Source organism: Anabrus simplex, chromosome 7, assembly GCF_040414725.1.
Source record: "Anabrus simplex isolate iqAnaSimp1 chromosome 7, ASM4041472v1, whole genome shotgun sequence".
In the NCBI taxonomy this organism is placed as follows: domain Eukaryota; kingdom Metazoa; phylum Arthropoda; class Insecta; order Orthoptera; family Tettigoniidae; genus Anabrus; species Anabrus simplex.
The window spans coordinates 12,407,229-12,479,317 of record NC_090271.1 but is presented as its reverse complement, the minus strand read 5'-3'; positions in this window follow the sequence as shown (position 1 = coordinate 12,479,317).

Genomic DNA, 72,089 nt, shown 5'->3' with positions numbered 1-72,089 from the left:
ACCCTGTGATGTCCTGAGGTGGTGGTGGTGACTATTGTTTCAACAGGAAGTGTAACTGGGCAACCATCCTCTATTAACACTGATAAGAGGAAAAATGGAAGAGATCCGACACTTATAAAATGAATGTATCTTTTTTTTGCTACGGGCTTTACGTCGCACCGACACAGATAGGTCTTATGGCGACGATGGGATAGGAAAGGGCTAAGAGTTGGAAGGAAGCGGCCGTGGCCTTAATTAAGGTACAGCCCCAACATTTGGCTGGTGTGAAAATGGGAAACCACGCAAAACCATCTTTAGGGCTGCTGAAAGTGGCGTTCGAACGCACTATCTCCCGAATACTGGCCGCACTTAAGCGACTGCAGCTACCGAGTTCAGTCACTCAGTTTAGTGTTATTATATTCTGCCTTTATTTTGATATAATCATTACTGCAACCGCATTCTTCGGTGTTTGCCATTCATCTACCTTCTTGACATTTCCTATTACTTGCCGAATTGAAGGGAAACCACGCTGTAATAATACACACAAACAAATACACTCATGTTCATAAAAAGAGAACACCTTCAAAGATTAGACATAGGTTGTTCATGTTCACAGGACGTGTTCATTAGTATGTTCTGCACATACAATTACTATTTCAGTCATCTAGCTTCAGCATGTCTCCTGTTGCATAGTAGACACTGGCTCCTCCACGGGCACTGATAACTTGCTCCATGCGTGACGGCATCGACGACGCGTATAAGGCGCCAATAGCGTCCTGCGGTATACCATCCATGCTGCATTCACCTGGTTCCACAGTTCATCTTAAGTGGTTGGCATTGGGTCACAGCGCTGCACGCGTCGTTTCACATTTTCGATTGGCGACAAGTCCGGTGATCGGGCGGGCCAAGGGCAGCAGTCTGACATCCTGTGACAACAAGAAGGCACGTGTTCGCGCATTATCCAGCTGAAATATGGCGTCTGGCATGTCGTGCTACGGGTCAGAAGATATCATTCACGTAGGTCAAACTGGTCACAGTGCCCTGGACACGCACTAACTGTGAATTGTGGTTGTACCCAATAGCACCCCACACCGTAAGGCCTTCAGTTGGCGCTGTAGGTCTACAGTCAATGTGATGCCTGTCTGCGGCGAACCGAAATGCGGCCATCATTTTCAAACAAACAGGATCTGGATTCGTCCGAAAACACTATCTGCTGCCATTCCTGTCCCCAGTGACGTCGTTCCATGGACTATTGCAGTCTAGCATGTTTATACACATTAGTCAAAGGTAGGTAGAGAAGTGGACGACGCGCCGGTAACCCAGACCGTACTAAACGGCGACGGACTGTCACTCCTGACAGTGTACGATGTGTTACACTGTTCCGCTGTTGCGCCAGAGCCGAGGAGGACGCAGATACCCTGCAATGCCATTCGGATGAGGTGTCGATCTTCTCGGGGGGTGGTCTGGGTGGTGCGACCAGACTCATCTCGCCGTGTTCTACGGCCTTCTGTGAACCATTCTGTACACACCCGTTGCACTGCCGACACACTTCGTACCACACGGGCAGCAATTTCTCGGATGGATGCATTGCGTTCTCTCATGCCAATAATGCGCCTTCATTCAAAGTCGCTCATTTGACGGTACGGTTCTCGCATACGTCTGCGAAGCATCCTGCACATCTGCTCAAGTCACACTTATTCATTACCTTCAGTTTATAGCGACAACGAGAGCCGGAGGCACAGTTTACCAGTCGGTGGTGGTGCGCGGGGATATCGATGAGGACCTTGAACCTGAGGGCCGACATGGTTCAAATGCTAACCATTTCTTCATAATATACCAATGCAGAAGTCCTGTGAATATGAACTTCCTATATCTTGTTTTTCAATGTGTTCTTGTTTTTATGAACATGAGTGTATATTACATGTACATATACCGTAAGTCACAAAGGTTGAGTCTCCAAACCGTACCAAAGTCATGACAAGACAAGGTTACGTTAAGTTAGGTTGATAACGAAATTCCTTCTATTTGAACTGATGGTTATAGAAGAAGTAATGTTGCTTTCCTTTTCGGAGGAGTTCTTGCAGATTTTTCTTGTTTCTTAGACATCCCAATCGAATTCTTTACGTGAGTATTGGGCGAAATAAGACCGTAATTAATGAAATGCTGCGATCGTCATTTCACACCAACTACGAGTATGTTATTAACATGTCGCTGTTCTACTTACCTTAACAGCCCCACAGAAATAGAAAATATGCGTTAATAATACCTGCAAATGGAAAAATAGTGATTTTCACAATACGACAGTGGCAAGTCGCAAGTCACGAATAGTGCCAACGTGCTAGATTAATAGTAACTGTAAGACGTCGTATCGGCAAGTAGGGTCTCTAAACTGTACGGTTATCGACACTGGCTCGAACCCAACGGTTAGAAAATAACGAATACCTTCAGTATTAACAGGGAAGAAAGTGTGAGGTTGTACCTTAGTGTATAGACCGCGACTGCACCCGCTGGAGCGTCGCCGCCACTGCGGACACTCTTCTGTAACGCACTGTGGTGAGTTAAGTGCAACATGTGATATGCCGTCTTTCGGCAGTCACTGCAGCGAAATCCGACTAGGAATTAATTGAATTAAATTACAAAACTTACGATCCTCAACGAACAAAGTCTGTGACATTACAGCTTCTGTGTGTGAGAGTTGTGATAACGTGCAGAGAAGAGTCTGCAAGCTGCTCCTCCTGAGAGTTCCGGCACCTGCTATACCACTCTCGTCTCTCAGCATGTCATACGGTAAATGTTGAGGCTGTTTTTATCCTTAACATGTATACACTGAAGAGGCATATATGAAAATGAGGAGTGAAGTAGTTTCCCGTTGCTTTCCTCACCGAAGTTACTATTACATACCAGTCTGCCAAGCCCAATGAAAAGCTATGAACAACAACTTCACACTCTTCATTGCAGGGAGTGGCTGCACAAGGAAAGGTTCATTCCTCAATCACTGTCAAAGAAGACAGATCACGTCATGCTAGCTGGTCAAGAGAAAAACGAAGTAAATTTCGAAGTCCATCCAAGTTTTAAACGTCCGACAAAATCATCTCGACCGTTTTAATGAAGGTAGAACTGTTCATGAATCATACAATCTCTGAAAGACACTGCGTCATCTTAATAATAATAACAATAACTACTCTTTCTTTCCGGTGTACAAATAAAGTTTACATAATGGTAAACGTACGTGCACCGATCAATCAGGCGAATAAGAAGGACCCGAAAGGAACAGATTCATTCTGGGAGGAGCTAGAAGTTATCCTCTCAAAGGTACCTGGCAAACATACCATCATTCTGCTTGGAGATTTCAATGCCCAGCTTGGAAAGGAACAAAAATATCAGAAGATTATTGGGAACTACCCAGCTCACAGGAGAATCATCGTAATGGAGAGAGGCTTGTGGAGTTATGCAGAGCATTCAATTTCGTCCTAAAGTCAACTCCATTCAAACACCTTCCCAGTAAACAGAAGACCTAGATTTCTCCAAACTCCAAATTGACCATGTCGCCATTGCACAGAAAGCGCAACGAAAAATGCCAACTTAGACTCGGATCACTACCTTTCGAAGATCAAAGTTTGACTAATTCCAAGAAATACCAAGAAGATTGCTCCAAGAAAAACTGATAAGTTTGACAGAGACAAGCTAAGGAGCAACCAAGAATTCACCCACAAGTTGTAAACTTTAAATCCAGAGAATCGGGAACAATTACAGGAGGCTATAGTCAGAACAGCTAAGCAGACTGTCCCACTCACGAAATAAAGAAAGCACGATTGGTGGGATAATGAATGCGATGCAGCAGTACAGCTAAGACAGGTTGCATGGCAGAGATGGAATTGCCACAAAAATGAACCGAACAGGACCAATTTCCTAAACGCGAGAAAATCTGCATCAAAAACCATCTGTGGCGTGAAATGTGTGTTTAAAAAGAAACAGTTGATACAGATGATACAGATTGAACAAGACTTCCAGAAAAATAACACACGTAACTTCTATAAAACCTTCAAGGACAATCTCAACAAATACAACCCCCCAAGTCTAAAGTTTAAAGATTCCAACGGGAAACTACCTCACAATGATGACGATAATTGTCAGATTCTAGCAAGTTATTTTGAAAGCCTCCTCAACTGTGAGGCTCCAGAGACCATATTCGTTTATTAAAAAATCCAAACATCCACCCAGATTTGTCCCCACCTACGGAAGCAGAAATCACGAAGGTCATCCAAGAGCTGAAGGACAAGGCACCGGGTGAAGATTTGATAATTACTGAACTGTGGAAGCATACAGGGGATAAGGCAATCGACAAGCTTATTGCAGTTATTCAAGAGGTCTGGAAAAGCTAAAAACTCCCAAGTGGATGGACCTCTGCCGTAATTCATCCACTACATAAGAAAGACGAGATAACAGATGTGAACAACTACCGTGGCATCTCTCTTCTGTCAATAACTCATAAGATACTCTCAAAAGCTCTACAGAATAGGGCGGAACAACAAATCGATCCACAACTGGGGGAATACCAAAGGGGTTTCAGAAAGGGACAATCATGCGTTGAGCAGATTATGAATCTGAAGTCCATCCTTTCATATCTGAAACTCAGGAACAGGGAATTCGTGGTGATCTTTGTTGATATTAGAAAAGCGTATGACTCAATTAATCGAACCACCCTATTGCAAATCCTTGAAGAGTTTTGCTTAGATAACAAGACAAAAGCAAAGTGAAGTTCAGAGGAGAGATGTCTGATGCCTTTGAAATCAGGACAGGAGTGAGACAAGAAGACGGGCTGTCACCTTGTCTCTTCAACTGTGTTTTAGAAAAGGTCATCCGAGAATGGCGGAAAGAAATTAAAAGTTCACGGGTAGAAAATAGAGTAAGGCTAGCCTACAAGTATATGAATCTGACAATCGACTGTCTAGCCTTTACAGATGATGTAGTGATCTTTTCAGACTCCATTGATACGGCAGAAGAACAACTTAACCAACTGAAGACTCAAGCGTTGAAGGCTGGGCTTCAAATCTCCTTTCAGAAAGCGCACTTCATGACAAACATAAAATTAGCGCCAAGGGAACTGGAGGTCGGACTAGGAAAAATGAAGCAGCCATAAAAGTTTAAATACCTCGCTGAATTGATAGAGCCTAACCTATCAGAGAAAGAAGCCTTCGTGTCACGCATTAACAAAGTGGAAATGGAATACCAAGTAACTAAAGACATCTACAAAAAGAGATCGATATCCTTAAACGCCTCCACTGTTATTCGACCAGAGGCTCTGTATGCGGTAGAGACTCTTAAAATGAACAAGAAAGGTGTAGTGGAAAAACTAGAGGCTAAAGAAAGGAAGATTTTGAGACATATCCTGGGTCCCATAAAAGAAAACAGCGAGTACAGAAGGCGTCACGACAAACACGTGACACGAATTAGCCCACGCAGGACATTTAAAGGGATATCAACGTACTTTCAAGGGGCATGATTCACAGAAGTTGAGAAAGAATGGAAATTTCTCCTGAAGCTATCCAGGAAAATCTATGTACGCACAAAGGTTCCCAGGAAAAGCCGAAGCTGAAGACAGGGAAGGCGTGGAGCACACCGGGTGGCTGAACTGACGTGGTCCCTAATCGGCTGATACGAAGAAGAACTATAGGACTCGTGCTGATATAAAGTACTTGTCGTAGTCATCACGCCGTCTGTTTGGTAAAAATGTGTCCACATATTCGCTTTTATTTATCCTGCAGCTCAGTATTGCATCGTAGAAGGCGATGGTATTTTTAATCGCAGTTCTTATATATTGAACGGTTGTCTTGTCAGGTTACAGGTTAGTCTCGAAGGAGCGTGTTTTGATAGGCAGAGGACTGATTTAAAATACATGGCCTTCACTGTTTCTAGTGTAGGTGTTCCCAGATAATTTCTAACGCGTGTGTCTGTTCATACGTAGACACTTTTCTCTTAGCAGCATGTAAGTTGTTATGAACGCTCTGCCATCTCTTGAATTTATTTGGGACGTGGGAAGGGTTAGAGAATCAAAGAGTATCTAGCAGGGACTCTCTGGCTTGACAGGTAGTAATTAAACATGGCTGCATATAGTCACATTACTAACAATCAAAATAACATATATTAGAATAGTAATGAAAATGTTAGTCGCTTAGCAATCTGCTATGTAGAGAATGTATTGCGGGTTAGGGTAAGCCTTCACCTGCAATATTGGAGTGATCAATTAATCACTTGATTTTATGATTACTCAAAGTTGGCTAAACTTAGAGACCTATCAATGTCTCATGATTCGCCGTCAGGTAATTCTGGAAAGAATAAAGCAAATCGCTCCAGTAGAACGGACGGACGGATTTGCCAAAGCTGTTTTAGTAAACTCTTTTAATATACACATAATAATAATAATAATAATAATAATAATAATAATAATAATAATAATAATGTGTTATTGGGTATTCAGCCCTAAGGCTGGTTGGATCCTCAACAGCCCCGCCATCAGCTGTCATAGATGACCTAGGCATCGCTGGAGAGGCATACTAGGGAAATGAGGAGTGATGTAATTTTCCGTTGCTTTTCTGTTAATAATAATAATAATAATGAATGAATGAATCAATCAATCAATCAATCAATCAATAAATCAATCAATCAATCAACCAATCAATCAATCAATCAATCAATCAATGAAAAACAGCCTGTTTTCCAGTCGTTAACCGGGTCACGTATGTAATGAATGAAACATATATATTCTATTAGTACAATGGGGTCGCTACTCCCAAGGTGATTTATTAATGACTGATAGATGTTATGAAATGTTAACGGAGAGTGTTGCTGGAATGAAAGATGACAGGGAAAACCGGAGTACCCGGAGCAAAACCTGTCCCGCCTCCGCTTTGTCCAGCACAAATCTCACACGGAGTAACCGGGATTTGAACCACGGTATCGAGCGGTAAGAAGGCGACACGCTGCCGCCTGAGCCACGGAGGCTCCTCTTAATAATAATAATAATAATAATAATAATAATAATAATAATAATAATAATAATAATAATAAATGTCTTGTTTTGAACTATAGTTTAGAAAAACTTGAAGTACTAGAAAGAAGAGTCATGAGAAAAGTTCTAGGTCCAAAGAAAACAACAGAACAATGGAATTTAAGAAAATATAACAGTAACATTAAGAATAAGGATATTGCTATTTTCGGACATTTCTATAGAATGAATGATAACAGATTGACAAAACAGAGGAAATGCCAACAAACTGGCTACAAGAGGTCACGAAAGGTTTAGAAAGAAATGAAGTAAGAGAAGTCTAAGCTACGGAAAAAGAGAGTTTTAAGAATGGAAGATTTCCTAGGAAAAGTGAAAAGAAAAGTCGGTCCGAGGAGAGAGCAGGCCTCATAGCAAGTAGTGCCAGTAAATCCAACGACACAGGCTAGAGTATTTGACCTTCAAATACAAACGGAATTGACCTGAGCAGGGCAGCGCTAAGCAAATCGAGCATCAGGGGTAGAACGTACAACATACTCTGCTCTTAGTACGGGAATTATGCAAGTAGTTATTATGGAGCTGTCAGTAAGGAAGTTGGCTACAGCAGAACAAGATTCCTTCCTTGCCTTCTCGCTGTGAAGCTTCCCTCCCCTGTGGGACTTCACCCTTCTCTAAATCCCAGCCCACCCTCGCCGGGTTAGTTCCACGTGGTGACGCTGCCCGCTCTTCGTCATCCAAAGCGCCCGTCCTTCTGTTCTGAGAATCCACGTGCTGATATTTTTCAAGCGCAGTCGCCTTATGGCACAAGTAAACCTGTTCCGAGGAACTTCAGAAAAGCTTTTGTTGAAAATAATTCTCTCTGTAACAGGTTCCGTGTGGGCTTATGCGAGAAGTTGTTGGTAATATTTTTCGTAGGTGTTGCTTTTCAAAGGTGGTGAAACGGTAGTAACACGAGATGTGCCTTTCAGCGTTCAGTCTGCAAGCCTTCGTAAATTAATTAAACATCTTCACGACTCTATGTCTATCACATTAATTTCCACAACTTTTATGTTTAAACTATTAAAAGCTGAGACTAATCACCGTCGCCTTAGTTTCCCTCTACTTCTCTTACCTTAACCTCCTCCATTCGCCTCACATGACTCCATCGCCGTACAGCATCCTCCATTGACTTCATTCTTAACTGAGCCTTTATTTCTTCTTGCCACGCTGTCACCTACTTGTTCCATTTATTTCAGACTTATGAATGCGATATTCTGAGTCCACCCAGCTTTCATTCTCGTATTGCAAAATTGGTCTGAAAAAAAAGTCATCCGAGAACTTACTTCCTTCTTACACCACAACTGCACTGGCCTTGTTACACCTTAAATATGTGTTTCACGTTTCTTCCCAAATGGCATCACTTTAGTGTTGGGAATACTCGCTTCATCTCAGACTGCAGGCTGCAGATCGAGTCGTCAGCATGGGTCAAACTGCTTATTGTATTCCCACTCAACTGAATCCCTCCCGACATTTTATAGCTTCCAGAAAATGCTCCATGTAAACTATTATCAATGAAGGTGAAAGATCTAACCCCTCCAACTTGTGTGATCCAATTGTCAACCTATCGCAGTAACTTTAATAAATACTTAAACCTGCAAATTAATTAACTCGGCTTTATCCATCTATTATTTGTTATTGTTTTGTCCAAGTCAGGTTTTGGCAATACTCGAGCTAGTGTTCCCGTTGCTATGTCCGGTTCCTTCACGACTGGTCCGCATTCAGAGGACCCTGGGTTCAATTCTCGACGAGATTGGGGATTTTAAACATGCCTAGTTGATTTCTCTAGCTTTACATACACTACCAAGCACAAGAGAAACACGCAGCCCACACAGTTCCATTCCCAGCTGATTGGGAAAGGCCAGGAAGACGTAGAAGATGCTAATGTTTGAAATTACTGAAATATCTCTCACATTCTAACTTTGTTGTCGGTGAAGTAAACACTAAAAAGTGTCGATATCTTTGTCTGCCTAAGTGAGGAGAGTATAATTGTTATCATTCTTCTTATTGTGTGGGGTTGCGAGTGCGCACTGTCTTACGGCTGGATGCCATAAAGAGTTAGAAGCACTAACACACACTCCCTAACCAGAGGAATTGGCAAGACGAGACTAAAATCCTCGACCCGGCCTGGAATCGAACCGACTACCATCAAAATCACGGGCTACCATTCTCTCAAGACGGTGGACGATCCTAAAATGAGTATAATGGTCCTAAAAGCGTGCCTGGCCACCTATCTATATGTCTATATCTTGAGCAGCAATAAATCAACATTTCGAAGATTGTGATGTAAATTTTGAAAAGTCTCCGATTCCTACGTTGATTTCAAAACACTGTTGAACTTTTGATGACTTCATTGTGCTCGATGCTTGTGTTCCTGTCGAGCCTTGTCCCTGCTTCGGAGGTAAGGGGGAGAGTAACCAGGTAGTGACAGTTAACTACAAGATGTTACACATTGCTAGGCAAACTCATAAACAGCCAAGAAGACCAAGTTAATGAACTTGTGGAACGAATTATCCTGAAGTAGAGGATATTACACACTTTTTATTTCCAGTAGGATCACAGATTTACGCTAACAACTTAGAGGGGACGAGGTTTGTAGGACAGAAAAAGACTGCCTAACGACACTATAGCTCAAACGGGAGAACACCGACCCCGGAACCAGAAGTTTCAGGTTCAGTTCCCACCGATGTGCACTTAACGTCTCCTCAGCATGTCCCTAGTATGCCGAAAGCCTTTCCGCTCATGAAAATCATGCTTTCTCTTAAATATTATTACCATTGTATTTGACTTTTCCAACTTATATGGAACTGACTTATTTCTCGGTCAAAAGGCGTCGTATTTCTGTACACATGTGCCGTGAGAACTGAGCTATTTCTGTCAGTTAACAAATTAACATTTTTAAACAAGGGAATTTTAGTAATATATTATCAGATATTTTGATAATTAGCGAAATAGAACGAATTTGAAATGGAGATTAGAAATTTTGAAAAATGCACGTTTGACGACAAGAGAGAAGCTTTGCAAGCACTAAAATTAGATAGGGCACATTTCCTGGTGCCAACATTTCTAGCTTTATAAAGACACACACGCAGCTAGCAGTGGTGGCGGCCATATTGTGTAGTGACGTCAGACATTTCGGTCATATCCACGTGTCGACTGGGTTCTTGTGGAGGGGAGTTTGCGGAAAGGGGAGCCCAGGGCATTGACCTCGCTTACTGGGTCGGGAATTCAGATCAATAACACTACCAGAACCAGCAACAACCATGGGTGTTCCACGTTGGGGCACGCCGACAGCCATGTTGTCTTTCAGTGGACACGAGTTTGACAGCTTCATTCTAAGTTCATGTGTTGTCCTCTGTACCCAAGGTTCCAACATCGATTTTCGAAACAGTCGTCAGTTTTACTGGCGGCGTAAAGACGCCCTCTGCGGACGCCGGCGTCCCTGGAGCGCACGTGTTCGATCAGTTACAGCGGCTCCATGTGCCCTTCTTGGGTTCCTGGCAGGACCCCTACCGCATTTCCCATTGAATAATAATAATAATAATAATAATAATAATAATAATAATAATAATAATAATAATAATAATAATTTCCAGATTATCAATAACACTACCAGAACCAGCAACAACCATGGGACCGGGCGAGTAGGCCGTGCGGTTAGAGGCGCGCGGCTGTGAGCTTGCATCCGGGAGATAGTAGGTTCGAATCCCACTATCGGCAGCCCTGAAAATGGTTTTCCGTGGTTTCCCATTTTCACACCAGGCAAATGCTGGGGCTGTACCTTAATTAAGGCCACGGCAGCTTCCTTCCAACTCCTAAGCCCTTCCTATCCCATCGTCGCCATAAGACCTATCTGTGTCGGTGCGACGTAAAGCCCCTAGCAAAAAAAAAAAATACAACCATGGGTGCTCCTCGTTGGGGCACAGCGGAAGTGGACACGAGTTTGTTGGCCACAGTACGACAATTTGATGAACTTCATTCATTTGATCCCGGCTCAGTCCAATGGCAGTGAGCACTTCCTGGCACAAAATAAGTCCAGTGGGTCACAATTCCGGCACCTCGGCGTTTCCGAAAACGGTTAGTGGGATGTAAAATTATTATTATTATTATTATTATTGTTATTATTATTATTATTATTGTTATTATTATTATTATTATTATTATTATTATTATTATTATTATTATTATTATTATTATTATTATTATTATTATTAAGAGTCCGCCTCTGGGGTGAAAAAAATACCACAACATTTATCTTCTTCCTCACACAAAACAAAGTTACTGTACTTCACAATAATCAGCGCTTGGAGATTTCAAAAATTGTTCAGCTCCGTGGTCTTTGGTCGGGGATTTAGTTAATTCCTGAGTCTCGCAGGCCCCACAGACGCGGGGCAACTCGAAAGCCTGCACCAGCCCTGTCCGAAGTTCAGACACCATTATATTTTATTGTTTGCAGTGCTCGAAGTAAAGTGCCGATATCATTTCCAAGGTCCAAAACATTCGCACACGATTGTTGATCAGATCCATGTAGGATGCACCAACTTACGTTAATGTTAATCCCATAAAAATCATAGTTACCACAGTAATAAAACCAAGTTTAATAACAGTTTTTGTTTAAATTGGGATAGAGAAGATTTCCGGCGACGGAAGGGCAGGAGAGGGCTAGGATACGGAGGGTACAGCCCCAGCACTTGACTGGTATGAAAGTGGGAAACCACGGAAAGCGATCTTCAGGGCACCCGACGGTAGAATTCGAACACACTGTCTCCCGAATGCAAGCTCACAACTGCGCGACCGTAACCGCACGGCCAATTCGGTCGGGGAAAACAAATTTGAGATTGTTAACGTGTTGCATCAGGTTATGCAGTATTAGCATTGTGTAGGGGCTCACCACCTCCACGGCCCAGTCTGGTGGCAGTCAGCGTGGCGTCGGTACACTTCTGGCACGAAATATGTCCTGTGGGTCACAATTCCCGCACCGAGGCGTTTCCCAAAACAGTTAGGGGGACGTAAAACCATTATTATTATTATTATTATTATTATTATTATTATTATTATTATTATTATTATTATTATTATTATTATTATTATTATTATTATTATTATTATTATTATTATTATTATTATTAAGAGTTCGCCTCTGTGGTACAATGGTTAGTGTGATTAGCTACCACTTTCGGAGGTTCGGGTTGTTCGATTCCAGGCTCTGCCACGAAATTTGAAAAGTGGTACGAGGGCTGGAACAGGGGTCCACTCAGCTTCGGGAGGTCAACTGAGTAGAGGGGGTTCGATTCCCACCTCAGCCATGCTCGAAGTGGTTTTCCGTTGTTTCCCCACTTCTTCTCCAGGCAAATATCGGGGTGGTAACCAACTTAAGGCCACGGCTGCTTCCTTACCTCCTCCTTGTCTATCCCTTCCAATCTTCCCATCCCCCAGAAGGCCCCTGTTCAGCATAGCAACACAGGCCACCTGGGCAAGGTACTGGTCCTGTTTCCCAGTTGTATCCCTGACCCAAAGTCTCACACTCCAGGACACGCGCTACATTTGTGATCCCTCGCTGAGTCCGAGGAAAAAACCAACCCCGGCTGGTAAACGGATTAAGAAAGAAAGATTTGTCGCACCGATACAGACAGGTCTTATGGCGACGATGGGATAGGAAAGGCCTAGGAGTTGGAAGGAAGCGACCATGCCCTTAATTAAAGTACAGCCCCAGCATTTCCCTGGTGTCAAAATGGGAAACCACGGAAAAGGATCTTCAGGGCTGCCGGCAGTGGGATTCGAACCCACTATCTCCCGGATGCAAGCTTACAGCCGCGCGCTACTAACCGCACGGCCAACTCGTCCGGTGAAAGTATTATTATTATTATTATTATTATTATTATTATTATTATTATTATTATTATTATTATTATTATTATTATTATTATTATTATTATTATTATTTGCGTACGGACCCTGGTGGATCACGCAGTGGTTTATGATTTGCCTTTCTGGTCTACCATCTGGCTCGCATTTTTGTCCGTGGGCTCTCTTCCATTCTTCGGTTCACTTGGTTCCTGGTCACCTTGGAACTTCATTCTCTGGCTGTACTACCACCTGTTTACTTCTTTTATGGAACATTTCTGATGCATCTGTCTGGGCTTTCTCCGAGTCCATTTTGACTTCTTGAATCAATGGTAGACTTTTCAATTTTCTGCTATATATTATTGTGATTATTATTATTACTAGCAAATGTACCCGTGCTTCGCTACGGTATTCTACATTGTATACGGATATCGACGTAAATACTGTACTGTGCGTGCAGTAAATGAGATTGTTTTAAAATTGCATGTCTCTTAGCCTTATCCGAGAAATAGCATGGGGAGGTCCCCATACGTTGTGTCCAATGTAAAGTGAGGGTTGCGGAGTTGTGATGATAACGGCAGGCTCACTTGCCTACTGCCATTCATAATCGAGTTGGCAAGTTTACATTATAATTGCAGGCCCCATTGCCTACTGCGCGGTCACAATCGATTTGGGGAGTTTTAGTTACAATGGCAGACCCACTTCCTACTTTCAGACAGATTACAGTTGAGGAATTTTTTATTATAATAGCAGGCAACATCCCTACCACCAGTCAAAATTGAGTTGTGCGGTTATCATTATAATGACAGGCCCTTTTTACTGCTGCCAGTCAGCTTACTGCCAGTCACACAGAATTAGTGAGTTTCCATGAAAATAGCAGGCCACTATGCCTAATGCTAGTCAAATTTTAGATTGGAACATTTGTTTATAATAGCGGACAGCCTGGCCTAGAGCCAAACACAATAGGGTAGGGGAATTTCGAACAAAACTGCATGATCCCTTGCCTTCTGCAAGACAAATCGAGAAGTGAATTATTCATTAAAATGGCAGGCCCTCCTTACTAATGCCATTTACACAGGAGTTGAAGAAGGACCCCATTCCTACTGCTAGCAGTCAAAGTCAGTGTAGGGAGTACTGATTACAATAGCAGACACACCCTTTCTCGATCGCTACAAATCGACATCAATGAATATATATAGATGGACATACGAAAGTATATGCATGTTTACAATATTGCAGACCTTCTTTTACAGATTAACTGCTGCTAAACGGTACGTCATATTGACAAAGGATTGTACCGTAAGGCGCAGTATTTAGCTATCTAAATGGCTTGTCCTATGATATTTTCTCGCATCTCATCTATTCATGGGTCAGATTGAGACAGAAACGTTGAATAGGTTGAAATTTGTGTAAGATTATCTTACATTGCATTACTTTTTGGATAATTATGTGACATAGCATTTGGCTCACATATGGGTACTGGGTGGGCCAATGTTCGAGTAGAATTTGATCATACTGTCTTTCCTGTAAGTGATTGAAAGTATGAATTATATAGGTAAAGAGTCCAAATTTACTTAAAATCGAGAAATAGAGACGAATCTAAGGTATAAGCGATACAGATACGACAAAAAGTCATAAGACCAAGGTTGAAGAGCACTTCTAATTTAACGAAGATTGTGCCATCCGTTATGTGATAGGACTTCCCGTTTATCCCACGAAATACCTCGAAACGAAGGTCTGCACCATCATTAAAATTGTTTCGATGTTCTTCGGGGATAAAAAGTGAAAAAATTAAAGATCTGTGAAGTTTTTCGTTCGTTATAGGCTGAAACGTATAATTTTGCCAAATTACAATTTTCTTTCTTGTCTGGCAGATTCTGCTGCAATCTGGATTTTGGGTGAGGGGGTAAAAATTATGACTTTCAAGAAATTAAACCAAAAAATATGCAGACGATCATTATTACCCCTCAAACGGGTATCTGTACGAAAATTTCACCAAAATAATCAATGTACAGCCACACACAGTCGTTACGATTCTATTTATACAGATAGATAAGGAATCTGCTCCACGTACAACACATTTTGGCTACGTCTGCTGGACTTAACCTGCAAAACCAACCGTTCATGATATCTCACTTATTAATCCTCCTGTCGAAAAAATCACACGAGAACAAAAGGTTTAGAAATGGATTTCCATTAAGGATTGTAGATTTTGATTAATTTCGGATGTGCATATTTTGAGGAAGTGCAAAATCATGGTTCCGGTTTCGGATAAACCCCCAGCAAATTTAGGTATTCAGAAATAATATTGGCCCTAAAACCTACACAAGGACAGGTGGATTTTAAATATCATGTTTGGTAGAAATATATTCAGTAGTTTTCAAGTTATAAAAACTCATACAATCAAACCGACAAACAGACAGATGGTCATTAATACAACTGAAACGGATAACTGTACGGAAATTCCGCCAAAATAGCCAATGTATAGACAGACGGTCGTTGCGATTATATTTATATAGATGACAGATAAGCATGGGCACGATTGAAAGTGCAAACCTTCATTTCGAGATTTACTGCTCCTAAACGGTACATCATACCAACAAACGGTTTAAACCCTCAGACGTCCCTTTCATCGCTCTACACGTTTGGTGTTAAAACATTTTCTCGTATCTCACATATTTATGGGTTCGATTGAGTTACGATATGTAAAGGGGGTGAAATTTGGGTACATTTTTAATATTTTACACTATATTAAACATATATGTGGTAGCTAGAATCATGAAATTGGGTTCGCGTATAGCCATTGGTCGTGTCAATGTTCGTGCCAAATTCGATGACTCTACCTTTCCTGTAAGTGTGTCAAACTAAGTAATACACGTGTAAAAAGCACAAAATTTACGAACCATCGAAATATACAGCCAAATCTACCCTATAAGGGAGAGAGAGAGATACGACAAAATATCACAGGACCAAAGTTGTAGATCACTCGAAACTGAACGGATCGTGCCATCCGTTTTGTCATAGGACTTACCGTTTAGCAGCGAAATGCCTCGAAACGAAGGTCTGCACCGTCATTAAATTGCTTATATTTCGAAATTATTCGGCATAAAAAGTGAAATATTTAAAGATCTTGGAAGTTTTCCGCAGGTTACCGGCTAAAACGTATAAATTTGCTTTATTTCAATTTTTTTACCCCTTAAACGGAAAGCTGTACGAAAATTTCTCCAAAATAGTCAATGCACAGACACTCAGTCGTTAAGATATGATTTATCTAGATAGATAAGGAATCTGCTCCACGTATAACACCTTTTGGGCTATGTCCGCTAGACTTAGCCTGAAAACCGAACTTTCATGTTATCTCCCTTATTAATCCTCACGTTGAAAAATGCATATGAGAAAAAGAAATTAGAATTGGATTTCCAAACAGTTTGATCGATTTCCAGTCAGGTTGGTCTTGTTCTTTATATATATTGTGGGAGAGTAAAGATCACCATTTCGGTCCCCTATAAAACCCCAGTCCATTCCGGGAATTTGAAATGGTATAAATCTTAAAACCTACCCTTGGAGAGGTGGATGCTAAATATAAAGTTTGGTTCAAATATCTCAGTAGTTTTCAAGTTGTAAGAAATACGCTTTACACGCACCCGCTCTTGCGTTAAGTCCGTTGGGACTTGTACCGAAAAACGGTCCGTTAATGATATCTCCGTTATTAATCCTGGTATCGAAATGATGAACATGAGAAAAAAGGTTTAGAAATTAATTTCCATTAAGGCAGGTAGATTTCCATTAAGTTTGGTTGTGTATACTTTGAGGGAGTGCAAAATCACAGTTTCGGTTTCGTATAAACCCCCAATTAATTCAGGGATTTAGAAACAATATTTGCCCTAAAACCTACCCAAGGACAGGTGGATTCTAAATATGAAGTTTGGTGGAAATATATCTAGTAGTTTTCAAGTTATAGAAAGGCAAACAGACCAACAGACAAACAAAGAAACAAACAAACAAACAAACTAACTAACTAACTAACACCAAGGAAACCTACCCTTGGACAGATGGATGCTATATATAAAGTTTGGTTCAAATATCTTCAGTAGTTTTCAAGTTGTAAGAAATACGCTTTACACGCACCCGCTCTTGCGTTAAGTCCGCTGGGACTTGTACCGAAAAACGGTCCGTTAATGATATCTCCCTTATTAAATCCTGTTATAGAAACGATGCACATGAGAAAAAAATGTTTAGAAATTAATTTTCATTAAGGCAGGTAGATTTCCATTAAGTTCGGTTGTGTATACTTTGAGGGAATGCAAAATCACGGTTTCAGTTTCGTAAAAATCCCCACTCAGTTCAGGGATTTAGAAACGATATTTGCCCTAAAACCTACCCAAGGACAGGTGGATTCTAAATATAAAGTTTGGTGGAAATATATCTAGTAGTTTTCAAGTTATAGACAAGCAGACAGACACCAAAGCTAAAAACGATGCAGATGGTCATTATTACACCTGAAACGGACAACTGTATGGAAATTTCGCCAAAATAATCAATGTACAGACACACGGTCGTTACGATTTTATTTGTATAGATAGATTATTATTATTATTATTATTATTATTATTATTATTATTATTATTATTATTATTATTATTATTATTATTATTATTTAAGAAATTAAGTTCCCAGAACGAAACCATAATTTAATTTCATCGACTGCAAACGTTAGTGCTTTTCGCTCGTGAAATTACCAGCGTTTCGCCCCAGACACCTGGCGGCTTGTGCCACTACAAGCGCAATGCAGTGACGGTGCACTAGGGGTAGCATGTGCCTAGGTGCCCACGTTATGCTTATGTAAAGATTTTTATTTTCTCATTTCGTGGACAAATTTTAAAACCTCTTCGTCTCCCTCAGGATGTCTTCCTCTTCGTTAGCCCGTGAAATTCTGTGTGTCGCTTTAAAAGCAAATATTCCCAATTTTTATTGGCGCCACAAGCGAATATGCTGCTCCTGCAAAACCAAATTCTCTTGCAATCTTCGTACATCCATGGTTTTCTGCATGAAGTATTTATTACCTTCCGTCAGAAGCTCGTATTTCCTCACTTGATAGTCACAATGTAGCTTCTATTATAAACAATTCCTACAAAAGACGGGACTATAATATTCCCCTAGTTAAACTGAATAATTTCAAACCGTGAGAAATATTGGAGTGACAATGAACGAAACTTTAAATTGGTCTGAACATATTAAAAGTGTTTGTAAAAAAAATATATTTTCGATGCCTCATTCTCTTCAAATGAAAGAACAATATTTTGCCGTGCGATGTGAGAGTCAAACTCATACAGCCACTAGTGCTACCGTCCTCGACAGCTGTCACGTCATTCTTGTTGACGCAACTTTGAAACTTCAGCGAGCATTAATTGTTGCCTTAGATGTATTTACTTTTTTCTTTTTTTTGCTATTTGCTTTAAGTCGCACCGACACAGATAGGTGTTATGGCGACGATGGGATAGGAAAGGCGTAGGAGTGGGAAGGAAGTGGCCGTGGCCTTCATTAAGGTACAGCCCCAGCATTTGGCTGGTGTGAAAATGGGAAACCACGGTAAACCATCTTCAGGACTGCCGACAGTGGGATTCGAACCCACTGTCCCCCGGATGCAAGCTCCCAGCTGCGCGCCCCTAACCGCACGGCCAACTCGCCCGGTGGATTTATTTACAGTTTGAGTTATGAAACACATGTCACCCAGTGACGACGCGTGACGTTACCACATTCCTTCTGACAGTCCACGCAAGCATTATTTTCTGAGGAATATAGAACTTGCACAACCACGTAACCAATGTACCACAAGGCATGAAAATATCGTACAGTTCTTTCGATTCCTTGAATAAATTATAAAGAGAAGACATGGATCTAACTTTTTCAATTATGTTTTTTCTTTTCTTCAAAAGTTCTTAACGAAAATGATGTGTTCGTTAAGCTTTGTATTATACACGAATATTCTGGGCCCGCCAACTCACTTATTTTCGAGGTGGAAGTGACAGTACTCATTTTAATGTTGTGCAGTACTATAGGCTATCCTTGCCTAACATAAAGTAAATATAAATGCACAGTTTTACAAAAGTCACATCGTATTATAATAGAAAACAATAACAATAATATAATAATGCACTGTTGAGCGCGGAGGAATGAACGGACGGAGTAGCTCAGCGCCGACGTTACGAGCTTTTGTTTCCACTTTGAACTGTGGTAACACGACCGGCAAATGTAGCAGGGTACATCTCAGTGTCGAGGGGAGAGGGGTCTTGCTTGGCGCAGGCGCAGTAGCTGTTTGAAGAGATTCAAAGCGTAACCACTGCATGGAGTGGTAACAATCTCTCGCTCAGCTTTGACAGTGGCAAACTGCTGCAGTAGAGTTCTCGCAACATGTCCAGTCGAAGAAACAAAAATATTAAATATCAATATTAAAGAATATTCGATTTTTATATTTTCAAACTGTTACCAGTGGATACTAGCACACTTGGCCACTGAATTGTCACCCCATTCTATGACGCTATTTCGTGACTCGAACCTGATATCACATACTGATACAGATTCAGCCGCTGCTCACTGAAGTACTTGTCCAATACCCGCTCTGGCTCCTGTTCACCGGTCCTCTAGGTCGGTGGGAGCTGAGTTACCTAAATTGAAGGCCGCTTCCTGATTGCGGCTGACTGTGAGCTAGAGTACTCCCAGTGGCTAAGTGTGAGGGAGAGCCAAAAGGCAGAGTTTTTTTTTTTGCTATTTGCTTTACGTCGCACCGACACAGACAGGTCTTATGGCGACGATGGGACAGGAAAGACCTAGGAATGGGAAGGAAGCGGCCGTGGCCTTAATTAAGGTACAGCCCCAGCATTTGCCTGGTGTGAAAATGGGAAACCATGGAAAACCATCTTCAGGGCTGCCGACAGTGGGGTTCGAACCCACTATCTCCCAGATGCGAGCTCACAGCAGTGCGCCCCTAACCGCACGGCCAACTTGCCCGGTAAAAGGCATAGTAAATCAATAAGTAAATGAATTTCAGTAATAAAATAAAGCATCAAGGCAAGAAAAGGCGAGCAACGAGGAACCCAAACACAACCGAAGGACAAATGTAAGCACTAATTTCGACTTTGCATATGAATCTCCTGCGCCATCGGTTCTAATGCGGGTCCCGAATTTGTCTGAAAAAAAAAAAACGTCATGAGATTCAAGTAAATTCAAGTAATACATTTTATTACTCATGCTATCCGTCCAACCATCAGCTCGTTTCCAGAGGTGAACCAGAAATACCTGTAACATTGGCTATGGACTGGGACATGTCTGCCCACATGTATTTTTAGGCAGTTGTGCGCGCTGCGCTATATGTAGACCAAGTAATGATACTGGCATCACGTTACTTCCAAGGTGTGTGTCAGTAGAGCAAGCTTCTTTTACAAGTCAGCGAACGTGTGGGTACAAGAAGAAGATGAGGTCCTGGTTCATTCCTAGATATGTCAAAGATTTTTATTTGAACCTGAGGCCTGGTTCAAGGTCCGCTCAGCCTACGTGATTACAGTTTAGGGCTATCTGACGGTGATATAGCGGTCCCGGTCTAGAGAGCTAAAACTAACAGCCGAGAGGATTGGTCGTGCTGACGACGCGTCACGTCTTAATCTGCAGGTCTTGGGGCTGAGTAGCGGTCGCTTGGTAGGGCAAGGATCATCACGGCTGTAGTGCTGTGCGAATTTGTGTTTGTGGAGAACACATGGCGTACAGCCACAGACATTAATAATAATAAAATAATAATAATAATAATAATAATAATAATAATAATAATAATAATAATAATAATAATAATAATAATGCATTTATTGATTTGGTCGGAGACGCCGCAGTGCCCAGCAACAGACGAATTTGAACCCGACTTGGGCTCGCAGTCAGCACTAGAGCCCAGATTTACGGGAGGATCCCCTTCCTCACGCCAACGCTATGTGGTAGTTGGTAGTGTGATGTGTTGTATCACCCAGTCCGCGAGCTGGGCCGGGAATGGAATGCGGGTCCCTCTGAACCGCTAAGCAAACAGCCAAGAAGGCGAATGAAGGATGTGGACCGCACGGCTGTGTTAGTAGGCACCGTCGGCGGTTTTCCGTGGTTTCCCATTCTGACACCAGGCTGTACGTTACCTCCACGTGTTAGTAAACCAGTGGCAAAAACAAAATAAGAGAGAACGCTCGTCATCTACTTCTCTCCTCCAGTAACCCGCCTCCACGGCTAAATGGTTAGCCTGCTTGCCTTTGGTCACATGGGTCCCGTTTTCGATTCGCGGTTGTGTTAGGAATTTTAACCATAATTAACCCTCTACTGCATACTGTTGCCATTAGGCAACAAATAACTTTTCACCTGTGTAAATGGATAAATATTATAGACAGAGGTAGTTTTACGGCACACCTTCAACTGTACAGTCAATTAAACACATATCCCAGATGCCTTGTTCTTTTTTTACATAAGACAAAACAGCCCTACAACCAAAGGTACTCCTTCCACCCCGTCAACATCCACGTGAACCAACCACCGTTTATTTTACGTGGGCCCTCCCCCACAGGCTTCAGGAGTACCTCTGGCTCAACCTCAAAGACATTACCGACCTACGGTCGTGCAAGTATACTTGCGCCCTGCAATACGTACCCATGGCCAGTAGGCAGTAATGTTCGGTCTTTGAATGTTAAAAGCTTAGCGTAAAATCGTGGAAAATCGTATATATATTCCAATATGGCAATCCACATCACATACGAGTGTTAAGCTATTAGGCCCAGTTAAGAATTGCTGGTAAACCACTGAGCGTATGTTGAACATTAAAGCTTGAAATTTTCTTCACCAAACGGAAACGAAAAATTATTCATGCAGTAGAGGGTTAAGTAATTTCGCTGACACGGAGGCCTCAAGACGCACAGGTCCCCTAGCCGAACACTCCCGCCATACGCCATTTCATTTATTTCACAGAGAAAGAGCAAAGAGTCCGCCTCTGTGGTGTACTGGTTAGTGTAATTAGCTGCCACCTCCGTAAGCCCGGGTTCGATTCCCGGCTCTTCCACGAAAATTTGAAAAGTGGTACGAGGGCTGGAACGGGGTCCACTCAGCCTCGGGAGGTCAACTGAGTAGAGGGGGGTTCGATTCCCACTTCTCCTCCAGGCAAATGCCGGTATGGTACCTAACTTAAGGCCATTGCCGCTTCTTTCCTTCTTCCTTGTCTATCCCTACCTATCTTTCCATCCCCCGACAAGGCCCCTGTTCAGCCCTGAGGCCGCCTGGGCGAGGTACTGGTCATACTCCCCAGTTGTATCGCTCGATCCAAAATCTCACGCTCCAGGACACTGCCCTTCAGGCGGTAGAGGTGGGATCGCTCGCTGAGTCCGAGGGAAAAACCGACTGATTAAGAAGAAGAAGAAGAGCAAAGAGCGGAAAGACATTTAGAGGATAAACAGTACAGTCTTATACTGAAGAAAGAGTTTACATTTGTTTTTAACGTCAGATGTGTACTGTGATCCTGGGGACACACAACTCGTCGTTTATTTGGGAGATGAGCCTGGCATTGCCCTGTCTGGAGTACCGCAGTCCATGAAGGAGGCATCTTTCTACCCCGCCCATTCTTCTACTGAACATGGTCGCCGGTAGCTCGTAAGCGTCTGTGTTAATTAATACTCTAGTGCGCTAAACGCCGAGCCAAGACAAATTCGGCCGTAATGTCATAATTAACGAACGTCCAAACAAACAAAAACATGACTAAAAGTACTTTCGACTTTCGCGTACCTAGAGCATCGAGGCCATGGCGTTTCTTAGACTACTCTAAGTGGGATATATCTGGTCACTTTTGCCCCCGAGAATTAACATGGTGAAACTCAGTCTCTCCAGAAGCGAAAATCACGGTTACAAATTCTTTCGTTTTCCTGGTGGTGAGTCGAATCCACGGCCTTCCGGGTGAACCGAGGAGGCCTTTGCTGCTTCTCTTGCACAGGTTCCATATGGAGGCGAAAAGTGCAGTGTACAGATGTATAAGATCACTGCACACACCATTCACTACAGGGACTCGTCACATAAGGAGTTGTCGAAACTAAGATGACCGCGTGTTCCCGTGATCGTGATAGATGCTTTAATGGATACTGGTGAAGGGTAGCGAACTCTGGTCCGGAGAAGCCTCAGTTGCACCTTATACACCAAAGCCGTTCAGGTTCGTCAACGCGTGTAGGTTCAACAATGATGGACCGCACTTGTGTACACCTTACTCAGACACTAAGAGGAGATCGTTCGCCTGATGTCACCCCAATTGATCTTGTTAAGAGGCCATGTGAACAGTCTTGTGGAAGAGTCACCTGCAAAGACTGAAGAGGATCTTCTGGAAAGAACCCTTTTTACTTATTACAATAACACTAGAGTTATTTTACGAAATACGTCACAATTTCCTGCGACGTTGCAATTCCTGCATTGAAACTGGGGAACGCCATTTTGAACAGCTGTCTTAAATGACTTGGTAGAGTTTGCATAGAATGGTGACGCGGTAAATAGACGTAGTACATTTCCAAACAACGATCCGTAAGGTATGTTTGCACGTTAGCAGCCGTCCTGGAAAAATTTGACTTATACCCGGCCATAAATGGGTTCCCTACTTCAGAATGATACAAGTGTCCTTCTCCACGGTTTCTGAACATCTGCATCATCACAATAACGGGAACACCCTCGTACGTATGAAAGAGAATGTGTGATTTATTTGCAAGCATCAGAAAATCAAGTTTGTTCAATTAGAAACTGGACAAAGAAAGTATTTTTGCTCCCCACTGGAGTGCAGACAAAGGCAGGATTTCATTGTGACGATCGTCTTCCTACGTTCCATGAAGTAACGAGAAGTTGCTAAATTACTTTCTATTCAGCTCCTTCTGGCCATGACAGGTGACTGACTGCGTGACGCACACCGTCATCTTCACCTGGCGCCTTATGTAACTCTACCTTCTTCTTGGCTCACGATCTTGTTAACGGCTTCACGCACGATGGTCATCATTCCTATTGACTAAGCGATGAGCCGGAAACCATCAGAGAAAGCGATGTGATCTTCATGATATGGAATGTTCATAATATACAGATAACATATATCATACCTGAGGAAGAGATGAAAGTACCCCACGGTATCACATGTCGTGTCTCACATTGCTCCACATCTATCTGACCTTCCTTGGCCAACGCTTGTTCTCTTCCGACACCGAATGAAGTCTTTCACGCATTTTTAGCGATATCTTCATTTTTCAAGTGTCGTACCTCTTCCTGTGATTAGTGTTAATAGAGGATGGTTGAACTTCCTCTTAAAACAATAATCACCACCACTTGAGCCATGCCGTTCCCTCACAGTAGCAGGGTCCGCTTGTCTCCATTTAGACGATCCAAGGCATCTTCTGGGGTGGCTAAGAGCTCGCTTGTGGATTTCTCTCGACTAAGGCCTAAATTTTGCAATGTTCTTATCGATATCTACAGGGTGGTCGAAAACAGAGTGTTAGTCAATTGGTCATACTGACACCTAATTTGAAAAAAAATACGTCGATATCTCTCGCTGCTCTCCTTGGATCTGGTTTTTTCATACTCTCTACTGGTACAAAATGTGTACCATACGTGTTGGAAAGTAGTGGTACACTCCGGTACTCACGAATATCGTCTCCGCAGTTCCGCACATCCCTCTTATTTTCTGATTCCCGATTCTTGTGTTTCTTAGCACAGACAAAGTATATTGCGTCATGCGTATTTCATCAATCTGTTCCATTAAGTACAGAATTCAAGCCATGAACAATTCTATAAAAATCTCGACTTAACTTGGACTGCTGACAACAGAGTCATTTCATAGAGGACCAAATTCTGACTATCTGGGTTAATCTTACCAATCTCTAAAATGTCCATCTGAATATCAAGAATCGTATGTCAGTTATGGAGAGGAAAGTGTCAGGTATCGCTGTGATTAACTTGACGGACAAGATTCAAATGAGACTGTACCAGGAGACAAAAGGGAAGATAAGAATCAAGATGATGTCGTTCTCCTGCAGTATCGACGAGCCTTCAGCTCAATGAACGATCTCTGACTCTATTAGAAGTGTTATTTTAGTAGATTGATCGTAGATTTGAGCAGAGAATTATCCAGTTCGCTATTCGATGAGATAAGATCAAATATTATTTAGTCGTAACGAGGTCGGCAGTTCCAGGAAGTGAAGAGTTGACCTAATTCCTTTCTCCCTGCAGACCTCACGGCAGCTGCGGTCTTCGCTTAATAATTATACAATTACAAAGAAGTGACAAAACAGAGGGAAAAATCTTCCGAAAAGTCGAAAACCTAAATATCTGAAGAAATCAGCAGCATTGATTCAGAACTTTAGAAAAGCGGGGGAACCTTCAAAAAGCAGTTGAATGGTTATCAGCCACCAAGTTTGGGCTTTTGTAAAAGAGAAGACGGAAATCTGTGACGACATCTCAGCCAGTTACTTCTAGAAATTGCTTAACCGTGAAGAGCCTAGGGAAAGGCTCTTTACAACAAAGTCGCCAGCGAACAAATGCTCTCTACAGCCCAACTACCACGGCATCTAGTGGTTCAACGTCATAGAATGTTTCGGTTACACAAGGGTGCGAAAGGGCTGGGCGGGCGTGTACAGGCCCAGCATTTGCCTGCTGTGAAAATAGAAAAGCACGGGCTGCAAATCAATGCAAGCTCACAGATACGCTTCCCTAGAGCACGAAGGAGACTGCGAGCCTGTACTGGAGAATTATCTAATAAGTAAGGCTCGGAGGTTGAGCAAAAACCCTTTTCTCTCGAGTGTACGAACACAATATATGTTCATTCTGGGTCATTGTAGGCCAGAAACTGGTGGTTTTAATTTGTCCTGTTTTGGCTTGTTGGTACTTTTATAGCCTTTTAATGCCTTAACTGCTTTTTTGCAACTTCACCGGGCGAGTTGGCCGTGCGGTCAGGTTTGCGCAGCTGTGAGCTTGCATCCGAGAGATAGTGGGTTCGGCCTCCACTGTCGGTAGCCCTGAAGATGGTTTTCCGTGGTTTCTCATTTACACACCAGGAAAATGCTGGGGCTGTACCTTAATTAAGGCCACGCCGCTTCCTTCCCATTCCTAGGCCTTTCCTATCCCATCGTCGCCATAAGACCTATCTGTTCGGTGCGACGTAAAGCCACTACAAAAAAAAATCACTCCAGAATAGTCCAGAAAAATATTGATTCGACACTTTTATTGGTCGTTTCTATTTCACCTCGTCCGCTAGGGGTGTCTTACCTCCACAGTATATTTTACAGATAGTAAGTCATACTTGTACCAAATTTAGTTCATAGTAATGCTGGAAAACACACACATACATTCATATTATCGGTCATTTAATTTTTCACACTTTCTCACCCACGATGCCAAAGGGGGTTGAACTTGGACTTTAAAAATCCGGATTGTTACTATTCATCTCAGCGATCCCTCGACGTTCAACACAAATCCCCGTTTCTTAATACATAAGGGACGACATGTTCCCCAGAAGAAAGGGTTTTCATAATAGGAGCCAGCACTGGATCTTCACGTTGGTATTTTTCAATATCCCGAAACAACATGGGGGCATCAGTTACAATGGCATTCACGCCCGAAGGTATGGGCGTGGAAAGAGAAGCACTATCTTCCTGATCGGTGGTCTCCACGTCGTGATAAAACATGCGGCTTAGTCCATCCGCAACAACATTTCCATATCCTCTGATATGCCTCACATCAAAGTGGAATGCACTATTTCCTATTATTTTTATATCTCACTCCTCTCGTCGCACACGCAAAAGAGGGCTGAACTTGCACTTTAAAAATATCCGGAGTGGTACTATTTAAGTCAGTGACCGCGAAAACTATGGTTCGACACTTTTTTCGATAATTTTCTTACCTAACCCAACTGACCACTACCTCAAATGGTGCTGGGGATGGGTTACCCCAAAGTGCTCGTCTCCAGATATTAAGTCATATGTGCTCTAAGTTTGGTTGGAAATGCTTCAGTGGTTTAGGTCATTTACATACACAGACGCATTTTTATATGTTGATAGATTATTATTATTATTATTATTATTATTATTATTATTGTTTTTGTTGTTGTTGTTGTTGTTGTTGTTGTTGTTGTTGTTGTTGTTCCGGGTTATTTGTGGAACGCAGAGATGGTGAGAGAAGGTGCGGGCTTGAATGGGTCTAACTACAACATCAAGAATTGAATTACAACTTTAATTAAGGTTATATTTCTTTAGAATTTCAAAAATTAACAAATAACAATATAACAGGTACAATCAGCAATCTTGAAATAAGACTTGGAAAAATCCAAGATTCAGAACTTTAACAATTTTGGGCTTCAAGCGTCTAGTTTTACAATTTCTGGGCTACGAGCTCAACTTTACAAAATTTCAATCCCAAAATAAGAAACAATTTAGTCAAGGGCAGAAATCCTCTCATTCAAAAGCGCTTGCTCCCTAATTTACAATATATAGCCTTCCAGAGGCACACCTTGCTGTTACAAAACCTTGAAAAAGAGCTAACAGGCTCTCAGTTTTTCCAGCCTACTCAAGGCAACATTATATGAAAATCTGGCAATCTCTGGCCTCTTAAGGCAGTATTCACAAATTGAAAATATTATTAAAATATTATTACAGAGAGGTATCTAGTACCCAACCTACAGAGCCTTTGCGAAACAAGAACAGGATAAATAAACGGCCCGAACACAAACTGAATGGAGGCGAACACTGCGCTCCAGATAATGAAATATAAAATCCTACAGGGCTCTCGGCCAATGAAACTGGGGCTAGTCCCAAACTACTGAGGTGGCTCGGATGGAAATAACTTTAATTCATTACAGGAAAGAAAGGTTGCAAAAACGGAGTCACCTCAAACTAAGATGAAGGGGAGCTCGAGAGGGTAACTCACTCTCTATCCCCTATTTACAGTTAAATATTTTATGAAATTTTTTCCATTACCCGAAGGAAGATTTACACTTTAGAAAAGTTTGTTACATTAAAGACTCTGATTAATTGGGGGATATAGCAAGAAAGATAGAATTTATGTGGCCATTACCTTGTAGATGTTCCTCCTGCACACATTTAGAAAGACGGTGATCAATTGACATGGGAGGCAGAAAATCTGCAACATATATACCCTCAGGGAAGGTTCCAGAGAATTCCAGACTAAACCGGCCACACCCTCTCAAAATTTATTGGCAAATTCAAAGTGAGCAAGAAATGCAGGATTGGTTGAAAATTAATTACAAAAATTCCTGATTGGCTAGATTCAAAACTGGTGGAAAAAAGAAGTGTTGCCAACCCAAAAATAAATTAACATAGAGTCAGGTATGGACAACCTAGAAATACAAAACATCTTTAAGTTATAAATTCTTTCACCTTGCACCAGAGTGCATGATCAGAGTTTTTGGTAGTGTCATGTGTGGAAAAATGTCCAAACTTCTTGATGAATAGCAAAACAAAACAAGGAGAAATTCAATCAGTTTAGGAAACTTCAATATAACAAAATTACTTAATATTTCAGTAGTGACATCTTCTGATTACAGTTCCAAGTTCACGTAGTATCAGTTTCAACTTTTGGTCGATAGATGAGTTTATTAAGGCGCTTATTTTGAATGAGCGGAATTGAGGTGTACCTCCCGGTACAATTATTATTATTATTATTATTATTATTATTATTATTATTATTATTATTATTATTATTATTATTATTATTACTGATGGGAAAAGTAAAAGATATATTGTAGAATGCCTGAGAAATATTTTGCTCAATTACAAACTAGTTTTCCACCTGATGAGTAAAATCGCTTCACCAATCTTAACGATATCACGGGCATTATTTTTTGCATGGGACTGTAAATTTACCAAAACTAGTTGTTATCCACGGCTTTACTCGCGTGAATTTCATAATTTGACAGAGGTTATCGTTCATCGGTACTGTACTGCGAAATTATCTGAAAATACCTAAAGTTTAAAAACCGAAAAATTGAGTTTCATTGTCCCCAGTACCTCTTTGTAAACGTTTGCGGTGTTGCGTTTTGCGGCTAATAGGACCAGGCTTCTGGCAGTGCTAACTCTGGAAAATTCGACATGTGAGAAACACTCCTCTCTCAAGTCAAAAACCATAACAAAAAATAAATGTTTCTTTATTTTTAAAAGAGATTCCAAACACCAATTTTCACGTCTTTAAACTGTTAAGTTTTTGAGTTACCTCCCCCCCCCCCACCTCATTTTTCACGTCTTAGAAGGGGGCATTCCCTACTCGTCACCACCGATTTCGCTCGAATTTATAGAACATGCAGGGCTTGGCTAGAAATGAAAGTACCCAAAGTAGGAACTCCAGATGGCCAAGCGTATAGAAAATAAAAATAAACATAATAATGTTGACGCGGTTCTCCCCCGTATAAGCCACTTACGTTAGCGCGCTCGCCGAGCAGTAGTTGGCGTAGCGGCAAGAGCTTAGACTAGTATTTTGATTGTCGTGGGTTCGACTCCCCGTGTGTAGAATGCTAATTTAAATTTTTATATAATCATTTGTTTAAATTTGTTTCATTTATTTGTATGCAAAAGGCATATAGGACGTTTTTTTAAATGAGAGCAAAATTGTAGAAAATTTGCAGTTGCGAACTTTCCCAGCGTGTTGAAACAGAAATTCTTCTTTTTTCTCCTTTACTGGCTATCCCCCCTCCTTGGGGAATGTGCCATAAACGTGAATAGTCGTTTCGCTGTAAGATTCGTTTTCACCTGACAAGTGAAGGTTGGTCCTGGCGGCTGTACACAAACGATAGATTCTTGGCACAGGTAGAAAAAAAATCTGACAATTAAATCCCATTTTTAAAATCTTTTCTATGCCTTTTGCGTATAAATAAATAAATTAATAAATAAATGAATTATTCACTTCTTTGGTTAATTGGAAAATGAATAATATAAAAGTTGACAGAAAAAACAGTCTCCACACGAGGAGTTGAACCCACGACCATCCAATTACTACACCAAGCTCTTACCGCTAAGCCAGCAACTGCTCGGCGTGCGCGGTAACGTAAGTGGCTTATACGGTGCGAGAGCCGCGTCAACATTATTATTTTTATTTTTATTTTCTATACGCTTGGCCATCTGGAGTTCCCACTTTGGGTACTTTCATTTCTAGCCAAACCTGCATGTTCTATAAATTTGAGCGAAATCGGTGGTGACGATTGTTAGCGACGGTCCTTAGTAAGCACCATGATTGCAATATAAATGCATCCCCAAATTTTCGTTTCTTTATGTCGAGCAGTTTTGGCTGGGCGTTGATTGCCGATGCATTTTATATAATATATACAGATAGATCTGCGAGGCGGGTAAACTATCAGCACTAAGTGAGATAAAACATGATTTTTCTCATAATTCTTATCTTAGTGACCTTCAGAACATTCACCATTTACTTTGCAAAATGAGTGATTCTTAGAAGACTTGTTGATGAAAGTGCTGAAAAGACGCTCTTCTAGAAAGAATCCCTGTATTGGTGTCTCCAGCACTGGTTCTGCTGGAGTAGAAGTCAAGTAACTTCTTCCCGTTTTGCCTGAGAATGTGACGATTGCAAGAAAAATCACTCGTTTTAGCAATTCGATTTACTTTTCATCATCATCATCATCATCATCATCTGTTTACCCTCCAGGTTCGGCTTTTCCCTTGGACTCAGCGAGGGATCCCGCCTCTACCGCCTTATGGGCAGTGTCCTGGAGCTTCAGACTCTTGGTCGGGGGATACAACTGGGGAGTATGACCAGTGCTTCGCCCAGGCGGCCTCACCTGCTATGCTGAACAGAGGCCTTGTAGGGGGATGGGAAGATTGGAAGGGATAGGCAAGGATGAGGGAAGGAAGCGGCCGTGGCCTTAAGTTAGGTACCATCCCGGCATTCGCCTAGAGGTGAAGTGGGAAACCACGGAAAACCACTTCGAGGATGGCTGAGGTGGGAATCGAACCCACCTCTACTCAGTTGACCTCCAGAGGCTGAGTGGACCCCGTTCCAGCTCTCGTACCACTTTTCAAATTTCGTGGCAGAGCCGGAATCGAACCCGGACCTCCGGGGGTGGCAGCTAATCACACTAACCACTACACCACAGAGGCGGACTCGATTTACTTTTACTCAATTACTTTTCCGCTTGGCAGTTCGTGACACGATACTATGTGCAGAGTGTGGAGCGGCACATTTGGTGTTTGCCAGCCATAGACGCCCACTCTGCTTGCATTCGTTAGTGTGGTTTCTCATTTTCACACCAGGGAAATGCTGGGGCTGTACCTTAATTAAGGCCACGGCCGCTTCCTTCCAACTCCTAGGCCTTTCCTATCCCATCGTTGCCATAAGACCTATCTATGTCGGTGCGACGTAAAGCCCATAGCATTCGTTAGCAGCAGCAGCAGCGAATTCTCCCAACATTGGAAGGCGTTAACTCAATCTGTTCCTCTGTGGATTCTTCTTGTCGTACCAATAGGCTTTCATTCTTTCCGAGAAGGCTTCTTTACGTTCTTCCGACCACTTTGGTCTGTATTGTTTTTGTTGCGGTTGCTCTGAAGTAGCTTCCCATTTGTTTAGTTTGTGTCTAAGACAATGTCTCCTTTTAGAATGTCCGTTTAACTTATGTTTAAGTTTTCGACGTCGTTTCGAAGATCGTTTCGCCAGGGTGTTCAGTTCTTAACTGAGGTTTTGTCAATCAGTTTTCCAGTAATCTAATGAGATGAACGAAGAATTTCATTCGTCTTCTTCTAATATCATTTTCGGTGTTTGAGAACTTTTCTTTTGTTTTGATCGATTGTAACCTGTAACCGACTTGGGTGTATTTTTCTCCTAAGATTTTCCTAATAAATTTCCTCTGTTGCTTCTTGATTTATTATTATTATTATTGTTCGATCCTCTTTTCTTTCCTCTCTCCTAGAAAGCATCGCTCTTTGTTGTCTGGATCTATTTGTGTCCCTCCCACTAGACTGATTTTTCGTTGTATAAGGAACTCACTCGGTTCCTCTCCATACTCTCTAACTGTCCATATTCTTCTCTTCCTAATTATTTCAACAACTCTTTCTATCTTCTGATATGGCGTGTGGCGTGGTGCAGGCCCGTAGGCGACCTGCGCGTCGTGAAGAGGATGAAATGAGACAGCACATACAGACAGTCCTCGTGCCAGGAGAATTAACCAATTATGGTTAAAATTTCCGACCCCCTGACCACGCTCTTTATGTCTCTGGGCCCAGAATATTAATTTCTCTCGTTCTAATTTGTTCAAGGATAACTTTCCAAAACATATCCCGTGTACAACCGTTCAGATTTAACGGCTTTGTCTAGAAGCCTTAGCATCGTCTTCTTGTACGCGACAACTCATGGGCTACTTTCATTCTTCTCAAGCCCTCTTGAAATGCTGAGTGGTTCTGCTGACGACTGCCCTCATCCAGACCGCGAGCCTCGGAATGCACAATTCTCTCAGGAAAAACACGGCCTATTAGGTTCATCGCAGCGGTATTTAGCCATAGAGCCGAACATAATGATATTAACGATGTAGCAACGCGGAGGAAACGGGTTGAAGAAGTCCATGAGATGGCAAGAAAAACTGGGGTACAAGTCTTACATGGGAATACACAGCATAAAGAAGTCACCTCAGCTGTGATCTGGTGGCTCCTTCGTCCACCGCTCGGTGCTTTGTTAGGGAAAACAGTGTCGTATTGTTATTTAAAACATACAACTGGCTTTACGTTGCACCGACACAGACAGCTATTACGGCGACGATGGGATAGGAAAGGGCTAGGGCGGGGAGGAAGTGGGCGTGGCCTTTGCCTGGTGTGAAAATGGGAACCACGGAAAACCATCTTCAGGCTGCCAACAGTGGGGTTCGAACCCAATGTCACCCGAATGCAGGCTCACAGCGGCGCACCCGTAACTGCTCGGCGAACTTGTTTGGAATATCTATAAACAGGAGGACAACTGTATTGGACGAGGTCTACAAGGTCAAGGTATGTTTTGTGCCATAATAAACTTGCCTCCACCGGTACAGAAAAGTTGGCTATATTCTGCTAAATTCTCCTGAGCTTGTGATGAAACGTGGCTGTTGTTGCTGGAGCCAAAACTCGGAAAGTTACGAACTCACAAGTAACAGAGACAGTATGTGAGACATTTTAAAGATGGAAGGGAAATAAAAGACTACAGAATATGCAGAATTCATAGAAACTCACTCAGAAGTCAACCACAATTCTATGTGGAATGGATCCTTTCTTATGTCTGGGTCACGACACTTCCATCAGCTGACCTTTAGTGTGACTGGTTGACCCGTTCTTAGCTCTTACCCCATGTGCTTCCCTCTACACTATTATGTAAGTTATTCTGTTCTGTTTTGTATTTAGCTTGATTTCCGTTATGATGGATTGTTTTTCTCCTTCTTGTTGTTTTATGCTTCGGACTTGTTTCCTTTTGTTTATTGATCTTTGCTTTCTCTATCCATTACCAAACCTCACGGAGCAACACGTCCGAAGGGCCATGGCCTATCAAGCGACCGCTGCCCAGCCCCAAAGCCTGCAGATTATCAGGTGTCCTATGGTCAGCACGACGAATTCTCTCGGCCGCTATTCTTGGCTTCCTAGACCGGGGCCGCTATCTCACCGTCAGATAGCTCCTCACTTGTAATCACGTAGGCTGAGTGCATCTCGAACCGGCCCTCATATCCAGGAAAAAGTCCCTGATCTCCCCGGGAATCGAATCCGGGGCGTCCGTGTAAGAGGCAGGCACGCTGGCTCTCTTTTCATTACATGTTCTGAAAATCTTTTATTTATCTTTGGTTTTATAATAAAATAGTAGAATATTTCTCTCACTATCCTGTAATTTACGTTGTTAAGTGTAAGAGAGGGCCATGGATTCTAACATGACCGCTGCTAAAAGATCACATAGTTCGTGTTTATTCTTTCCTGGTTACTAAACTTTCAACTCGTGGTCACACTTTTAATGAAACAAAATTTATCAGTAGAAATGTCACAAAGTAACATCTTATGGAAAATGTTGTATGCTCATAGTTATATTTCTATATCAATAATGTATTTGTCAGTTAAGACTTTACGGCCAGCATCATGGCCGCTAGTAGACCACAGAGTAACTTAAATTATTATATAAATAAGTGTTTTCCATGATGAGGAAAAACGAGGGTCCATCTGGCCCCTGCCTAGGGTTACTAGGTGAAACCTGGTCAACGGTCTCAACGGCGGAAGAGGAATCCGATTCCCAACGGCGGAGAGAGCGGAAGAGCCTAGTGGAGTTCACCACGAATTAAAAATCAAATCAAAATACAAAATTGGGCAGCCTTTGGCCAGCGTCTCTCTCCATGTAAGGGGCGGCTGTGAATAATCCTCCGGGGTTAACAACCTCGGTTGTAACAAAAGGTGACTCTAGAAGTCACCCCCAGAATTCAAAGAATTATCAATCATGGAAAGTGTGATGTGCGTGCACATAAGTGCGCAAGCAGACATGCGGAGTCGGCAACGTCACGCAAAGACGAATCGGAGCTCGAACAAAATAAAATACAGGAAAGCAAACTACTTAGCCACTTTTAATGCAAATTCGCTTTTGAAAGTGGGGAAACTTAAGAATCTAATAGACACATTAAATGAGCATAGAATCATCATAACGGCTGTGCAAGAGACCAGATTCTTGGATGAGGACAGCTTTGAATAGGGAGGATTCAGGATACTTAAGGGGAAGACGGGGGCAAGAGTTATGAAAAATGTTCCCCATCTTGGGGCAGGTTTCGTAATCGACAAGAAAGTATTAGACTCCATTACAAGCTTTGAGTCTACATCTGAAAGTCTGTCCAGACTCACGTTTAAGTCCACCAACAAAGTATATACAATTGTGAATGTTCACGCCCCTATAAACATTGACAACAAAAAGAATAAGGAGAACGTGGAACTATTCTGGGATAAACTAGATGAAATGAGCCAGAAGATACCTGATAAACATAACGTCATCCTTCTAGAGGATTTTAATGCCCAAGTGGGGAGAGAGAAAAGGTTCAGGTATATAGTAGGGTGTTACCCAGCAAATAACAGGACCAATCAAAATGGTGTCAGGCTCATCGAATTATGCCAACACACAATTTGGTCTTGAAGTCAACTAGCTTTAAGAAATTTCCAAGAAAACAGAAGACGTGGATATCACCTAACCCTCTCCTGGGAGAATTCCAGTTACATCATGTTGCGATAAAGCGGAAATTTCATATGGAAATCCAAAGTTTTAGGGTTCTCAGAGGAGTTAACCTCGACTATAGCGGCAGCCATTTGGATGGAGAGCCTTGCCATAGAGTATTGTAGTGAGATGGTAGTGAGGAGTCATTTGGATGGTGAGGCCACAGATGGTCAGTGAGTTCGGTTGGAGAATTCAGTTGGACAGTTCAGTTGGTTAGAAGAAGTTGGTTGGAAGGAGACGAATGGAGAGACTTGCCATGAAGTCAATTGGAGTCATTTCGATGGAGAGTCTTGCCATGGAGTGTTCTAGTGAGATGGTAGTGAGGAGTCATTTGGATGGTGAGGCCACAGATGGTCAGTGAGTTCAGTTGAGAAGTCAGTTGGACAGTTCAGTTGGTTAGAAGAAGTTGGTTGGAAGGAGACGAATGGAGAGACTTGCCATGAAGTCAATTGGAGTCATTTGGATGGAGAGCCTTGCCATGGAGTGTTGTAGTGAGATGGTAGTGAGGAGTCATTTGGATGGTGAGGCCACAGATGGTCAGTGAGTTCAGTTGAGAAGTCAGTTGGATAGTTCAGTTGGTTGTAAGCAGTTGGCTAGAAGGAGATGAATGGACAGATTTTCCATGTCAATTGAAGTCAACTGGAAGGAGACGAATGGGGAACAGTGATATGGATACGTAATCGTCAGTGGCCAGTGTGTTTTGTGTATCTGTTTGATCGAGTTCTTGTGTCAGTTCGGTAACAGCCGGATATTGTTATCATGAATTACCTGTGAAGTGTGAATATAATTTCAAGTCATGCTACATCTCGTTTGTGAAACTAAAAGGATACATCATAAAATTAGGTTTGTGATACCTGCAGCTGATACCAACATCGTAATAACGCTCAAAGTATTCGAGGCACAGTCAAGTGGACAGTGAGGGATAAATTTCTTGAACAACTTTTAAATATCCGGTCAAGAAGATTTCAAATTTTATGCCTACAGTTTCCTTCAGTTATAATGTCAGAGTTTTATATTATCCTTTGAATTATCGCAGTAAATCTCACTCATTAAAGTCAATTTTTAAAGAATATATTTTGTTTAGTATCATATAATTGATCGTTTCATTTCTATAGTAGATCAGATAACCTCACATTTTAATGGGGAAACCAAATGCCAATCTCCTTTTCCCAGAACCTATATGTTATGCTGTCAAAGTAAGCTTATTACCTACATCTTAAATATATTCAAGACTCTCATTCATATGAGTTACAAGTATTTGTGACCAATTTTATAGTCACAGTAACCATTTAAAGCTTTTTACTGTCAAATGAACTAGCTCAGCAAACAAACTGCTGTAGTAGGATTGTGCTGGAAACTTTCGAGAACACATATGGCTGAAATAACTTTCCTTTAGTACTTTTCTCATTTTCAGGCCTTCTACCGTGCATCTTTAAATGAAACTCAACCAAAATTGTACTTCTTTAGAATAAGATGTCTGTTTTACACCAAGAGTCCACCCTTTGCAGTAGCAAGGCAGGCAATGGTTCTTGAAGTACGTCCCTGGAGGGGGAGTGAGTGATTACTAGATCTCCCTTTCCCTCCTCCATTCTTGCTTTCTAATCCCTTTCAAGTGCTCGTCTCCTTCATCTGACGTGAATGTTGTACTTGGTTAAGACCACAGGAGCACTTCACACGTGCGTCACGTCCCAGTACGCCTTGACCTGATAGCGTATGTGAATTAAGAAAATAAAATTCGTAAGCAGAAAACAAACGGCACAGGTCAGAACGCAAAAATACGATGTGTAAAAACGGACAGCAGAAGAGCGTTTCATTCGTCTCATAGATCTTGGAAGCAGTCGGCTTGTATAATTTAGAGCTATTCATTTTTGCTCTACATTGTGCATTGTGAAGATAAACGGCATGCAGTCAGCTTTGCAGAAACAACAGAAGCGTAAAATCCACAAAGGTGGTCATGCGTGTCGTGGAAGATCAGCACATCACGAGATATACTGAACACCAAATAAACCAGTTATTTTGGGCAGATTATCCCGCTCTTGTGTAGTACCCTCAGTCACTTGCAGAATGTACAGCTGCAGGATTAGGACAGTTCTCGTCATACTTGTTAAACACAATTCATGTCAAGAGAAGGTGTCGGCCACATCATTCGCTGTAAGCAATGCGTCTCGAGGAATTGATTGTCCACTCTGGCTCGATGAACACGACCATTATCATCCACTAACGTAAGACCCTCGTCCACAGTTTGATGCAGGTTGGAGCCACATAACCCTGAACAGAAATTGGAGGTGTTCGGGAAGCAAACATGATCCCACCCAAAACATGACGGAACTCCCTTTCTCCAGGATGGTCGGCTCTTTCCTTCTCTCGCCGGATGGCTTCTCGTCTTGCATGGGTATAAGCTTATTTATTTATTTCCTACCACCAATAGACATCTTTCTCCAATTACAGGTGCCTTAGTCAATATGCAATAATTTTTAGAAGTATCACATGGTAGGAAGAAAGTAAAATCCAAAAATAATTCAGAATAAAAGCAGCAATAGCAACTTACAGTGCATTAATTATTTTTCAAATCTGAAGTAGATATACCACCTAAAATACATGAACTTCAAATAAAATAAGAATTAGTATCTACAGAATATGGTGAACTTGCCGGAGAAGAGTTCGTGCTGCCATGGAGTATGAGGCATTTCACACGAGCGGCCTCCTTGCTTATCAAACCTCCGTCGTTTTCAGTGACTGATCTAACACATTCACCCCGGTGCCAGAGGCAGTAGCAGTCCTCCCAGCGAGTTGTCGTTTGTGTCTCCCTGACTCACTCTAACTGCGGTTATTGGCAGTAGCCACACACCACCGACCTTAACTAAACGTCACGACATATCGAACCGGGTGTGTGAGGTACCGTGACAAGTCATCGTGTTCATAAATTTGTTTGATTTAACTTTGTAAGATAGAAATCAGAATTTAAAAAATATATGTGTGCATTTCTGTGCTACACGGAAAAACATGTATTGTTAAAGTCTTCACTCCATATTCTGGTTTGATGCAGCTGCCCATGCCACCCAATCCTGTGCTACTTTTTTTATTTCTGCATAACTACTACACTCTACATCTGCTCTAATTTGCTTGTCATATTCATACCTGTGTCTACCCCTACCGTTCTTACCGCCTACACTCCCCTCAAAAACCAACTGAGCAAATCCAGAGTATTCTCAGATGTGTCATATCGTTCTATCCCTTCTTGTCATCAAATCGATCACCACTTACCGACTCGACTCAGTATCTCTTCATTCCTGATTCGACCTACCCATCTCGCCTTTAGCATTCTTCTGTAACACCACATTTCAAAAGCTTATATTCTCTTTCTTTCTGAGCTAGTTATCGTCCACGTTTCACTTCCATACAATGCCACGCTTCAGACGAAAGTCTACAAAACGTCTTTCTAAAGCAAAGTCCTTTTCTTAAGAAAGGTCTTCGTTGCTTGTTATAGTCTGCATTTTATGTCCTCCTTACTTCTGCCAGTTTTAGTTATTTTACTGCCCAAGTAACAATATTGATATACTTCCTTTAAGGTTTATTTCTTAATCTAACATTGCCTGCATCACCTGACTTTGTTCTACTGCACTTTATTATTCTTATTTTGGACTTATTTGTTTTCATCTTGTACTCCTCACTCAGGAGCCTCTGTGGCTCAGACGGCAGCGCGTCGCCCTCTTACCACTGGATACTATGGTTCAAATCCCGGTCACTCCATGTGAGATTTGTGCTGGTCAAAGCGGAGGCGGGACAGGTTTTTCTCCGAGTACTCCAGTTTTCCCTGTCATCTTTCATTCCAGCAACACTCTCCATTATCATTTCATAGCATCTATCAGTCATTAATAAATCACTTTGTGAGTGGCGACCCCATCGTACTAATAGCCTATATATGATTCATTCATTTCATTCCTGACCCGGTAATAATAATAATAATAATAATAATAATAATAATAATCGTATGGCCTCAGCTACCATGTGCAGACATTTCAATTTGACGCCATCTGGCTGTCTGCTCGTCAATTTCGACGTTCCGTTTTACTCTAGGCCCCCACTAGATGGCAGACCGAGTAAACCGAAACTCTGTTGGGCGTCTATGGCTGAGATCTAATTAATTTAGTCGGGTAAACACCAAATGTGTCCCCAGAGATCTTTTACATGTCGACATTGTACGACATGGAGTGTCGAATGGACTTTTTTCTGCCCTTCAAAAATCCGACTACCTCTGCCGGCTTTGAACCCGCTATCTTGGGATCCTGAGGCCGACACTCTACCACTGATGGAAAACAGATTGTAGTTTTTCATTTTCACTCCTCACACAAGACTCTGTCCATATCATATTATTTAGCAATTTCTTCAGATCTTCAGCATAGATAAAATAACAATATCATCGGCAAATGACAGGGTTTTAATTTCCTCTCCTTGGATCGTGATTTCCTTTCCAAATCTCTCTTTGATTTCATTTACTGCCCCTTCTACATCAGCATTTAAAACGAGTGGGGACAAACTGCAGCCTTGCCTCACTCTTTTGTGGATTGATGCTCTTTTTCAAAGCCGTCGATTCTTATTATTGCAGACTGACGTTCTCGGTGTCTGATCCCGATCACCTTTAGACTCATACGGCTTAGAAGACGAGACAGTCTTTGCCTGTTCCCCTCTTAGTAACCTCTTCCGATGAATCGAACGAAATAAATATATTTCTCTCTCTTCCACACTGCTCAGAATTTTAGTGTTTTCCCGTAAAAATTATTCACCATTGCTTTCAGCCTCTCTTTATACGTCCAACATGGACGTCTTCCAACACCACGTCTTTCCGTCCACCGAAATGGCGTCCTTCTTCCATCCCTGTGACGCACGCTGGTTGCTGCTAAACCACGTCAACGTTTTTAATAAGTGAATGTTTCGTCCACCATCTTCATCTCATATTTCATTGCGATCTCACTATCACTTGAAGCGCAGCGCGCCGTCATTACGTCCCTTACCACTTTTATCCCGGCGTTCTCCCCCTGGAGCACTAGTTGTTGAATAATAATAATAATAATAATAATAATAATAATAATAATAATAATAATAATAATAATAATAATAATAATAATAATAATAAAAAACAACATCATCATGCGGTTAAGGCCCTAAGGCTTTCTAAACCCCAGATGACAGGTTCGATCCTGGATCAGTCCGGTGGTATTTGAAGGTTCTCAAATATGTCAGCCCCATGTCGGTAGATTTACTGGCACGTAACAGAACTCCTGCAGGAGACATCGGATCGGAGTCTCAAAAAACCATAAAAGTAGTTAGTGGGTAATAATAAAAATATGTTGAGACTGCCTAGCCGACTGTGATTGATTCCTCCAAAAGGACTTGGTTAGTTGATTCATGAACGTACGTTTTGTTAAAAGTTTAAGGCTTAGAACTTTAACCGCTGCATCTTGTAAAGAGATCTTCATTACAATGGAATAGCAAGGTCATGTAAGTCGGAGTGGCTGGAGTGTCCATCTTGCAGTACGTGCCCAACCCCACTTGGATGGTGGTTTTCCATCGTTTACAGTTTTCACACCAGGCAGCATTTTACTCGTAATTAAGACCACGGCCGGTTCTTTTCCAGTCTTATTCCGTCGTCACCAAAGACAAGAGTGAGTTGGGCGCCTTAAGACACTCCCAAAAAGTCTTCATGGTCTGCCACTGTGGTCATGGAAAAGAAAAATCACGAGCAGAATGTTGCCGAGCAAGAGAGGAGAGGTGGCGGTATACAATTCCTGTCTCTAGACTACCTGGGTTCAACTCCAAGTCTCTCTGTATTGCTCATATGGAGTGAGTTCATATGAAGCTGTTGATAGTGATTGGTCGTCGCATGGAGACGTTAAGCGTTGAGCAGACAGGAGTAGGCTTTGAGCGGACTCCAGGTGTCGCCCTCTCAACACAGTACTCACATTGGAGACTGAGGTAACGAGTAAGCGCCTGTTCACACGCCAATGCTGTTCTAAGAACACAAAGTAGTTGCAGAACTGATTTTCTAGTGTTTTATCAAGGTACCTTGACCGGGTTAGCCTGGTACTGGGTGCACCCAAAGTCAAAGTCCACAGTAATGAAGATAAATCCATTGTTGGCCGCACAGAACACAGGAGGTTAGTGCCACGTGTTAGCCAATACGTGATTTCACTAGAGAATTGCTCAATGTAGTTGCGCTCACCTGCGATAACACACTTTCTTTGACGGCCTTCAACGTCCTCAAGTACCTCAACCAGGTTTCTTTTACCTCTCAACGAACGCCAACCTATAAGAGTTTACTAAAAACAGATTCTACTGGACCAATTGTTTTATACTCTCTCTGTAATTACCTGCCTGTCAATCTGTAAGTTCAGCCAACTTTGCGTCATCATAACATCAAGTCATTACATGATCACTCCAATAATTGCAGGCGAAGGCTTACGCTAACCCGCAATACTTTCTGATATATGTGAGTTTCATCCTTAGTAATGTAACTGCAAGCAGCCATGTTTGATTACTACCTGTATACACTTCCTCCTATCACGGAAGAATACTGCCAGATACTCTTTGCTTCTTTTACTTTTCCGAGCTTCCAAATATATTCAACAGATTACATTGCGCTAAGAGAGAAAAGTCTACTTGCAAACAGATCCCATCATGTCATACGCCTTACCTATCGAGGGATAACCTAGCTACACTAGAAAGAGCGAAGACCATGTATCTCCTTCGAGACTAACTTCTGAGCTCGCAAGAAAACCATACTGTATAGAAGAACTGCGATTGAAAATAGCAGTGCCTTCTACGACACAATACAAAGCAGAACTGCAGGATAAAAAAAGCCTTTATATAGAAAGATTCTTACTAAACAGACGGCATGATGACGTCAGACAGGATGAATTCTGATTACGAACTGCGCTCTTCTTGTAAAGGGCAGGCAAAACAATATGACTACAAGCATATCGAGCAGTGCGGGCTTGCACGGGAGTTATTTTCAATTTGTGATACGATATTTTTGTAGAAGTTAGTTGTTAGGCGGTGTTCCTGCGCTTAACGGCAATTCGACATACCGTGCCCTATGTAGAGGTGAATGAACTATTTATTTTGATAACGATTACGCCATTAATTTCAAAATATCATCACTAATTTCACTTTTTACTGTAAGGCTACTTGGCCGTGCTAGGATAGTGGTGTTCCGTGGTTTCCTATATTGACAACTGTACTTTAATTAAGGCCACAGACGCTTCCTTCCCACACGCAGCCCTTTCCTGTCCCATCACCGCCATAAGACCTATCTGTGTTGGCCCGACGTAAAGCTACTTGTAAAAAAGTACGCAGACCAGTGCGAGCTGCATTGTGCGATCCTGGATGTAAGTGACCTGTAATTTTGGCTGCAGAGAAGTATCCTCGAATTACGCGATATCTAATTTAATTTCCGGGTTGAACCGTGTTGTACTTGTCAGCACATCACGTACAGTTTGAATTAATTATGTTAACAGTTTGAACTGCACGTGATGTGCTGACAAGTACAACTTCACACCGTGGAAGCTTCACTTCTAAGATACGCGATATCCTGTTGAAAGAACTTACATGAATGTGCTACTCGCAGGATGTACTGTAGTTGTTTAGTGCTGCTGCAAAGAAGAAGACAAATAAAATGTGAATTACGATGTCAAGTTTACAGAAGACACAATTTGTAAGATATGTTAATAAATCTCTGTTCACTTCCAGGCAAAGACTACTTGCTGGCGCAAATATTCTAAAGTAACATATTTAACCCTCATACGAACGTGCGTGTTAGTGAATCCGGACAGCAACGATCGTGTGGGTTTCGCAGAGTGTGGTTGGCCAGCAGGTGACAGCTCTACAGTAAAGAAATGACCTGCTAGATATACATGGAGTGGAAGAAATGATTGAATTAAAGTTCCTCTAATTATGTTAACAATTGTCAAAAGTATAATTCGTTGTCATTAAGCTCGCCAATGAATTAGTTACGACTCATTGTTGCCAAGTAACCAGCAAGACCGTGCAAAACACGCATTCTATTTTACGCACGTTGCGCCCCTTCTAAAAATGTACCTCTTATGGCTGAGGGTCGTCTGAAAATGTGTGAGACGTGTGATGGGAGTGTAACCATAGCAACCGTGCAGGCTGTGGCGAAACGGTATGTCGCATCAACAAACGCTTGGCCTGAATGTTTGGTGCTGATATATTTTCTCGTATTTTGTCGATTTATTGTATGGATAGGAGTAAACTTTTCGATCTGGGGCAAATTTCACAAGTTGAAAAATTATTTTATTCACTTAATAGTCAGCTATAGTCTTGAAACTTTCATATGACCAAATTTATATATTTCTTCATTCCAGGGACAGAAACTGCTATCCATTTTTGATTGGATTTACTATTTAGGCAGAAAGTACTTCGAAACGAAGGTTTGCAACGGCAGATATTTTTCAGAGGTAAAAAGTAAAAAAATTACAGGGTAACAACTATAATTTCAATTATAAATTCAATTTTCAGGTGCACCCGGAAATTGCGTCCGCCATTTTGTTTGGCGGGGAGGGGTAAAAATTAAAACTTTAACTTACCGGAATTTTTCACTGTGTTAGAGCCTAATATTTATCAGATTGCCGATAGGACCAGGGAATGGGCACGCTAAATAGTGCAGACGTTCATTTGAAAATTTAAGGCTACCAAACGGTGCGTCGTATCAAGAAACGGATTGCGAAATCAGACGACTTCTTTAGTTGCCTACATTACTGTCTTATACATGTTGTTGTACCTACGCTATTTATACCATAGAGAGAGGTGAACGTTTCGATCCGTGTTAAATTTCGTCCGCTTTTCACAAGTTGAAAAATGATTTTGCAAACTTAGCAGACAGCTAAAGTCTTGAAACTTGGCAGACAGGTCAACGATGAAACGGCCTATAATTACGGTTATTTGAGGTTTTGCCGTATCTCCATGGGCTTATCAATAAATTGCTTAAGAATCGCAAATTACGCTGAAATTAAGGTAGTGTTTCCACATATTCCTTCCGTTTCCCAATACATTCAAGGTAGCTAGAATAATGAAAGTCGGCCTGCATATGGCCAATAATCGTGCCAAGGAGCGTGTTGAATTTCGTGCGTCTATCTGTCTTATGAGTGTGTGAATCAGTAAAATAATTAATGGAAATTTAACAAAATTGACCAAAACCGTGAAAATTAAGTTCAATCTGAGGTAGAAGCGTTCAAGATAGGACCAAAGTTGTAGATCTCTTCATTTTCGGACGTGGAATTACAGCCACAAGATAGCTCGAAACCAAAGTCTGCACCGTCATTAAATTTGCCTTCATATTTCGACCATTTTACTGGGTAAAATATTAAATATTTGAAAGTATTGCAATTTCTACGTCGGTTACAGGCTGGGAGCTAGAACTTAGCCAAATTTTAATTTTGTAGGGCACTGCATCATGGCGTCCACCATTTTGTGTTGGGGGAAGGGGGCAAAAATTAAACATTTGAATTTTTTGGTATTTTTCCAGCGGTTGAAGGCAAATAGCTATCACACTGCAAAATGTCAAGTTCCAAGCTCATCTGGAAGGGTCCAACCCAAAATTTGAGTCTGATAAATTAATTGGGCATGGGGGCGGGGGGCTAAATATGAAAAATTTGAACATTTTGGAATTTTCCCTTGGGTTACAGTCTAATACCTATACGATTGCCGAATTTTAAGTTCTTAGTTCATCTGGAAGGGTCTAACATGAAATTTGGGTCCGATACTTTGATTGGGCAGGGGAGAGCTAAATATGAAAATTTTGAACTTTTTAGAATTTTTCCTTGGGTTATAGCCTAATAACTATTAGATTGCTGAATTTCAAGTTCCTAGCTCATCTGGAAGGGTCTAACATGAAAATTTGAGTCCGATATTTTGATTCGGTGGGGAGCTAAATATGAAAAATTTGAACTTTTTGGAATGTTTCCTTGGGTTACAGCCTAATAGCTATCAGATTGCCGAATTTCAAATTCCTAGTTCATCGGGAAGGTTCTAACACGAGATTTGAGTCCGATATTTTCATTGGGCGGGGGTGGGCTAAATATGAAAAATTTGAACTTTTTGGAATTTTTCTTTGAGTTACAGCATAATATAGATATCAGACTGCCGAATTTCAAGTTCCCTGGCTCATCTGGAAGGGAAGGGTCTAAGCCGAAATTTGAGTCCGATATTTTGATTCGGTGGGGGGCTACTTATGAAAAATTTGAACTTTTTGGAATTTTCCCTTAGGTTACAGCCTAATACCTATAAGATTGCCGAATTTTAAGTTCTTAGTTCATCTGGAAGGGTCCGACATGAAATTTGGGTCCGATACTTTGATTGGGCGTGGGGGGGGGCTAAATATGAACAATTTGAACTTTTTGGAATTTTTCTTTGGGTTGCAGCATAATAGATATCAGACTGCCGAATTTCAAGTTCCCTAGCTCATTTGGAAGGGAAGGGTCTAAGCCGGAATTTGAGTCCGATATTTTGATTCGGTGTGGGCTAAATATGAAAAATTTGAACTTTTTCGAATTTTTCCTTGGGTTACAGCCTAATAGCTATCAGATTGCCGAATTTCAAATTCCTAACTCATCTTTAAGGGTGTAAACCGAAATTTGAGTCTGATAAATTAATTGGGCATGGGAGCGGGGGGCTAAATATGAAAAATTTGAACTTTTTGGAATTTTTCCTAGGGTTGCAGCGTAATAGCTATCAGATTGCCGAATTTCAAGTTGCTACCTCATCTGGAAGTGGGCAAACAATGTCAGTGAGTGAGTCAGTGAGTTAGTGAGTCAGCCTTGTGGCTTTATATAATAGGGATAGATCCAGGCAATGTGCACGCTAAATTGTGCAGACTTTCATTTGGAAATTTATTGCGGCCAAACGGTAAGTCGTATCGAGGTAAGGATTGCGCCATCATACGTCCCTTTTAGTAACCTACAGTACTGTCTGAGGCATTTTCTCGTATCTCTCATATTTATACCATAGAACGGGGTGAATGTTTCGATCCAAATCAAATTTCTTCCGCTTAATTTTGCCAACATAGCAGACAGCTACAGTCTTGAAACTTGGCAGGAAGGTCGACGATGAAACGGCCTAGAATTTTGGTGTTTTGAGGTTTTGCCGTATCTCCATGGAATTCACTATAAATTGCTTAGGAAACATAAATTAGGCTGAAATTTGATTAGTGTTTCCATATATTGCTTCCGGTTTTCTATACATTCAAGGCAGCTAGAATAATGAAAGTCGGCCTGCATATGGCTAATGATCGTGCCAAGGAGCGTGCTGAATTTCGTGCATCTATCTCTCTTATGAGTTTGTGAATCAGTAAAATAATTTATGGATATTTAACATAATTTTCCAAAACCGGGAAAATGAAGCTCAATCTGAGGCAGAAGGGATCGAGATACGACAAAAAGTCATAGGACCAAAGTTGTAGATATCTTAATTTTAGGACGCGAAAGTGCGATACGTTCATTGAAAGCAATTACCGTTCAGCCACAAAATAGCTCGAAACGAAAGTCTGCACCGTCATTAAATTTGGCTTAATATTTCGAATTTTTAATGGGTAAAATATTAAATATTTGAACTTCTCGCAATTTCTACGCCAGTTAAAGGACAGGAGCTAGATCTTTGCCAAATATTAATATTGTAGGGCACTGCACCATTGCGTCCGCCATTTTGTTTGGGGGAGGGGAAAAATAAAAAATGATTTTTTGGGATTTTTTCCTTAGATTGCAGACTAATAGATATAACACTGCCAAATTTCAAGTTTCTAGCTAATGCTGAAGTGGGTAAAAATTTATGACAGTCAGTTAGCCTTCTGGCTTTTTTATAAGGTATGATTGGTCAGACAATATTACCTAACAAATTGCAGGCTGCGATGTAAGGTATGGGTGGTCAGACAATGTTTACCTAGCAACCGTGCAGGCTGCGATGTAAGGTATTGGTGGTCAGACAATGTTACCTAGCAACCGTGCAGGCTGTGATGTAAGGTATGGGTGGTCGGACAATGTTACCTAGCAACCGTGCTGGTTGCGATGTAAGGTATGGGTGGTCAGACAATGTTACCTAGCAACCGTGCAGGCTGCGATGTAAGGTATTAGTGGTCAGACAATGTTACCTAGCAACCGTGCAGGCTGCGATGTAAGGTATGGGTACTCAGACAATGTTACCTAGCAACCGTGCAGGCTGCGATGTAAGGTACGGGTGGTCAGACAATGTTACCTAGCAACCGTGCAGGCTGCGATGTAAGGTATGGGTGGTCAGACAATGTTATCTAGCAACCGAGCAGGCTGCGATGTAAGGTATGGGTGGTCAGACAATGTTACCTAGCAACCGTGCTGGCTGCGATGTAAGGTATGCGTGGTCAGACAATGTTAACTAGCAACCGTGCTGGCTGCGATGTAAGGTATGGGTGGTCAGACAATGTTACCTAGCAACCGTGCAGGCTGTGATGTAAGGTATGGGTGGTCAGACAATGTTACCTAGCAACCGTGCTGGCTGTGATGTAAGGTATGCGTGGTCAGACAATGTTACCTAGCAACCGTGCAGGCTGTGATGTAAGGTATGGGTGGTCAGACAATGTTACCTAGCAACCGTGCAGGCTGTGATGTAAGGTATGGGTGGTCAGACAATGTTACCTAGCAACCGTGCAGGCTGTGATGTAAGGTATGGGTGGTCAGACAATGTTACCTAGCAACCGTGCAGGCTGTGATGTAAGGTATGGGTGGTCAGACAATGTTACCTAGCAACCGCGGAGGCTGTGTGTTATGGCTTATAGCAGCGGCCATATTCATGACAATTTGAATTTCACAAAGGGAAAAGTAGTTCTTTTTTGATAAAAATTCAAAAAGAATGTTTTCAGATGCGAAAAAGATACTGTATATGTATTTTGATTGTGACTTTACTAAAAGAGGATTTTCTAAAACAAGTGAATAAATATAATTCATAAAACAAAAAACAATTTTAAACATGGAGGTACAGTATTGTTCGTTGCTTCCATAAACATGATGAAGAACCTAGTTTAAGAAACCTAAACGTTAACAAGACCTGATTATGGGAATATCCCTGAAGTGAGAGATATGCGGCGAGCGGCGTGTAGTGGCAGGCTACGCAAGCCTACCACAAAGAAAAGGTGTCAATTCCCGGGCGCAGCAGATGGCTGGGTCATGTGACTACTGCTAAAGAACTTCCTGTTTTGTGAGCTCACGCACCTCGATACGCTTACGGGAGCGGAACTGCTGGCCCCAGCTCTTTTGTGTTGACCTGGCTCTACCGCGTGGTCCCAGATGATCTTACAGCACTGGAAGGAGTGAAGTAAACGTAAAATGCTCGACGATAGGAGACAGTCTGTGCCACCGTAAGAGACGAGAAACATGGTCTTCAACTACTGCAATGCATTTGTTCTGAAGTAGAAGTAACACTTTTTGAACAGATACTCCTCAATTAGAACAATATAACATTTTTAAAAAGAATTTGGCCAATTATAGAGCACTTAGAACCTAAGAATGTGATACAGTAATTCCCAGACATACTTGACACGTCGGCTGATCGCCAGCCTCTGTTCCTGCTACAACTCTCCGTGGTTGACGTCCACGTCCCCGGAAGTAGTTATGATGTCATCTGCGAACTTCACTTTTTGTACAACACATCGTAACTCTTGCAGCCAACCGGTGGTGTGTTTTAATTTGCAGATATAATAAAAAGTATTTTCATGCATTTGGAAAGCTCCCTGTGCTGGTGAGATTTAGAGTACTCCAGTCATGTGCTACATTGATCTGTCTCATGGGTTGGACAATATGACAGTGGCTGTGGTACGAGCGATCCTGTGGTGAATGCTGTGGTAGTCTGATATGTGGATCGCTGAGGGAAGCAATCGCTAGTACAACTCTGTGACGTTCAGCCTTCCGACAGACGCACATGGGCGTTACAACGATCAGCCAGGATGAACGTATTGAGGAATTCGGGAAAGAATGTTGACTCAGTATTCCAGAATCATGTGCAGGAAGCAGAAAAGTTCAATGAAGAGAAGCAGAACGTGTAGATGAATAGTAATAAAAAGAAGCTTCTGGGATGTTGGAGTTATGTTTACCGTAGCTATTCTTTTCCGAAGTTTAGGCATCAATAAGTCAAAAACCATCAAAGCTTTTCTTTACTGAATAATATAATAGCGATCTTGGATATGCATCTATAATCCATTTCCAAAAGAGAGTAGAAGGCAGAGAGAAAACAGAAATAAAAATTGAATTACTACTGTGTATTTCTAGTGTGTATAAAACGTTAATAGCATTTGGATGAAACTAGAAGTGAGACAAATGCACCGGAATGAACTAGCATATTTTATTCTCTAAAAAAGAAATTTGTGTTAATTTTTACTCTTTTTCAGAAATGATACTCATGCATAAGCTACGCACGGGAGCAGCGAGTGAGTTCCTCCAGTAATGAACACGAAGATGTTTCGTTTTGACGGAACACGCGAGAGGGGCACGTAAAGGTGTCCTTCATTGGTATCGACTCCAGCCGCGGTCCTGTGCATTGTTTAATGCCGTGCTAAAGCAGACACTTGCCGGGAATTCGCAAATCTGAAGGCATCCTGTGCCATAGCTAGTTCAGTTTTTCAAAAAATTCTCTACCAATCGCGTAGCCTACACTTACATAACTGCGGCGGCTGTAGCAAGACAGAAGTGTGATGCGGGGTAATGAACAGTTTCTTTACAATCAACTGCTGTGTATCTGGACCTGGGCAGTGAATTTGGAGGAATACGACTCCCTTTGTCTTTGTGAAGTCATTCTCTTCCCTGTGACATTCGAGAACCCCATTGTTGGTCACCTTGATTGTTACTTGATAAACGCACTCTTTCGAATACTACGACCTATATTATCCTTACGTCTCGGCACGATGAGTTATCGTAGATTTTATACAGATAACGAAAAATCTCTGGAAAACTCTTAATTGTTATATCGTAGCACGTTCGATGAATGCTGGGAAACGTCGTCGCAATCTACTGTACATTAGTTACTTGAGGGAAATAAACTATTTACTTTGAACGATTAATTTAAATGTTCTTTCAAATTTGACGTTTTTTACTGCAAACTGCAACGTAGAATCAGTTATACTGGGTTATGTGTTAATGATAGATATGCTGTCGCGGACTTTTCTTTGTACAAATTATTATTCTGAACAATTCTTACCCTCACAGTACGAACGGCCATTTTTCTTTGACTTGGTTCACTGAAGTTGTTACTGCTCGGATTTGCTTGGCCATAGATAAATGTTTATAAAAAAAAATCTCCGCAGGGTGGTGAAAATTTCATCAAAATACATCGAGGGGTTCTCGAGATTATACCTCGCAGACATACAGACAGACAGACAGACAGACAGACAGACAGACAGACAGACAGACAGACAGACAGACAGACAGAGAGGACCGAGGACTTTATTTTATACTAAGTAGAGATAAGGTTCTCAGCTATGACTCAATGACTGTATCGTAAAGCAGAAAATCCTTAATGTAATGATGTCTGCTAAAGCATATAATTATCATATTCAGGAGCATCCACTGTCCTTAAATAAGGACACTGAACAGACACGTGTTCCCACGCAGTGCACCATAATTTATAGACCTTAAATTCGACTTGCATTCTGTAATAAATATGGAGTAAGCAATCTTACACAGAGTACACAACATGACATACTCAAACCGACGAAGTAACAAAGGGACATTTTTAAAGCACAAGTAGTTACCTCAAATCAGATCATTGACTATTTCGTCATCCTTTCTTTAAGCAAGGATCACTTGCTCATAACGACTGGAATTAAATCGTTTTGCGCACGTATACTTGGTCACACATCCATTCATAAACAGAAAATGCAATGGGTAATGAGCACCTCAAACAAGACAGAACGCCATGGAGATGTGAACCTTCACCTAGCTGTGGGGACATGAACCTCATTGGAGCAAAATACGTCGCAGGGTCGGTGAAATCCCTCAAGAATATCAGTAATTAATAGCATTACGAAGGTAAGAAATTAGTAGTACTTTGCTTTCAATGTACAAAGTGTTCGTGCCTAACAGATGCTGGTGAGATACACTCAGACTGAAGGAAGGAAACAGTTTAGTGTGGCGATGCAAACATTTGTGATAGATAACATCAACTTAATAATTAAGGAACAAAACGTATGAAGTCGACCGGAGTTCTGATACCTGCCGCCATCAAAGACGAACACAGACTATTGTGCCTCAGCTGCTGTAACAGCTTTATCTTTAAATGATAGAAAGTTGATGGTAACCATCTTAGTCCCGAGGTAAATGCAATCTCTTTTCGCACATGGCACTGCTCTTAATAAGAAGACTCGTTACACCGCAAGTATTCTTACAACTTGTAAACTTGCACTAGACCACAAACAGCTGAGAAAATGTAACGTTTGTTTGGTGCAAGGTCTACTGCAAGGAAACGACACAAAAACAAGGAACTGAGTTCTATACTCTGGACACGATGCGATCCTTTCGAAATGGCGTAACCGCGTCGTCCTCTCTACTGACACTTGCTATCTGTTATATAAATATTATCTAGGAATATTTTACAAAAGAAATGTTCATTGCACCGCGCACATACAACTCTCGTCATAAGTATTAATTTCATTTTGCTGAACATGATGTGCACCATACACTCTACGATATTTACGTTCATTATTACAAACCTTCTTCAGCTTATCCAGTTATTTGTGTCGCGGACTGGGTCTGTCCCAGAACTAACCGGGCGACTTCCAGGTAGACCATGAGGCCATCTCGAGCAAGTCCCAAACGTAAATACGAAACGAGAAAATACGGAGAGACGTCAACCTGGATTTCGATCACTGCATCTCAGATATCAAACTGAGATTCCTGCCAATAAATACCAGATCGAAAAATGTCCCCAGGACAATCAGACTGGACACAGAACGACTTAGGAGCAAGTCCGGCTCCGAATTACAGAAGAAGGTCCTAGTACTCGCTCCTCAGCATGTGAGGTGCTCACAATACAGCCCATGGCATGGCTCCAAGCAGAGCCGGAAAACTGGGAGGAAGCTCACAGCCAAGACAATCCAAGAAATAAAACGAACTTTCACACAATCCTAACACGCTCACATCGAAGACAGCTTCTATATAAATAACTCGTGTGAGTTTTACAGAATACACTCCACGGAGACTTCACTTCACAGACTCAAAATAAGGACAACTGCCAGCTCCTAGCCGAGTATTTTAAGAACACACCTATCATCCTGTACCAACGCAGCCTCACTCCTTCCTTCAGTGGAAGAAGTCAGTCAAATCAAGAATAACAAGGCAGCCGCAGAGGACTCGATTGTGGCCGAACTCTGGAAGTGTCCCGATAGCTCATTGAGGTCATTCGGAACATGTGCGCAGCTGTGGCGCAGATCCTGAAGAACGTATATGGTTGTCTGGAAAACCTGAAGAAGAAAGGAACCGTTGTCGGGAACATTGAAGTCCAACATGGCTTTGAGGAATGAAACAGAGTCAAGCGGACAAAAAGAACATTAACTTTAAAATAAATCACCTCCTCAATTCACTTCGCTTGAAAAGGATCCGATCACAAACCACAGGGTAAGAATGTTTTACTCCCGTCTTTCAATCTGCAGGAGTTCCTACCCTCCTCATCTAAAGAATCTAGTGCGTAATTACATTTTTGGGAAGACATTTGTTAACATTTTCATAAAACGTGCTTCCTTGTGGCATTAGAAAAGGAAAGTACGAAAGTTACTTCAAGTTACACTGTTATTGTTGTTATTATTTATACAATTCGCTGGGGCCATCAAGGACCACGTTAAGTCTTGTTGCATTTGACACTGAACTTGGCCTTCTTTAGAGCCCAAATTTCTCTCATTCTTTGTGAGTGGGTCTGCTTACGCTCCTCTGTCCAAGAGGCACCGCTTCTTCTCTTCAGTTGCTTGTCTCGGTTTAGCCCGTTCGTCAATATTTTCTTGCGGAAGCGATCTCTGTTAAGGGCGTCTTCAGCTGAGATATGTAGCATTTACAGGTCTTCTTTGGTATTTCTAAACCAGGGAATTGTGATTTTAGGGTTTGAATCAAAAAAGTCAAAGATCTATTTAGTTAACTTTCTTCCGTCCATTCTTTTCAGATGACCGTAAAATCGTGCCCGTCTTTTTCTGATTGTGTCGGTAATTTTCTCTATTTTGCTGTAGACTTCCTTGTTGGATCTCTTTTGATGGATTCCATTTCTGTACTTTGATCCCAAGATTCCTCTCACAATTTTGCGTTCTCTTTTCTCCAGTTCTTCAAGGAGTCCTTTGTTGGCATTTAGAGACAGGGTTTCGGCTGCATATAGAACTACTGGCTTCAGAACTGTTTCATAGTGACGTATCTTGGTGTTTTGGGAAAGGCATTTTTTGTTGTAGATTGTGCGGGATGTTTGGTAGGCTATTTCCAGTTTGCGTACTCGCTCCTGAAGTGCTTCTTTGTCCAGTCCATTTTTCATGATGATCTCACCCAGGTATTTGAATTTGTCTACTCGGGTGATGTCCCCGTATTTTGTATGGAGTTTTGGTGGAGCCTATTTAATGTTAGTCATTACTTCTGTTTTCTGAAACGATATCTGCAAACCAGTTTGTTCAGCAATTTCCTTTAAAATTTCAACTTGAGCTCTAGCGGTTTCTATGTCGTTTGAGAGAACAGCAATATCATCGGCAAATGCTAAGCAGTCTGTTGCGATCCCCTTAGATTTGGTTCCTATTCTCAATGGACTGTAGTTGGTTTCCTGTAATCTCACCCGCCAGGTTCTGATATTCTTTTCAAGAACACAGTTGAAGAGTATCGGGGATAGCCCGTCACCTTGTCGGACTCCTGTTTTGATGTCAAAGGAATGCGAGAGACATCCGTGGAACTTCACCTTGGATTTTGTATTGGTCAGGGTGGCTCTAATTAATGCCAACAGTGTCAAGTCAACTCCAAATTCATTTAAGATGTTTAGCAGGACTTCCTGGTCAATGGAGTCGTACGCTTTCTTTAAGTCCACAAAGACAGACACATACTGCTTGGACCTTAGTGTACAATATCTGATGATTGTTTTGAGATTTTGGATCTGTTCGGCTGTTGAGCGACTTTTTCTGAACCCTCCTTGGTATTCACTTATTTGATGTTCGACTTGTGCTTCCAAATGCTCCATGATAGCAAGTGATAGAATTTTATAAGTACCGGGCGAGTTGGCCGTGCGCGTAGAGGCGCGCGGCTGTGTGAGCTTGCATCCGGGAGATAGTAGGTTCGAATCCCACTATTGGCAGCCCTGAAGATGGTTTTCCGTGGTTTCCCATTTTCACACCAGGCAAATGCTGGGGCTGTACCTTAATTAAGGCCACGGCCGCTTCCTTCCAATTCCTAGGCCTTTCCCATCCCATCGTCGCCATAAGACCTATCTGTGTCGGTGCGACGTAAAGCCCCTAGCAAAAAAAAAAAATTATAAGTCAAGGGTAGCAAAGATATTCCTCTGTAGTTGTTGATGTTCTTCATGCTGCCTTTCTTGTGTAGTGGATGGATCAAAGCTATTTTCCAATTTTCGGGTAGGGTCTCCTTGCTCCAAACTTCTTCTATTTGCTTTTGCAAGATATCAAGTGATTCCTCTGGGGCATATTTCCATAGTTCTGCTACTACTGAGTCTTCCCCAGGCGCTTTGTTATTTTTGAGACGGGCAATGTGGCGCTTGATTTCATCTCTGTCGGGTGGTCTGGAATCTGGGTACCTGAGTAAGGGTTCCCTGGTCTCAATGGGGCTTTGCGGTTTAGAGCAATTAAGTAAATTCTTGAAGTAGTCTGCCAGAATGCTGCAATTTTCTTCATTTGACGTCGCCAGTGTGCCGTACTTTCGCTCAAAGTATAGAGTTGATGGTTTATAGCCTGTGAGTTTGCGTTTGAAGGCTCTGTAGTACTCTCTGCTTTCATTCTTCCTAAAGTTTTGGTCTATTTTTTCAATGAGAAATTTTTCGTATTTACGTTTCTCAGTTCTGAACACCCTAGCTGCTTGAGCACGATGGGTTTTGTAGGTTTCCCAATCAGTTTCTGATTTCCTAGAGGAGTACTGTTTCCGCGCATTGAGGACTGATTCACAGGTATCATTCCACTAGGCATGCCTTTTGCTACTCTTGATTTCTGCAACGTCTTTGGCGGCCTCAACAAGGAGACTTATGGTGTTGTTAAAGTCACAGTCATTTAGTCTAGGCTTCTCCTGGAACTCCTCGATCCTTTGCCGAAGTGTACCGTTGTCGAAACGTGTGATCTGTTTGGTTGTCTTCCTTGTGTTTGCAGGGATTGGTTTGAATTTGATCAGAAACATATAGTGATCTGAGGCCACATTGATGCCTTTCTTTACTTTGACATTCATAATCTCAGGGCTGTTTCTCCTGAAGATTGCAACATGATCAATTTGGAACTCTCCGAGAGCTTGGACGGGAGAACGCCAAGTCATTTGCTTTCTGGGTAGATGGCGAAAGTGCGTCGACATGACCTGCAGGTTGTGATTTTCGCAAATGGACCCCAGTCTTTGGCCGTTGGGATTGGTTCTTTTGTGAGCAGGGTAATTTCCTATTACTTTCTTGTACTTCTGTTCACGATCTAGTTGGGCATGGAAGTCACCCAAAATAAGCTTGACATTGTGTTTGGGGATTTTGTTTAATTTTTCATCCAGTAGGTCCCAGAAATTATCAACTTCGTCTGGATCAGACTTGTTCTTATCGTTTGTAGGAGCATGTGCGTTAACTAGGGCGTAGGTTTTGTCCGCACATTTAATTGTTAGTATAGACAATCTGTCATCCACAGGTTCGAAATTTGCAAGTGATTTAAGGATCTTGGTTCTAACAGCAAACGCGGTTCCAAGCATCACAGCTCCATTGAGGATTCCCCTCTGAGCTTTGCTCTTGAAAAATCGGAAGCCTTCGGATTCAAAAATCTCTTCATCCGGGTACCTTGTTTCTTGTAGGGCCATTATGGATATTTGATTTTCGTGAAGAGCTTTATTGAGGGTTTTCAGCTTACTTATGTTGAAAGTTGCTAGAAAGGTTTTGGATTTTGGCCTGAGTTTTTGATTCTTCGGGGTACATCGAGACGCTCCGACTCGCCTCTTGCATGATGTCGAGTCTCCCCCAGAATCCGAACGAGACTCGTGCGCCGTGGCGTTCACGACGAGGGATTTATCGGAAGACTTACCCCCTGGGGCATGTTTCTTGAAACGTTGTGCCATCATGCTTCTTGACTTGACTTTGTTTTGGACGGGTACCCATCCTTTTGCAACTAGGGTTGTTAGCCCTAGAGGTTGCCTCAAGATGTTTTCTGGCTTCTGGTCATTTACCAGACTTCGCCGTAACCCTGTCAAGGGACCAGTTTTTTTTCACGGTGGTATTTTATTTCCCTACTACCCTCTGACTGCTGGCGTCAGAGCCAGCGAGCTTCCCCAATTGAAATGGGATGCACCCGATGGAGGTAACTTGTAAATCCCCACGGGATTTGTATTATTATTATTATTTTTAATGTTATTATTATTTATATGAATCGTTAGTTTTCATTTCCGACGAACTCTTTGGAAATTGTAGGCATCTAGTATCTGAACTTCTGGGCGAGTTGGCCGTGCGGTTAGGGGCGCGCGGCTGTGAGCTTGCATCCGGGAGATAGTGGGTTCGATTCCCACTGTCGGCAGCCCTGAAGATGGTTTTCCGTGGTTTCCCATTTTCACACCAGGCCACGTGCGCTTCCTTCCAACTCCTAGACCTGTCCTATCGCATCGTCACCGTAAGACCTATCTGTGTTGGTGCGACGTAAAGCCACTAGCAAAAAAAGAAGTGCCTGAAGTGACCCGCTAGTATCATGGAAGAGGCAATGTTTCCTTGCAGATGCTCCAGGCTTATGCCACGTTGATTTGAGTTAATACATGTTTAATTTCTTTGTATTTCCTGAATCTGCTCCTACCGGTTTGTCATATTCATACCTTGGTCTATCCCTACTGTTCTTATCGTCTACACTTCCTTCAGAAGTCAACTGAACTCATCCTGGCTGCATGAAGATCTCTCTTCTTCTCGCCAAGTCGTTCTCTTCTCACGCAGTCCCCTCACCGATGCCAACTTCAGCACTCTTCTGAGACTCCACATTTCAAAAGCTTCCATTATATTTGTTTCTGCGCTCGGTATTTTCCATATTTCATTTCTGTAGTCTCACGCTCAGTTTTCAGAAACATCTTTTTAATATGCATATCTAAGTGACCGAATCTCTTTTGTTTCGAACCCGTGCTTGTTCGTACTTTTATGTCCTTACTTCTGCCATCGTTAGTTAGTATTAAAGCAATAATGTCCATCTTCCCCCCAGACCTCATTTGCTAATCTAGTAGTTCCTGACTTTGCTCGACGCGGCTGAGACTGGAGAACACCTTACGAGAAACATTTCTTAGCAAGGTAGGGGTCCCCATACTAGGAAAAACGTAAAATTAAGCAGTTTCCTCAATTGTGCCGCAAGTTGAGGGCTAAAGGGCCCGAGCTCTATCAAAATAAAAGAACACATTTCAAAAATGACATCTGGCCTAAATACAGATCACCGCGTGTTTCTTTGCTCTATTCTTTTTTTATGCAAATCTTAGCGAAATTTACTTATGTACATAAATCTTTCTACGATGTGTTCCTTGGTTCAATACCCTCAAGCGTTTTCTCAATGTTTTTAAAAATGTCCACACCGAATGTGGTTATACGAGCTTAGGTGAAACACCGCATCGACTCACATTAGCGCTCCTAGTGGTAGAAAAAGGCAAACTGCTAATCTAATCGACTGGATAACGATGGTTAAGAAAAGGATTGTAAGTTTTAGAAATAAATATTTAATATATTCGCAGCTCTTCTTGCCTCAAGGACGGAACTGTGCACTTTTTCCACTGCAAAGACATCTTACAAAGAGTCCTGCGATCAGGGCCACAGTCACGTTGCGAAAGTGGGGTGTGGCAGGAAGTACGGCAGCAATTAGTTAACCTATCTTAATAAGCTGAGGAAAGAGTAGGCTCTCATAAGGCGAGCCAAAAACTGTTGTGTTGACCTACTTGGTAGTTGCGACACACGTTAAGGTATTCTGTAGTGCCACTTGCTGTCTCTTTTCCTTGACTTAATTCTCAGCTGAACCAATCAATGTAGAGCTGAATTCTGTTCCTAACAACGGTATGTCTTAACGCTACCACATGTTTTGTAAAACATTAGATTGGCCGGATTTTTTCCTGAGAACTGATTCCAGATCGTACCAGTAAATCTACCGGCAGAGGGCTGTCGCATGTAAGTGCTCTTGAATTTCAAGCAAGATTCGGTTCGATTGCACTGAGCATAAAAGACGACATAGGTCACAAAGCACGTTGTTTTTTTCATTAGACAACAGGGTTTAAAAGATGCTCACAACAGGACTTATTTATTGATGTCAATATTGGAGCAATAATGAGAATATGTATCTCCAATATGTGGTGAGGGGCAATTCCCAACATCATGATAAAAGAAATCCGTTTTCTAAGAATTCATAGCGCCAAACATTGATATGTATATTGAAAACGTATTTTTGGAGTTCGCGTGGAGCGTAGCACTGTAAACCAGAAAATAGACCGTAACTGGTACAGATGGAACGGAATTAGGTGTCTTAATATGGTTTGAAGCTAATATGGGTAGATGACATCACAAACGAAAAGAGTGAGGGAAAACATTTTAGAGAAATTTGACTAGAAGATTGAGAGATAACGGGTTCGAACCCCATTGTCAGCGGCCCTGAAGATGAGTTATCCATGGTTTCCCACTCTCATACCAGGGAAATTCTGGGACTGCACCTTAATTAAAGCCACGGACGGTTCCTTTTCATTCCTACCCCATCGTCCCCATAAAAACTATTTGTGTCGGTGCAACGTAAAGCAACTTGTAAAGAAATGAAGATCAAGGACATATCTCGATGAAAAAGCAAATCTATGTCCGCCAACTCAGCTTTATATCACGTTCCTTTCGCAAAGTGGGAACTGGACCGCCTCGCCTAGCGAGTGGCGTGCTCTATTGCTCGAACCAACACCCTCCAGCACATAATGTTACAAATTATTTTTTCAAAACGAGTGTAGAATGCTGAAAATCTCTAACTGTGTTGTTCGATCAAGCTTCGTGGTTCCCATAAAACACAGCTACTCCTGAAGGTAGCCACTGGTGATTTTCGCTGTCGTTTTGCCACGAGCCTGTGTCGTCACAGTGCACAAACACACTATTTACTTGTAGCGCTTCCAAAGACCGTCGTGTGCCTGAGAATCTTCAGGGGAGAAATACTGACCCGCAACACATGTGTCACCTAGAACGAGAACCTTTCCGGTCAGTGCTATCATCACACGGCGGTTTTCCTGGGAGTAAATACGAATTGCTTTACATTGTTCCTGAAATTATAATTATTATAGAAATTGGAGGCGAATGAAAAGACGATTCTCAGAAAGATCTTAGGTCCCGTGAAAGATAAGACGGTATAACGACCAGAGAAGATTACCGATACCATCCGAAAAATAAGAATTATATATTTCATGGGCCTGTGACACGACCAACCGCATCAATACCTTCTTTCAGCAGAAGAAAACCAAAGGGGCTTGGTTCATTCAGATTGAAGTGGGAAGCACACATAATGACATCCAGGAGCGTGTCCCAGTTAAGAAGGAACTTCAAGCGGTCCAGGATTTCTGAGACAAGCGAAAACTAAAAACAGGAAGGGCCTGGGCACATGAGAGGAAAGATCGACACAGAGAACGCATGCGGGAGTAGTGGGCAGACATCAAAGTCAGAAATGACGTGGTCCAAAGTTGGCCGATACGTCAATGAATGAAATAAAAAAAACGGGAGGTCATACAATTTATTTTATGTTTCAGTTTCACGCACAACAGAGGATTTAGTATAAATTATTATTATTATTATTATTATTATTATTATTATTATTATTATTATTATTATTATTATTATTATTATTATGTCATTCGTTTAACCGAGAGCTGTCGCCGCGCTACGGCACGGATCCAAGCTCTCCATTCGGGAGGCGAGTGTGTTGGAGCCTCACCGTGGACAGTTCCTATCCAAAGGCCACAGCCGATTCCATCCACCTCACCCAATTAAATTCATCATCATTCATTTCATATTCATTAGCTTCTGAACTAAGGCTGGCATCCGTCCATAAAATATACCATGTAAATTCATCTCACCTCATCTCCAACTCCGGAAACAGGATTTAAGGGGGGGCGCATAGGAAAATGTAAACATTCCACTAACTAGTGCACTTCTTCCAGTTTTCAGAGGCGCCGAGCTGCCGGAATGTTGTCCTCCACGAATTCTTTAACGTACCAGTAAATTTATCGGGAAGAAACTCACGTACTTGTGCAAATTCGTATAAGTGGTCTAGAACCGTGTCGTTCCAACTCCCATTTATCTCATTTAACAGTAGAAGCGATTTCATTTAAACGGAGTCAATTTCTACCTCATTTATTATGATAGACTTAACTTGTGATTTTATCAGTCTCCTATGTAATTACACTGACACTGACTGCGATGTTAATAACGGTAGCAGTACGGCGAGGCAAGGTGCTGCACTACTACCGACAGTTGGTCTTGTGTAGTTGATGCGAGGTTCATGAAGCACACACCAGTATGGACAGCATCCCATAAATGCTCGATTGGATTAAGATCTGGGGATCGGGAGGGCCAACCCATGGTCGTAACTTCAATGGAGTGCTCCTCCTACCACCTGCGTACCACTACAGAGTGGTCACATGGCGCATTGTCCTGTTAAAACGTGGCATCTCAATCAGGTTACTCTAAGACCAGAAAGGGACGCAGATGATCTGAAAGAATGTTCACATAACATGCACCTGTCAGTGCTCCCTGCAGCCGGACAATAGGGCCTAATTCTGACCATGAGAACGCCGCCCAGACCAGAGAGAAAACGCCCCCCGCCTGGACACAACCTTGTTGACACGCAATGGGTACACACCACACTCTCACGCGCCCATCAGCTGGAGCCGGGATCCATCGGACTATTCATGGTCCATCGCCGATGTTCGTGGCCCCTTGCATGTAGTTGAGCTCTGTGTCTTGACACGAGTTGGTCCTCGGCTGGTGAAGCCTCTTTACAGTCCTGGTAGAAATGGGTTCCTGACTCTCAACATTCAACTGGGTGGTGATCTGACTCACAGTAGCCCGTCGAGCGCCCAGAATGGTTCTGCGGAGGCGGCGTGATGTCCGTTCTTTAAGTAAATGCGGTCTTCCCGTGCAGCGGTTTATGCGGGTGGTAACATTCTCTCTGCGATATTGAAGATCCACCGTCAACACACTTGACCTCAGAAACCCGAATTCACGTGTAAACTCCGCAATGCTATGACCCATGCGCCGTGCGCCGATGATGATGTCAGGTTCAAAGTCGTGTTGCCATCTTCACGACACTGGCGTCTGTGACAGACGGCACATGGGACATCCCTTGGCTACTGCTGTATAAATGAATGAACCGTTACAAATATTGGAGGCCACGGGAAGGTGACGGTGATATCGGGTGTCTTAATGTTAACGACATTTCTTAGCAGAAAAAGTAGGGATCTCCATACTCTGAAAAACGTAAAATTATGCATTTTCCTCAATTTTTCCGAAAGCTGAAGGGCTAAAGGGACCACCAGGTTTACTTTCCGGAGCTATAAAAACCTAAATTATATAATTTCATAAAATGGAAAGTTTTCACATTTAAAACATTTTGAATAAAGATGACGATAAATATACACTTACTGACAGAGCAAATGCAACACCAAGGAGGAGTGGTTCGAAAAGGATGAAAGTTGGGGAAAAAACAGAGACGGCACGGAAGAATAATTGATGTTTATTTCAAACCGATATGCAGGTTACACAATGCGCACGGCATCGACTCAGTAGCATGTAGGACCACCGCGAGCGGCGATGCACGCAGAAACACGTCGAGGTACACAGTCAATAAGAGTGCGGATGGTGTCCTGAGGGATGGTTCTCCATTCTCTGTCAACCATTTGCCACAGTTGGTAGTCCGTACGAGGCTGGAGCAGAGTTTGCAAACGGCGTCCAATGAGATCCCACACGTGTTCGATTGGTGAGAGATCCGGAGAGTACGCTGGCCTCGGAAGCATCTGTACACCTCGTAGAGCCTGTTGGGAGATGCGAGCAGTGTGTGGGCGGGCATTATCCTGCTGAAACAGAGCATTGGGCAGCCCCTGAAGGTACGGGAGTGCCACCGGCCGCAGCACATCACCACATGCTGCACGTAGCTGTGGGCATTTAACGTGCCTTGAATACGCACTAGAGGTGACGTGGAATCATACGCAATAGCGCCCCAAGCCATGATGCCGCGTTGTCTAGCGGTAGGGCGCTCCACAGTTACTGCCGGATTTGACCTTTCTCCACGCCGACGCCGCACTCGTCTGCGGTGACTATCACTGACAGAACAGAAGCGTGACTCATCGGAGAACACGACGTTCCGCCACTCCCTCATCCAAGTCGCTCTAGCCCGACACCATGCCAGGCGTGCACGTCTATGCTGTGGAGTCAATGGTAGTCTTCTGAGCGGACGCCGAGAGTGCAGGCCTCCTTCAACCAATCGACGGGAAATTGTTCTGGTCGATATTGGAACAGACAGGGTGTCTTGCACATGCTGAAGAATGGCGGTTGACGTGGCGTGCGGGGCTGCCACCGCTTGGCGGCGGATGCGCCGATCCTCGCGTGCTGACGTCACTCGGGCTGCGCCTGCGATTTGACGAAGCGACCAACCTGCCCTTCTCAGCCCGATCACCATACCGCTCGTAAAGTCGTCTGTCTGCTGGAAATGCCTCCGTTGACGGCGGCCTGGCATTCTTAGCTATACACGTGTCCTGTGGCACACGACAACACGTTCTACAATGACTGTCGGCTGAGAAATCACGGTACGAAGTGGGCCATTCGCCAACGCCGTGTCCCATTTATCGTTCGCTACGTGCGTAGCACAGCGGCGCATTTCACATCATGAGCATACCTCAGTGACGTCAGTCTACCCTGCAATTGGCATAAAGTTCTGACCACTCCTTCTTGGTGTTGCATTTGCTCTGTCAGTCAGTGTATTTCTATTCATTCTATAAGACTACAAGGTTTGTAACTCGAAACCAAAACCAAATCTCTGAGCTTCGTATTTCCTGAGAAAAGTCAACCAAAACTAGTAAAAATAAATATTTTCATTGAGCTAACTTTGAAATACCCTATACGAATTTTTTTTAAAATCTATCATTAATATTTAGCTCAGAAAGACTCGCCCATTCCTTGTTGAGATACGGACAGACAAAGCGCGCGGTCAATAATTGAAACTGTTATCCCTGCATTCAACGATCATACTACAACCACTGGGACCACGAGGCCTCGAGATTATTCTGAAAATTCTTCCACTTCTGTCATACTGCGCACTTCTAACTCTCGTTTAGAACCACCCTTGGTCAACTCTTTTGACTCCAATGAAATTAAGTTTGAGGTAAAAAGTACCTCCATTTCACACTTTGTCTTTTCTTTGCCCATACCTTTACCCTGGGAAGTATCAGAACTCTTCTTCTTCCTGTTCCTATTAGTGTTAATAGAGGCTGGTCACCCAGTTGTAGTTCCTCTTAAATAAATCCCAGACCCTCGGTGTGTTCCACTCCCAACACATCGGCAACAAAAAGTCAATAATTAATAATCACATGTTAAAGTCGCTGGGGTCAGCAGTGAGCTGCTCGGGAGAAGAAGTGTGAACCCCTATCAGTAATAATGTACTCAACGATTTTGAAGTCACAAGTAATTCTGGTAAAGGTGATACTTAAAAAAGTACTTAAGAAAGCCAAATGAAAATATAAATACGTCAGTGAATGAATGAAACTCAAATTGATAACGATTTGCATCTAACATTTTTTTAAGAGACGAAAGCGGGTCTAATCAATTCCCACTGTTGCTAGGTAACATCGCGTCTCACGACCCCACATTTTAAAGTGCAGTGTTACATCAACTTTGCGGTGTGAATGTCGCCATCTCATAACAGTTTCTGTTTAACCAGAGTTTGAAAACAGTAATTGACAAAAGTAATTTTCAACACTTTCCCCTCGATAGCAGTTTCATAAAATACTCTAATGAAGTGACCCTCTAGCCCTCATTGGTCTACGAAGCACGGATGATGAGGTGACGCGGGGTGAGCGACACGGGGCTGTGATAGCTCATCAGCTTCTCATGCAGGCTGAGCGGACCTCCAAGTGGACACTGAGGGGAAACTTTAGATGAGACCACGGGCTCTCAGCTTCCCCTAGCTGAGTCTGCTTACACTCACTCTTTGTCCGACTTTCCTCGGTCACCCCCTATTCTCTTCCGAGTATTGACACTTCATTGTCACGCCTTCCCTTTCTTTTACCGATGGCTTCGTTCTTCCAAGTGCCGGATCTCGTCACTGAAACATGAAAAGACTCAGCCTGTTTCCACTCATTCAACTGGGTCAGGAATGGAATGAATGAAGCGTCCATCTAGAGGTGAGGATATTAATTGTGCCGGCTGCCGAACCCTGTCGCACTCCTCTGGCGCAGTGATTAATGTCTGACAAATGAAATCAAATGATAGTGGAGATTGTTGCTTGAATGAAAGATGACGGGGAAAACCGGAGTACCCGGAGAAGAACCTGTCCCACCTGGACACTGTCCAGCACATGGAGTGAACGGGATTTGAACCATGGAACCCAGACATGAGATCTCGGCGCACGCAGGCTTTTGCTTTATTCATTATAAAATAATAATAATCACCACAGCATCACCTTATATTTTAAAAGGCCCATGTCGAGAAACTGGAATGTGTTCTGTTTTAAAATAAGACTGCCGTCGGTTTCATCGTTACCTTAAAAGAACCCTGATGAGAGATCTATCAAGAGAAGAGTCAGCCATGTTGATAACTTCCGGCGCTAGCAGTTGGACGAGCTCCAAGTTTAAAGAGCTTCCATGAACCAGAGAGTTTATACGGCAACACGTTTAGCTCCTGTCAGAGGAGAGTGCAGCCTCCGCCCGTACTTTACTGACGGGAAAAAGAAATCCTGAGGGACGGAGTTCTGGCATCCCGGTGTTTGCGAAACACTAATGGCGTTATTATTATTATTATTATTATTATTATTATTATTATTATTATTATTATTATTATTATTATTATTATTATTATTATTATTATTATTATTATTATTATTAGAGCATTGCGCAAACTGTACCGTGTTCTCTGATGAGCTAGATTAAGTTTCTTACCTTCATCTTCCTGGCTCTCAATCTGATGCTTGACTTTGTCGATATGAAAATGATGCTAGTAACGACATTCCATATGCAGTGAACAGTATGAAGGCGTAGTATATGTATTTCAGTGAGCTTGGCAGGCCGATATGTAATAGCACTTTCTGGCTCGGTGAGGAAACAGCGGGAAAGTGCGTCAATCCTCATTTTCTTACTGCACCTTTTGTGTGAGAAATATCTGCTGGGTTTCCAACCAGCGTTCGGACTCGGGTCTCAACAACATTATTGCTGTAAGTTCCCCTCCAAGACAGAGCGAGGCCGCGATAAAACTTACCAAACTCGTGATTTCATCAGACAGCGACGTGCTTGAAGTGGAAGCGGCTGTTTGCTCTGCCGAAGGGAGGGCAGAAGAAGAAATCCATGTGGTGTTACGTGACGGGGCCTCCCCATCCTGTTCAATTCCGAACGAGACGAACACAGTAAGCAAGAGCGGCTCGCTGTACAGTCGCTTGAAATTAGTGACATTCTTATACCAAGAGGAAACACCCACGCCTGTTTCGAACTTTAAACCAAGCTAGATTTTTGATCGACGTTATTCAAGTTATTAAGTTGTCGCCCAACTAGCTGGTCTTCACATGAATTTCCTGGGGCTTGTATCCGTTAATCACCATTTCTAACGTCTCAGCTGACACAGCAAGTTCCTAAAGGGGGTGTAACCTGCCAGTATCACTAGATTGTTCCTCATTCTTCCCTGAGGTGATCGGCGCTATGCAAACTTGGAAAGCACTCATTGTGGCTCTGTTGTCGGTGATAAAGAGAGACAGGCTGGACCAATTTCACCATTAGAACGATGTGCTAACAAACAAATTAAAGTTGATAAGGTCGACATCCGGAAGCGTGAATACACCGTAAACTATAAGGCAGACACCCTACAGGTACCCAGTCGATGTTTGGACACAGCTGATGACTTTACGTTCAGTTGTGGATATTTATTAATGTAAGTAGGCATTCAAAGAACTTTCAAGGCTCCTTTATCAAATTAACCTTTATGTTTTGTTAATAATAATAACTTTCTGACGGTTTTCGAGAACGCCGAGGTGTCAGAATTTTGCCCCACAGGAGTTCTTTTACGTGCCAGTAAATCTGCCGACTGGAGGATGAAGTACTTGAGCACCTTCAAATACCACCAGACTGAGCCAGGATCGCACCTGCCAAGTTGGGGTCAGAAGACGAGCGCGTCAACCGTCTGAGCCACTCAGCCCAGCTTATGTTTTGTTTGTTGTTGTTGCTTGCTGGTGTGTCTGATCACAATTCTATTACTGTGAATGGCTTCCTTGTTACCGCCATCGACACGAGCCTCGTAGTTGTGGAAGAAGGATTTATTTCCCTTCTGGTGCTTGAGCTCTCTGCCAATAGTACGAGAATATTTTTACTGTTTACACTGAAATGTAGGACTTTGCGCTCATACGTTATTAGGTTCAACACTTCTAATCATAGGAATGTTCATATTGTACTTGTATCAGCACAAAGCTGTCACGGTGTAGCCAAAGGTCAATACATTTTAAAAACGTTATCACTGACCAAACAAAACAAAAATGAAACAATTCACAGCATCACTGAATTGTATCAGTGAACACTTTAGGTCAGTGCGGTCATTATCCTCCGTCTCTAATTCACTTCCTCCTCAGATTGCTTTCAGGCGCTCATAAATGTGTGATGCACGGTGGGACGAACTTTAATGGACTTTTGTGATTCTTCATTTCCGCTTAAACGCAGAAAAAATTAATAATATGTACTATTTTCTTTGGTAGGACAGTTCTCTTTGGAATGTTAAGCACGCTACTACCACAACGAAACAACTGTTACCGCGTGGTTCTCTCTGGCATAACTTGGTTCAGGTTAATAATAATAATGTTATTTGTTTTACGTCCCACTAACTTCTTTGACGGTTTCCTGAGACGCCGAGGTGCCGGAATTTAGTCCCGCAGGAGTTCTTTTACGTGCCAGTAAATCTACCGACACGAGGCTGACTGAGCCAGGATCGAACCTGCCAAGTTGCGGTCAGAAGGCCAGCGCCTCAACCGTCTGAGCCACTCTGCCCGGCGGTTCAGGTTAGGTTATATCTCCTAGACTTTTGAACATTTAGAGACATAGCCCAAAAATCTAAAAGAAAGAAAGAAAGAAAGAAAGGAAGAAAGAAGCGTGAAAGAAAATAGTTTTTACACTTACTGACAAGGAGTGGCCAGTCTGTGTTCTTCAATGGTTGTTTTCTTAAAGTAGAGACTTTCCCCTTGACGCTGTATCCTTAGTTCAAACCTGTATCAGTTTTCTCTGTTGCACCTACAACAGTGAAGCTGTTGAACGCTTGTCTTGAAGTTCTGTAGTGGATGGATTTGGGGATGCCACTGCGGCGCATTTATTTCGTTTTCTTGCGGGGAACCTTTTATGTTGTTTGTTAACAGAATTACATCAAAAATATGCATTTTCTCAACGAATTAATTTACATTGTGAATTGTGTGTATAAATACTCGTTGGGCTCAAAACATGATCCAGTGATGGTCTTTCTACCTTTTCCAAGCTGAAATTTCTGGACTAGATTCCATGTGAATTTGTTGTGTATATTAATATTCATCAACAATTAAAACGATTGTTGTGCCATTGTCATTATTAATATTATTAATAATAGATAGATTGCAAATCAGATCAAATGGGAGTCAAGCTAAAGCATAGCCTTTGGAGATGATCTTGCAACCTTAAACACAGCCACGGAACAGAGACAAAGAGATCACCTTTGAGAAAACCAAACTTTAACTAATGTCAAGCTGGCACGAGTAGTATCTGGGAGGACTGATAGTACCAAACTTGTCAGAGAAAGAAGCCTTTACATTACGAATGAACAGAGCAAAGCATCTACAACAAAGCAAAGCTAAGGCATTACTGCAGTGTCGTCCGCCTCCATGGCTGAATGGTTACCGTGCTGGCCTTTGTTCACAGGCGTCCCGGGTTCGATTCCGGGCAGGGTCGGGAATTTTAACCATAATTGGTTAATTTCTCTGGCACGGGGGCTGGGTGTATGTGTCATCCTCATCACGACTTGCAGGTCGTCTACGGGCGTGCACTAAAAGCCATACGCCATTTTCATTTCATTACTGCAGTGTCATCCGACCAGACGCTTCAGAATGAACGAAAAATGCTGATCGAGAAAGTGGACGCCAAAGGAAGATCCCGTCAAAGATAATGGGAAGTAGATAAGACGGTATAACGACGAGAGAAGATTACCGATACCATCATGGGCATGTGACACGACCAACCGCGTCATTACCTTATTTCACCGGAAGAAAACCAAAGATGCTTGGTTCATTGAGATGTAAGTGGGAATCACACATAATGACATCCAGGAGCGTGTCCCACTTAACAAGAAACTTCCAGGGTTCCAGGGTTTCCCAGACAAACCAAAATTAAAACAGGAAAGGGAGAGGAAAGATCGACACCGAGAAGGCATGCGGGAGTAGTGGTCCGACACCCCGGGACTACATTAAAATAAAACAACAATGCAACGAATATTATTTTACGATTTGTTTTACGTCGCACCGACACAGACAGATCTTATGGTGACGATGTGATAGGAAAGGGCTAGGAGTAGGAAGGAAGCGGCCGTGGCGTTAATTAAGGCCTTAATTAACCAAGAGAATCCATCTTCAGGGCTACCGACAGTGGGGTTCGAAGCCACTATCTCCCGGATGCAAGATCACAGGTGCGCGCCGTTAACCACGCCCGGTGAACAAACAATATTACATGAAAACCGAATATTACAAGAAATTATATGGATAGAAGAAATGTCAAGTAAGATAAGAATTAAAAGAAATAAATTTTATAAGAAACAAGTAGTGTAACGTAATTACAAAGGAGTTACTCGGACTTGACAACTTAAATATTTGCGTTACCCAGTGTGACTTAATAACAGTTGACTAGTTCAATGGCGTTTGAATTAATGCAAATGAACTATGTTCTATTGATATAAATAGGTGTAGATTGTTTATAATAAATACATATACTGTAGTTTGAAATGTATTTCTTCCCACAATGATTAGATCAATTCAGGGACTTACATTTGGACTTGTGTTCAAACTCATCCTCAGTCTCCGAGTTCTTGTTACGGTACATATCAAAGGTATCTAGTATTACAATTACAAAAGGCATGTAATGTAATGTTACCGATATTTTAGCGCTGCTTACATCAGTACCGGCATGTAGCCTACCCGCTTGCTGGCGACAAGTCTGCAACATGGTTCTCCGGTTCGAATCCTGAATTAGGCGGCTCAAGTTCCTTTCGCCGATAAAAATTACCATCAGAATGTTGGCCGCCAAAAGTCTGGATTGAATTCCAAACCTCTCCGCAGTGTTCAAATGGAGCGAGGGCATGTGGTGGCGCTGCTTCATCCGTCGGATGGAGACGTTAAGCCTTGGGTGTCGAGACTGAGTATCACCTTTTGCCTACCTGCCAAATCCGGACGCTCAAGACCTGCACCACTAAAAGTACAACTATTCCGTGATATGCGCCATTTGTTGTTTTACGTCACACGTGTGACCTCGCGCTTGTACAGCCCCAGTATTTGTCTACTGTGAAAATGTGAAACCACGGAAAAAATCCTGAGTATTACCCACGCTCCAACACGCTTGATGCTCCTGGTCCTTAGTCAATCACCAGGGATCGGCGTTCCGTATGAATTCATCCAGGATTTACGACTGGATGCCCCTCCCGTCAGAATCGGTGTATTCACTATTCTATGTAGTTTGTGCTGTGTACATGAAGAACACAAACATTAACCTACAGGAGTTAATATCCCCGATCTCGAACCGGGGACCTCCTACGCAGACCAATCAGCGAATGAGTCAGAATACTGGTAGGAATATACGAAATTTCTGTGGGGTGTGTCCTATTTAGTGTAACACCTGTAATAATAATAATAATAATAATAATAATAATAATAAGAAGAAGAAGAATAGTCACATAAGATATCATCAGGGATCGCAAGGCTTTTGAGAATCTGGTTGCAAAGCACACGTTCACGGAAAGGGCTAAAAGAACCACAGGGAGACAATGGACGGAAGAACGCAAGAAACAGCATAGCGAATTCATGAAGAGATTTTGGGAGGAGAAGAAGAAGAAAGGAAAACCATCATCAATCTAACAAGTTCCAACGCCCTCTGTAAACGGGCATAACGAAGAAAGAAGAATAAGAATAGTAATCGTTCACGTGACGCCATCCCGGCTGCCAGATGAAGTATAACCGAGTAAACACCAAATGTGTTACCAGAGATCTTCTAATGTCGAATTCGTACGACATGGAGTGTGCGATGTACTCCACTACCTCCGCTGGTTATGACGTGTGGTCCGACCTCACTTGACCAACTCTTGTTCTCTTCCGGCCGCGAGGCCTAGCTGATACGTTCATTATTTTAAAGATCGGACGTGTTCAGCCGGAGCGACCTTGTAGAGAGCCAGCCCTCGCGAGGGGGAGGATGGGAAGCATTGCCACACACAAGGCAGCTCTCACGGCCTTGGCAGCCGGCTACACGTGGAGCCGAGTGCCACGTGGCGAGGGGAGCGAGGACAATGACCTCGCACAGTGCGACCCACTTGCCGCCTCACAGCCTGCAGAAATACACTTGCTTGATAAGCTCGGCGTTAGGGCGTACATGAGGTCAACGATTGATTAACGTTTTAACCAATTATTTCTTCTTGATAGGAAAGGCTAGTCAAAGGAATACGTCTTCTTTTTTGTCGTTCGGTGCAATTTGTATGTGAACACGAATTCGCAGACATCGTATTGTGGAACGTAGAGTCCATTAATGTTCATATTTAAATTACAATTTCAAACATTTTTCTCGTTAACTAATTAGTGTATCACGATGTACAGAGAAAGTAGCTAACAAATCTACGACTATTCAGCGTTTCAGCAGTTGCCAATAATGATTCTACGACCTTACATTAACTTGAAAACATATACTGAACTTCCAACAAGAAATTTTGGTGACATTTCAAAATATAGATTAAGATTTAACTGCAATATAGTAGACACTCAAAATCATGACACGTGTTCGCAATGTGTTTCCTGATCAAAGAACAGGGTCTGCATCACAATTCTGTTTTGGACACGATCATGTACAAGATGTTAATAAATATATTTTGGTTCTGAGGAGAGCCGTTCCCGCCTTATAGATGTCATTCTTAGTTGATGGTAAAAACTCTGATGAATTGCAATGTTTCTGGAACAAGCTATGTTGCGCTGGGAATGCTCGCTCAAAAATAGAATATTGTATGCTCGCCGCATTTACCGAGTTCGATAGCTTAAGTGCGGCCAATATCCAGTAATGGAGAGATAGTGGGTTCGAACCACATTGTCGGCAACCCTAAAGGTGGTTTTCCATAGTTTCCCATTTTCACATCAGGCAAATGCTGGGGCTGTAATTTAATTAAGACCATAGCCTCTTCTTTCCCTCTCCTAGCCCTTTCCTGTCCCATCGTCACCGTAACAGCTACCTGGGACGTAAAACAATTTGCCCGTCTCATCAATATTCTATCTGTTAATTTGAATTATTATGGAAATATAATTCACCTCCCACCGATCATGGAAGGCAAGTTAAGCGAACGGTCTGCGCTAATCTTAAAG